At 48.6% G+C, this 65578-nt stretch overlaps 1 protein-coding gene across 2 annotated transcripts; it reads left to right on the forward strand.

The window, feature by feature from the left end:
- The first annotated feature begins 9136 nt into the window (after positions 1-9136).
- LOC107187918 (hemicentin-2) lies at positions 9137-60269 on the forward strand. Of its 2 annotated transcripts, none has more exons than XM_015576120.1 (7): positions 9137-9232; positions 53477-54938; positions 55121-56361; positions 56819-56987; positions 57072-57250; positions 58426-58701; positions 59916-60269. In XM_015576120.1, exons 1-7 carry the CDS (start codon positions 9172-9174, stop codon positions 60074-60076), a joined length of 3549 nt encoding a protein of 1182 aa, XP_015431606.1. In that variant the 5' UTR covers positions 9137-9171; the 3' UTR covers positions 60077-60269. The 2 variants fall into 2 exon arrangements, with proteins under 2 accessions (XP_015431606.1, XP_015431607.1); XM_015576121.1 differs by lacking the exon at positions 9137-9232 and adding an exon at positions 49599-49837.
- The last annotated feature ends 5309 nt before the right edge of the window (positions 60270-65578 follow it).

The raw sequence follows: 65578 nt of genomic DNA on the forward strand, positions 1-65578 counted from the left end.
TATATTCCAGGTATACATAGACACGAGTGGAAGACGGTGTGGGTACTCGAAACGAGTCACCGGCAGCTGCCGCCTCTCTTCCCGTCTATCAAACGATACTCGACTTTTCCCCCGCTTTCCGCTTCTCGCTGGAATCACCGTTTTGTTAAGGGCTCCGCTTGCGCTTCATTCCCAGGGGTGGCCTGACGAACGGAACGAACAAACGTATCTGTATATATGTATGTATATGTACACATACATATGTACCTACCTGTACAACTCGATTCGACTGGGTTCGGCGGACCGTAGATCGCTATCGGTACCCTCCGGGGCAATCGCGGCGTCCGGTAGCCTCCCACGCCAGGGGGGCCCACCGCCGCGTCCCTTTACCCGATTCCGTCTGAAACACCGCGAGAGAAAACGCTTTTATTGCGGAGCAACGTCGCTCGTGTAGGTATAGTAATACGCGGGCCGTGCGAACGGAAGTCGTGGTCACGGCTCGTCGAGTCGGCCCCGTGTCGTCTTCGTTCTCGACCGTTTGGTGGGACGGATCCACTGTACGCTCAGTGCTCGCGAGGCCGGGGCCACCTGCGAGAGAGTCAAGACCTTGCTCCGCACGGTGTGTAGGAGTCACGGAAAAAAGAGGGAGGAACCGGAGACGAGCGGAAGATGTCTAACTTGTGTGCTATTTTTAGACAAATACGACAACGTCGCTCCTCTTCCGTTTCCCCAGACCGAGTTTTCCGTCGGTTGCGTGTTCAACAACGACGGGGATGTTCGAGACCGATTCGATTCTTTTGGTAATCGGTTAACACGTCACTGACATCTTTGACAGATACACCGATGGACTAGAATTTTAAATTGACCACACTGACGGATTAGAATTTAAAATTGAACATATGAAAATTAATTGAAATTAACGTCGAATTACACCGGCTCGACCGGGTGATGGAACGAATTCTCCGTTGAACTAACAACAGAGTTCTTCGAAATGAATTTTGTGGGTGCTTAGAGTGGCGTGGGTGTAATTCGACGCAGTGTTAACTTCAATTCATTTTCATATGGTCTACTCTAAAGTCTCTATATTTTCGAAAGTTTGTCTGAAAAATGCCCCAGTCTAAATAACCCCCAAAAAAACCGCGATAGTTACTCCTAATTAATCAGGAACTAGGTCCAGTAACGGTACCTTTTACCCTCAGTATGTATACCAAAGGGACTCGATCTTCCGAAGAATCGAATCGAATCGGGATCGAACATCCCGCGAGCCTGGCCTCGATGCAAGTCAACCGTCTCTCGATCCTCCGTTTTCGTGTTACCTCTTCGAACCGCAACGACGCAAGTCCTTCCCCCTTGCCCGCGTGGGAATTCCACCGGCAGAGGTGGAGTCGGATTAGTCGCTCACGGCGGGCAACAAATTTCCACCCGCGTTTCAGTGGGGCCAGAGCTTATTAAGCCGACGGAGCCGAATCTTCAGGGGTAGAAAGGGGAGGGGAGGGACCGCCGCGCTGCAAGGCACTTAGCCGCCGCGGTACTATCGGGCGCGACCTCAAAGAGCTTTTACGAGTTTCTCCTCAAGCTCTCGCTACCCCCATTCCCCCCCCCCCACTCCACCCCGGTTAACGATACACCCTGGAACACCCTAACGACCTAACGCGCGCGCCACCAGCCGGGACAGGAAGCCGGCAGTTTATTTATCGCGATGAACGTTACTCGTCGACCTCACGGCCGTCTTACAAAAGGATTACGATATACAATCCACCCTCCCGTGGCCTTCTCTATCGGGGCCGGTGTGTGGCGTTGCTCTCATATCGTGGAAACGACACCCACCCCCTCGAACTGATTTGTGCGACCGTCTGTAAACGGAAGAGGGGTGGAATGTTCTCTGTTGGACCTCTGCGGGTCCCGAGGCGTCGCGACAAATTCGACGCCCCGATTTTATCAGCGACGATAAGCGAGCCACGCAGGGGAATCCCGTTGGGGAATCGGGGACACCCTTGCTCTGTGTCTCCTGTTCGCGACCGTTTCCACGTTCGGTTGCACTCGCGACACGGAAAAGATAGGCGCCGATCCAACCGTAATGTGTCGCTGATTGGACGATCTTCCGTCAGCTTTTTTTCCCCTCTCATCTCTGTGACGGTCGCTATTTCTGACGGGTGATCGTCTCTGGTAATGGAACCGTACGGGTTTGATTGTTTATTTGTTTATTCTGTTCGCGGCCTGGGCTTTTCGTCGATATTAGAGAGAGGTGCGGTAGATACCCGTTAGGAATCTGCCCTGCTCGTACGCGTTACGTAAACTCTAGAATGCAGGAAACTGTAAATTAGTTATTTATATACAGGGTATAACAAAAATGTCTCATGAGTGACCCATTTCAGGGATCTACAATACTTTTGTTAGACCCTGTATACTCTTCACATACATATGTATCTTTGTAGATCTGTCATTTATTTAATGTTTTGCAATACAGTGGTCTTTTCCCGCGGAAATAAATTATTATTAATAGTTACCCCACTCTCAGTCGTCTTCTGTTGCCAATTTGGTCGATTGACTTCTGTCGACCAAGCTGCAAGGTAAAGTCACGCATGCAATTGATTCTCGACAATTACCCTCTTAGAACTGCTCGCCTATACAGTCCGTCAAACTAAGCCCAGCTATTCAGTGACAACTGTTTCTGTTCACCTAAATGATCATAATCCTCCCTTTATTTATAGTTACCAACTCGTCTCGTTGAATGAAATATACAGGAAGATAGATACCCCAAATGGGGGTTAATTATCGCGAGTTCACTGTATTACGAGAAACGAAATCGAAGAGACCAATCGAACCGAAACTGTTTAATACAGAATAATAATTTTCATTCCGGCGGGTAGATTGTGCAGTTACGGAGAGGAATTATGGAAAGTTCCGGGAGTCAATTTGCGAGATTTTTCGTGAAACGGGGCGTGGGCCGGGGAGAACTTGTTACTCGGCGTAAAATCGGAACACCGATTGGAGAAGTTTCATTCGAAGGGAAAGCGTTCTCTAATTGCATCGAGCGAGATTCATCCCACCCCTTCCTGGTCCGCCACGAGTCGCGCGTTTGACTCGTTCTCCCTTTGAGCTCCTCCCAAAGATTCCCACCCCCCTCCCACGGCGAATTCTCCAGAGGAAATCGAGCTCGAACTTTGAATACTTTCGACGCTCCGTTCCGGGTTTCAACTTTGTGTGTGTGTGTGTGCGCGCGCGTTAGCCAGGGAATTTTTAACGCGACCCTGTCCACGTCGTAAAAAGGAAGCTTTTGCGTTTTTCTACTTGTGTAACACCATTGTAAAAGTGCATCCGTAGTTTCACTGATGTCTGAAGTAGATCTCCACGTTTATAGTTGCAAAATTGAAATATTTTCTCCAAAAATAAATTTGTAAAAAAGAAAAAATGGAAACAGAAATCACTAGATACATATATATCAGCCTCATAATTTCAAGGGTCTGAGTGTTAAAGAGTCAAAGAGGGAAACATTATTCTACAAAGAATTATTGAAGGTAACGTGTTAAAACTGATGGAAATGGATGGGTATATGTGTAACGATTCTGTAACTTTTATTTTATCATAACAGAATAGCAAGTTTCTGTTTCATCAATCATAAACTCTGGTCCCATACTTTTAGCCGTTAGTGTATGTGTTATACAATGCCAGTGACGTGTTACCCTAGAGAATCGACCTTCTGAGGAATCGAATCGGAATCGAACATCCCTAATCTCTAGGTCTCTCGCCGGAGGAAGTAATGGTGGATCAGGAACAGGGGCGCAGGTCTGATTTCGTACACACACTCCCTCTCTCTCTCTCTCCACTCTACGTTGGTAGCGATCGAGTATGCAAGCGTCGCGGAAACTTTTCCAATCGAGCGGAAACTTTGTTCTCGTAATTAAAGCCGCGCGCGAATACTTAATGAACTCGTGCCGGGCCAATCGATCGGTTCGTTCCTCGCTCTTTCGACCGTTCCCGTGTTTCGTCGTGACCTTACCAGTCGCCGAAAAAACCACGCGAGTGTTTCCGCTCTGTCAAGGCCAAATTGTACGCGCGATTACGGGAACCCTCTTCTGTGGTGGTGACCCCTTACAAGGGAAGGATCCAAACTGTCCAGCTTCGATTATAATCATTCGATCGAATACAGTCTTCGATTGTTCATATCTCGAAATTTATCGAGTGTGTCTACACTTAATAATAATTCACATTAGGAACCCGTACACTACCATCGCAGAAAACCCCCATTCAAAGTTAAACTCGGACAATCAGGTTCCCTCTCCCTGTAACTCGAACGATCAGAAAAGTCACGCGTAGAAGTGTCCAGGCAGATGGTGGAGGCAGAAGAGAGACAGAGAAAGCGAAGTTTAGTTCTCGTATCACGCGAAAGGATAACGGGCCCGGGAGAAGTCTAACGAAGAGACGTCTGGGGAGCTATTTCACCTAATTTAACTGCGAGGCCAACGTGGGTAGGGAGGGTGAGGGCGTGAGGGAGGTACGCGAACGCCTGAGGAGAGCACCGACGACGTCGTCGTCTCTTGGGTGTCGGGATCGCGAGGACGCGAGTGTACTCAGCGACTGGGGGACGGGAGTAGGGGGGAGTCGCTTTCATAGAGTAATTTCGCGGAACAGACGCCGTCGTCCCGCATAGAGAAGGAAGGAGGCAAGCACACGTAATTGACGGCGATGATCGCGGAAGTTATCGCCAGGATGATATAAGAAATTAATACTTCCCCCTTTGGAGAATACAAGAAAGCATCTTTTGTATCTGTTGTTCACGAAGTTTCCTCGACCACTTCGATCTTATCGATCGATAAACTTTCGATAAGATCTCTATTCTCTTTGAGGGGGTGTTTCATTGGTTTCGAGGGTTAGGTGTGCTATCCGTTGTTTCGGCCGTTCCCCAGGCTGATTTATCGCGCGACAGATCCGCATTCTTCCGGCGTCGAAGACCTCCGCAACGTCGTGTCCGTTCCCGTAATCCGGGTCGCCGGAAGCCCTCCCTTTCCTCGACCTTTCGGCCTGGGCAAGAGTCGACTCCGTAATTAATGGATGGAAGTAATTAAGAAGCGGGAATCTCCCGCGGGGTAGTCCCAGGGCCCGTAACGCGCGGCGGTCGTACGTGCCTCTGGCTCTTCGCGCTCGTTTCACCTCTCGCATATTTGCGTTTCCCGCGGGGTAGAACCCACCCCCATCCCTCCGGTTCGCGACGACCCTCCGCCTACTTCTCTCGAGTCTGTGGAAGACATTCAAAGTCTATACGCAGAGTAAATGGAATCATCGTGAAGCGTGTGACGGAACAAACAAACCGAACGGAATTTATTTGTTGTCGTCCACGCATGGGCGTAGTTAGGAAAAAGGTGACTTCTGCACTACCCTAGAAGACCAAAATTGGATTTTACGCTGTCCTCTTCTCGACGGAAAAAAAAATGAAATCACCCCCCCTCGACTGATAATCTGGCTACGCCCATGCGTTCATGTATGTAGAGTGGAGTCAAAGACGATTTGCCTAGCGTTATTTTGCCACCAAGTCAGAGTACGCGGTCAGAACAGAACCATCACCGTCGGCGGATTGTTAAACGTTCGAACCGACCAGAAGGCACCGAAGAAGAGTTTTTGCCTCGATCCAGGAACGTCGTCGTCGTCTCCAGGCACCAAGGTTCTCGCGGGAAGACTGGACGACGAGTAGGTGTATACGAGGCGGGTTGTGGGGGGTGAATCGGGGAACAGTTACACCGAAGGAGGACGCGGCGGAGCCTCGGAGAGCACCGGCAAACGGAATGCCGTAAATCTCATGTAAATTCGGGGCCGCCGCTTGATTTGCAAGCACAATGCCAGACAATTGTACGGTCTACCATCGAGCGGGCCGGATGCGGAGTCTGCGAGTTTCTCCGGTCTCTCCCTGGTTAACTTCTCTCCCGTAGATCCTCTATCTCTCTCTCTTGTCCGTTCATCCTTCTCTATCTTGTCCGTCCCTCTTGCTCGTGTCCCTCGGTCCAACGATATTCCCGCGTTTCCTTCCAGCCGTGTCTCCATCCGCTTCGCCTCCTACGAGAACGCGTCTCTGAACGCTTTAACGATCCTTCTCTCCTCTCCTGTTCACGATCCACCTACCTATCCCTTTCGTTTTTTCTCTACTGTATTTTTCTTTTTTTTTCTGTCTCTTTATCCCTTTTATCGGGCGTTTTTGACGAAATATTTCACGGGGGGATAAAGAAGCGGATGATACCGCCGGTGTTACGCGCGTAGTGGTACGGGCCAACGATTTACTGGCCGAATCGCCGCCTCGTAAAACCGCGTCGCGTTAACGGAATGGAAACCAGGTCCGAGGGCAGAGGGTACATCTGTCTCGCGGCTGGTGACGTACTCGCGGCTAGAACGGGCCACCGCGAACCACCCACCGTTGGAATCCGACGAGCCAGTAATTCACGGCGAGCCGTTCAACTGGATGCATACCTGCTGTTACTCGCGATGGGCGTATCATCATCGTCATGGGCTCACATTCTAGGCCCCGTGGAACCTCTCGTTGGCTGATATGCCTGGTTGATTTAAGGGATTATTGCGCGAGGGTTTTTGGGGTAGTTGTTTCCCGATCTTTTGTGAGCCATGCTCCACCACAACGTCGTCAAATATCTCGATGCCCCCGTAGTGTAATAGTAAATTAAGTTCTGAAAAGGTTTGACATTAATACTGCCCTTCGTAGCACAATTGATTTTCAGAAAAAATGAGTGTCATACTTTTCTTTGGGTCGTCCTTCAGATCAGATTTCTTTCATTTTATTGCTCGTATCTTGAACGTAAATGCTTGAGGCATAAACCTTAGTCACAATTTATACATATTATAGGAATGCTTTTTTTCCATTAATGTCAGATCATTTTGGGGTTCCCTTTACTTCGATCGAAGCACAGAATAATGAAGATGAACTATCGTTGCTGTATTATGGCTCGATACGCTGGTACATGGATAGAGAAAAGTAAAATCAGCTCCGACAGTCAATGTGTTAAGCACCTAGCTTAAACGGAAAATTTAAAAAAAAAAAAATAAAATAAGCGAACGTACAGCTTACAGTCGTTATTAAACGGAATCCGCTTCGGTATGAATCGAACGGGGTGGCAATCGGTAATCCTCGCTCTATAAACGGCTCCGGGGGTTAGTTTTATCATAAAAATACCCCCGGGCAGGCGGTGTGTGCGCGCGCGGCACGTTCACCGCAAAAAGCATCGAGGTCAACGAATATTCGTTGAACACACTTTTGTCGGCTCGCTCTGCGAAACGACTCGGGCCGCCGAGGGAGCTTTCCACCCGCTAACGGCGATACCTTTTGATCAATCAATCGTCCACCGTTTTCCCAGACGGCAAAAATGGGACGCGATTCCGAGAGAGCGGTCCTTGGAGAGAAGAGACATCGCACAGTGCGCCGAATGTAAAAAATCATAACTTTTAAACTATCAATTATCGTCGTAAGTACCCCAATATCTTTTTCAAAGAGAATGCAAAGATGCGTCGATTGCTAGGTAAAAAATGTAGTTCTATACAAAAAAAAATGTGGTGGCCTTGATTCTCGTGTTAAACAAAATGTTTCTTGTCAGGAATTTACAACTGCAATTTGTAGCTAATTGAATACTAATTAATTCATATTCAAAAAATTTTTTTCTTAAAGTGATTGTAACTTCATCAATTATTAAAGCAATTTTAACTTACTATTATATATTTAATTATGTCTAATATAATTAATTATTGATTTAATTTGCTGTATTTAATTACAACTACTATAATTAGTATTTTAATAAATAACTACTACGCTAATTCCAGTCATGATTGCAATTATGTTCTCTATTTCGAGCAAACTTGAGCAATTAAATTTAATATTAATTTAATGTTTAATCTGTATCACATCAATATATAAAGATCACTGAGGTACTTCTAGGTACTCTTTTTAAAAAATTTTCTATGAAAAATCAGGAGAATCTTTAATTATTGTATAAAAATGCCAAACCAGTTTCAAATGTATTACAGTACCAAACCTATTGTATACAGATTAAATTATGATTAAGTTTAATTTTAACATCTACGCCCGTTACAATAAATTATTATTATTATTAAATTAAATACTCAAGTGCTCTATCAATAGGGTGTATTTGAAAAAAATGCACATATTTATCCAGTAAACTTCCCACTGTAATTTTACCAACAAACTGATGCATTCAGTCAAAGTTACATGTAACACTACAAACCACGTTTTGCAATTAATATTTTCAAGACATCAAAATTTCTACTCCCTACAGGCTTGTTGTTTTTTAAATTCTGTTTCCATTCGGTCGAAACAACGTCGTACTTATACGAGAGGGGAAGAAGCATCGTGGCGCGAAAAATAAACGAAGTCTCTCTCGGCTCGCAGTCGCAACTCCGAGGAAAGTTTCGCCGGAGGCATGCGCGCCACGGCGATCATCACTCCCTCTCTCTCTCTCTCTCCTTCACTTGCACCGAGGACCGCGAGCAGAGCGGGTTTCGCGGCGGTCGCACTTAACCGTTGGCTATCAAGAGTGCCAGGTAGGCTCCGTCGTTCGTTCCGTTCCGCTCCGATCTCCGTCTCGTAACAGGCTCTTTCGCGACAGTTCTCCGTGTCGAAAAGTTCGCGTAGTAATTTCACCGAGCGTCCTTCGTGTGTCGTTGCAGTCGAGGAAGCGGAACCGAGCGAGTCAGCTCGCCGTCAAACGGCCCTGCCGTAAGAAACCGCGATTCCCGCGCTTCTACTGACAGCCCCCACCCTCCATTTTGTGTCAAGTCATGACTTACCGGGAATCAAGAACGATCGAGGGATCGGTAACGTGGTTCACCTCTACCATCCGACACAGAAACACGTGAACAACATTCGTTTCGCGGGACACCTGCTGTCACCTAACCTAAAAAGAATACGAAACTCGAAACCTCAAGGAACATCTAACCTGTGTGTCGTCGGTGTACATCGTCGTTCGCGACGACCAATGGTACGACGACAGTGTGTTTCGTCGTAGAAAGTAACCAAGAGTGACTTTGTCGAGAGGGAAGAACAATAAGGACGATCGAATGTGTGTTTGGATGATCGTGAATAGACAGTGAAAGGACAGTGCGCGATATCATCGTTTTGTGGTCGAATCGGTAAAGGTGTCCAGTGTTTCGGTGGCCGTAGAAGAGTTGGTACACACTTTTAAGATGAGTCGCACCGTTTACTCGACGATCGGTTGGAGCTTCTTCGCGCTGCTTGGAACCATAGGTGAGTGTGCTTGTTCACCATGACACTTTGATCTTTCGAGTCGCTTCGAAGCCCGCGGGGCGAATCGGTTCGGTGACCCCGACCGCCTCACCGCTGACCAATGTTCCATCGTGTGTACATCGTACACACGTTTTTTGCTCTCCTGCTATCAGCTCGAGAATTTCCATCGGAGTAGCGCGCGCGTGTTCATCCTCGATCGTCGGCGAGTCGAGCCTATCCGGCTCAACAGGTTCCCTTCCACCGTGTCGCGTCGTTCCCGCGCTCGGTTTTTTCGCGGTTGATCGCTAGAAGACAAGAGTACGAACCAAGAACAATCGCGTATGTGTGTACAGAAACGGTTCTTTGTGGTTGGGGCTCACGCAATATCTCTCGAACGCGCAATGTCGATCCTCCAGAACCGTTTCAATTGTGGCAGTTTGAGGGTAGACGGGTGTGAGGCGAACCAAGCAAGGAAACGGGAAAATAAGAGAAGGGGGAGAAAGAGATAGTTTTCGTGGATTTTCGAGAGAAAGCGAAAGGGGTTTGTTGGGACGTAGCCAAACCGCGCGAAATAAAGTCCGAGTTTTCGAGTGGAAAGACGCCGCAGCGGATTATCTGGGAGCTCTGTCGGCTCATCCGCATCTTCTTCCACGAATTCCCTTCCCCCACCCCCCTGTTGGTGGTTCGCCGGAAGTTGCGGAGGGTCTTGAGCAACGCGCGACTTGTCGAGGCGTGGGACGCCAAAGCGGATTTTCCCCACCCGCGAATCGTTGCTGTCCACTTCATCGTGTATACTAGTCGGGTTTCCTCGTAACCTAAATAACGCGATTTCTATGGCTCCATGCTTCGTCTTTTAGGTCCGGTGTGGTTCCACGTTCGAAAATTCGCGTCAAGCTCCCCCAACCCCCCCAATAGGACGGCGAAGAGGAGCCCAGCGACGCGAAGAACAACTGTCGCGGTATCCTTCGGTTAATTCGACGCGAAGTTCCGGGATTTAGTGCTGTCCGCCGGTTCGTCGCGCTTTGCACGTAAATTTTCCATTTCCGACGTCGGTCCTGGTGGATGTACACTACCAGGCGAAAGTGTGGGACACAGGTCTGAGTATAATTAAACCTTTAACGCCCAGATCCTTAAATCGTTATTTCGAAATTATGAGACTGGTATATACGGGGTGTTCATTTAAAAACCACCAATACTTCTAAAGATTCTTTGTCAATGACGAGGAGCCTTTGACCACTCATCGAAGATTTACTGTAACAAATTACTATTCCATCGATCGTGAACTCTGGTACCACACTTCTGACCTCTAGTGTATATATACCGATTCCAGTTCTACTACCCACCACGCGGTTTTTCCACCAGAAGTCACCGGTTTCCAACGGTTTCGGAACCGGAGACGCGTTCATGGATCCACTTTTCGCCTTGGGCCAGTATGATCCGCGTTCACCGCGAGACCCGGTGTTACCGCGATACGCGGTATGTATTCAGTTTTCAACGGGGCACAGAGGAACGCGGCTACTCGATACTCACCAACTAACATTCACGCACACGTACACACGAGACCAGAGAGAGATAGACGCGGGGGGATGGGGGAGGAAACGAACCACGGAATAACTCGACGCCCGCGCATTAGCCTGATTAAAAGCGGGACCGGCCGGTCGGGATCGTTGGTGTTTAATGCGTTTTCACAAGGGGATGAGGAAGGTCGTGGGGACACGGGGGATGGAACGAAAACGGCGTGCGTTTTGTGCCACTCTCCGTGCGTTGTGCAATTTTCCCTCGATGAATGCACGGTTCCCGTGGAAAATGTTGTTGCCACGGGTTGGTCGAGTACACGGCCGGTAATTTCATCTCCACCCCCCCTCACCTTCCTCGAGGTATTACGTTGGCCACGAAATCTTAGCGTGAATACTGGCTGGAACACTCGCGAGTGTAGCTGCTTGCCCCGTGCTGTACACAGTTACTATAAATCAGGCCGACTTAAGGGGGTAACGGGGGGCCATGATTATGTAGCGACGATGGAGTTTCCGTTGGAATTAACGACTGCGGTGACAGCCCCGGCTGCGTTCGACCGAACTTTTCCTGTAAAATATCCCCCACCCCTCTACCCTCCCTCCACACCTCCAGGGACAAATTAGAACGTCGAGAACTCGCTCTCTGGGGCGGGAATTACCCTTTCGACGGTGCGCCGAAGAATCTTTCGAGGGTACCATTGTGACAAGGAACGAACAAAACGCGAACGAGGTTTCTATCGCCTATGGATTTTCCGTGATGATTTTCGTGCGACACAGTTCGCAGGGGCTGGTGGTTTGAGATTAGGGGATGGGTTTAGAGAAGTGTTTGCGATACCGTGTTTTTTGGCGAACGGGAATCGATTTGATGGGAGTGGAATAAACAATGGGAGTATGGTACGGGGTGTACAATTTAAATCGACCCACTCGAATGTCTCCGAAAGTATTGACGATATTTAAGGATGCTTCAGGTAAGAGTTGAATGGTATAGCATACTTTCTGATCAGCATACTTTATTTTTTAAATGGAATTGTTGATTTTTTTAATGCACTACTTGATGCTACTCGTTATTCCCTACATAAAGTACTAAGGTACTAATGGCGAAGAATCATTAGTTTAGAAGATATTTTGATTTTAATATTGATTAGAGGTATTAGTATTGTACAGGTCCTTAATGTGAACTAATAATAAACTAATGATTCTTCGCTATAAATGTATAGTACATACTTTATGCAGGGAATAACGAATAGCATCAAGTAGTGCAATTAAAAAATATACTTGCATTCAACTTTAGTCTGAAAGATTTTTTAATATCGTCACCAGTTTCGGAAATATATGGGTCGATTTAAATGAGACACTCTGTATAGAGGGTATTGAGCCGCGGACTCGACAAGGATTGATAAACCACAAAAGCGTTGTGTCCCGCTGGACGGGTGTTAAATAGTTTATTTATATTTCCGTGGCGAACGGTTAAATCAAACATTCGATACACGCGCACTTCACGGTCGTGTATGTGTGTGCGTCCACTGGTTCACAGAAAATCGCTGTTTCGCGATGAATCGCGTTCGCAACTGGCGTCGAACCATAATAACAGGCACCAACGTACACGTTCTATGCGCTTGTGCATAAATAAAAACCATAATGAAGCGTCATACAGGGGTATTAATCGTACATTCACGTGTTCTCTGCCACAATAATACTTTAACCATCGAGGGTCTCTGCAACAGAAAGACGTTATAACCGCGAAAAACAGTTTCGACCATCTCCACGTTCGCTCCTCCCGCAACCATGCATACGCGAAAGTAAATAACATCCTCTCGACAACAACTGTGCCGTGGGGTTGGGGGTGGCGGGAGGGTTCGAACAATCGTCATTTACTTGTGCCCACGAACGCTTCACAATCGTAACGATGAAAAAGAGGCAGGTAGGGAAACAAAAAATCAAACGGCTCGCCGAATCGCATCCCGATCAACGGAGTTACGTCGAGCAAACAGCCGGTCGATTTTAAAGAGCTTCGTTTCCCGTTGCGCCGTTAATCCAACTCCCGAGGCAAATCGACGCCGCGGCCGGGAAAACGATATCGAGTATAGAGTAGCTGCTGGACGCGAATAGAAAGCCCCCTCCAAAAGAAAAGAAAAAAAAAACAAATAAAACGAGATCGCCCGGAAAAATCGAAGGCTCGATACTCTCACCCAGCACATACACACGTGGACTCGATTTTGGAGCCGATAGAGAGCCTCCAGGCAGGCTTACTCTATCCTCGAATCTACTGCGCGCGCGTTCACGAAATTTTCGCAGGCTGTCACTCCCCCCTCCCCCCCCGGGCAGCTTGGCAAAGGCGTTAGGCGGTTAAACGGTTAGTCGTGCCCCAGAGCAATACGGTAAGTGCTAAATTAAATTCAGCGGAACGAGCAAACGAAACAGAGAGAGAGTGAGAGAGCGTATGGTCGCATCAAGAGCTTGCGGAAGCGAGACGAGGAAACCAACTCGACGGGATTTCGTATGTGTGTGTGTGTGTGTGTGTGTGGAGGAGGACGTAGGGGGTGGGGAGAAAAAAAATCCGCGGTGGCCTCGTTGAACGTCGCGCGCGGATTTCGCACCGCGCGCGAAAATTAGTTTTCCCGTTAATTGGACCGAGGGGAGGACCACGCGGAAAGTCTCCATCCCGCGTAATTGGATTCGTATACGCGCGTACATCCCCTCGGTGTTCTTTTCGCGGCTGGATCCTCGTTCCACGATTTCCGGCTCGTTTGCCATGCGTCTGTTGTCCGCTCGTTCCTATCTGTTAGAAATACAGTGATCCCCCGATGAATGCGACACGAGCAACGGCGTTATTCCCGTCACTGGAAGGGATCTCCCTGTGGAACCAATCAATCTAGGGTAAACAGAAGCTACGCTGAGGCTCGGTTTCGGGGAAAAAAAAATTTTATAAGGGGCTGAAAACTTTTGCGTCTTGCCACGAATGCTCCGAAACGCAACCGAGTTCTTCGTATTCATGGAGACATTACTGTATTAGTTTGAGGTCTTTGATTTCTAAAGATCGATTCCACTTTAAAAATGTTTAACGCTGACACGTTTATATGTATGTTCCTGTGGATCGCGAGTAGAAGATCGCGAGCTTAGGTCGTTTATTCCGGCGGGAACGTTTTTCGGTGGGTAATCGGAAGCACCGTGGGCCGATTCGACCACTTCCCCCTTATCCGTCAGGCTCTTCCGTTCCACCGTGGTGGTTCCGTGAGGCCGAACACGTTAGGGGTAGTAGCAGGAGGGAGAGAGACTTTCGAACGTTACGGAATCTAGCGTGGAGGATCTACACCAGCCGACGTACATTTCCAGTGATTTAAGTAGCCCGTGTCGGAGACGATGGGGTTACACATACACACCCTGGCCGCATGCACTACTACCCTCGATGGGGGGAGGGCAAGACTACGAAAATATCCGCTGGCCGACCGCCAACTTGCTGCCTCCGCTGCCTTTTCGCGAGACACATACACACTCTCTCTCTTGCTCCCTCTTGGCTAGGTCGACACACGCGCCCGCGTACATCGAGATATCGCGGGGCTACGCCTGCACGTATCGCGCCCCGCTATTTATGGATCCCTCCGTTCGTGGATTTATCGGTATCGAGTGTATTTACAAGCGCCGCCACCCTCTCGAACAGACCTCCTCCTGTAGACTGCTCTGTCTCTCTTTACCCCTGGTTCTACCTACGTTACCGTTTCGTTCACCGCTTGGCGAAGTCTCTCCCTCCTGGCTGTTCGATCCGTAGGCGTTTTCGCGGGCGAACAGCTAGGTGAACTAAAAAATTCGACATACATTCGCGGCGTATCGCGGCCTGGTGATCACGGTCGTTCTAGGAGCGATGCGATTGTTGTGAGAGATCAGTATTGGTGTAGAAATGGTAGGAAAATCAAGTATTATCTAGAACTATTTAAATTTATTGGATAACAATTATGCGAAGTATCCACAGTACGTTCGATTAGGTTTTATTCTTTGAGCTTCGTCCCAAATAAACAGCTGCCTTGATTAAGTGGCCCAAATATACATATGTATTAATAAAAAGTATAAACGGAATTCACTGTATTGATAAAGAAAATACACGTTTTATTCAATAGAAAAGATCAACTCAATTTTTCTGAATAGTACTGTATATTTTTCTTCACGCACCAGTCGATGCATACTTATATTCTCCTTAAAAAAAAGTATTACTATATGTAGGTCAAAAATTGATTAACTCAGAAGTTACGATTCTTGTCCCGAACGCCCATAGTAGCTACTCGACGCACTGCACGACGGTCGATGCCCGTACCTTAGGGCCGTTTTCGCGACGGCGACGGTTGCAGCGACGACCCGCTCGAGCCAGACCGCGCAGAAGGTTTTGACGGTTCGTTCTCGACGGCGAAGGCCGGGGGAAGAAAGCTCTTGAAGCAATTAAAATGAAAATGCGAGACGACGAATGCGCGCGGGCGTCAGTCTATGTTTATGAAAATAAACGGTGACGTCGTCGTCCCCGATTTTTACCGTGGCAAACCCACCCCTTCGTCTTTTTCCATGATTTTCCTCGAGCTGAATGTGGTTTGAAAACTAACGATTCCGTGTCGAGTTCAAGAGGAAACTCGTCGTCCCGTTGAGAATCGTTTTCAGTCAAACACGATTTTAAACGCGTTAATTCAACGTAAATAATTCGAGTGCGCCTGCGGTTCATATCGGGCCACTGTTTATTTATCCAAAAGTGGTCCTGTCGGCCTTAACGTTCATGTTTTAGAAAATTTAGACACCTCGAAATGAACCTCGCGGGGCACCGTTTCCCAACCGTTCTCCACCGTTTTAAAAGCAAACAGCCATCAAGAAACACGTGTTTATTTATCCATCGTGGCACGCTCGATGAGGGACCGAGCCGTGCGCGCGTGTTTCTTTCGCGTAAACCTCATTCCTCTTGCGCGATACCGCCCCCACCCCATAAAAATCGACTATGAGAGTGGGGTCTAGCTCGCTTTCTTCAGGCGGTGCGAGCATCGCCCGACCGTAAACACGCCCGAGCTTATCATCCACCGTCGCTGTAAACCCGCGAACCTTTCTCTATTGTAAGAAACATGATCGAAAACGCAGGTGTTTTACAGGGGAAAGCGTCGAAAAATGTCCGACAAAGGAAGACAGTCTCGATATTCCTGCGAGGATGTCACAGCCTCCCCTTTTTACAACCTAACAGGTTCCTCGAGAACTCCTTTTTCTTTTCAAAAGAAACACTTTTATCTGAGTCGGCCCTACGATGGAAATGCTTATAAATCTCAAACTGCAAAATATATCGAAAACTTGTTTAAACAAAAGTTATAGGCCTCGAGAAACGGTATAACGTTTACTTAAACAATTTTTTGATATCTTCTGTGGTTTAAGATTCATAAGCACTTACATAGTGTAGTATCGACTCGGATAAAAATCTCTCTTAAAATAAAATACAGATCAGAATTACGTCTAAATTCTTAGGTAGGTCCAATGAACATTTGTACGAGGTTGCATCAAAATCGGCGTGTATCAGTCACCGGGGTTCCCTTGCAAGTTACATAGGTCAAGTCAGCGACTGTGTGTAAACGGGGGCTGCGAAAGGGCCGAGCTTACGCGTTCCAGAACCGCGGTCTCTCGCGCGTGGCCACTGCGGTGTTCTCTCCGAGCATATCACGCGATTCCGCAATCATACGCGCTTGGTGGGTAGGGTAACATGCACCCGGAGAGGGCTTATCGTCCGCGGGCAAAGTGAAATTATTCCTGGTTCAACCCTTGTCGCCGATACACACGCGTCTGTATATGTATATGTTTGTGTCGCCCCAGAGAGAGGAGAGAGAGAGAGAGAGAAAAAGAGACAGAGTCAAACCATGCACGACAAGCCGCGCCTTCAAGTTTCGAAGACACGAATTGCAACCCCTAGACCTGGGCCGCGACCGACCCCCTCCTCTTACCCACTTGAAACTTACCCCCTTCACCTGATCTCACGTCACACGCGTTCGACGTATACACCTCGGTCACTGGAGGCACCGAGCGTGCAAACGCCACCCGGAAGAAGGTTTTTCGCTGCTCGTTAGCGCTTATCGATTTTTCCACCGATGCCACACACCGACCTCGGATTTTACCCGACACGCGGTCCACCCCCTCCCAACCCCATCTCGTGCATTACGACGCTAATGTCTGCTCGCGGATAAGACTTTTGAGTTTATGAGTCCGGTGGCTTCTTGCTCGTGGCTCTGCTACAGCCGCGTCTTCCGGGTGTAAAGTGCGACTTTTTGAATGTGTTCTTGCCGTCGTGGGTGTCCAGTGGGGACTTGATAACACGGGGGGAGATTGTGTGTGTACGGTTATCGTTTATTCGAAGCTTCGTCGGTGAGAAACGGCGAAGTTACCGGGTCATGCGGTGCCTGTTACCTATAATTCTTCAACGTTCACCCCCTGTTCAGAGTGCTCTATCTCGTTATACACGTCATCCGAGAATTCGATGGGGGAGAATATTTATATGTAATTACTGTGTTTATTGTTGAGAAGGTAAATCGTAATATCATAATAACGACGTGTAAGGTGATCGAGAAAGATGAATTATTGAAATTTCATTTATTCGAATAACAAAACAATTCCTTTGGATTTGATTATTTTTTCTGCTTACACCTTGAAAAACGGCGATGGTGCCTTTTACGTGATCAGCAACTATGTCCGTAACGGTATATGTAGAACGAATCCATAAGAAGGGTCGTACGCGTGTATCAGAGCAATAAGCAACCACTTGTGTCATAATATTTTATATCTTAACTTTCTACAACGAGTAAAGTTTATTCGTAAAACATACACCGCGCGCAATTAACCTCGACATTTATTCTAGCTGAATAGTTTGCGCTAGGGTCATGTTTAATAACGGCGCACAACCTGTCGCCCTTTACCACCATTTCCGTGTATTGTCCTTCCCTCTTACTTTGCATTTTCTTCTCTTTGTTGTTCCATGTCGCGCGGCACGGTGTGAAGCGTAAGGCGATGATATTAATACGAACAACCGGAAGTCTCGTGGGCGGAAGCGTGGCGTGAATGTCGGGGGTCGAGAACAGTTTTGAGGGGGTAGATTAAACACGAAAAGGGATGAAACCTTATTGAAAGATTGCACGAAACTACCTTCGTTCGAAATTAGTTCGCGTTAATCAGGTTTCCGGGGAAGGCTTTTGAGTTATTCATAAACCGACCTGTTTCGGTTTGCCTCGCGAAAATTCACCGATTTTCACCCGCTTCGCCGTGGTCCAGAGGTTCGCTCATTCCTTTTTCCCGCCCCCTCCCCCGAGAAGACAAGGCTCACATCCTAACACTTCGACTCAAAGAAACCGAATAATATTCATATTTATGAATTCCATATTGAAATCGTCACCACGAGTCTAAATCTATCTCTAAAATAATATGCCACTTCTCGCACATTTGTGATGTGTACTGTGTACTCCTTTCATTCTTTGATATTAAGAAATAATATTTCGTCCGTGTATTGAGGGGTGGGTAGGGTGTTCTAGTTATTTTATTTCCTTCATATTCAATTTAACTTTTTTAAATTTAAAGATTACACGCACAACTGCACTTGGAAATTTTAATAATCGAGATAGTTTACATAAAGAAAATAAACTTCGAAAAGGGGGCCTGTGGGCTAAAAAATGTTGGGAAACTATGTTTTACGGCATCCTTTTAACCAGTTAATATAAAAGTTTAGGAAAACCAGCAATGAAACTCAATATTGTCCCGATAGCCACACAGAGTGGCGTTGAAAGCCGCAGTTTGCCCTCCGTTGGTCTATTCCCCAATCGAAGAAAGACCACCCCCACAAGTCGCGAAAGGGGGTCTATTCCCTGTCCGTTGAAAGTCCCGTGAGAAGACGCGCGCGCGATCGTTCCTAACGAGGGATCGAGTAGCCCTCCCCTTCCGCGATAGCTCGACGAGAACGACCCGTTCCTCCGGTAATTAAGTGTCCTTCGACGACACGGGGGAGCTTTACGAGTCGGGTGGACGTAAATTACCGAATGGAAACGAGCGAGAAACCTCGTGTCCCCTCTGATTGGTAAGAGGGAGAGATCTAGAGGAAACGATCCACCGGCGTGTGTCTGTCCAGAATTCGCGGCCGAGGATCGTGGTCGCAGGAGGCGTCGAAGGAATCCGATGGAAGTCGTGAAAAGGAACAGAGAGACAGAGATAAAGAGAGAACGATATCCCTGGCTGCCGTTTCCGGACGAACCAGAACGGACGACGGTCCGCGAAGGCTATCTCGTCAGCTCGTTTCCACGAAGCCGTTTCGCGCGAGCAACGGACGAACGCGCTAATAATATCGTCGTAAAAGTGGAGAGAACTTCACGACGATGGGGGAACAGAGACAGAGAGAAAGACGATGCTGCTCAGGCTCGATCGGATCGATAGTCCTACGGTCACCGGTTACGAGTGTACTTTTCACGACGGTCAACCCCTCGTTCTTCGTGGAGAAACAACGAAGACGGTTCTGTGTGGAACTACTCGGACGGACCCTGGACGTTTCGACGGCGAAAAGAAGACGTTGCGGTGTCCGTCGGCGGCGGGAGAACCGGACGTGCCCCTCGAACGATCGCGGTAATCCCGGTTTAAAGTGGCCGTTCGTCTTCTTCTTACGAGCCGAACCGATCCCCAGATCCACCCTGCGGCTCTGAGAACGTGGAGGGGGTGGTTTACTTATTTATCAACGGGATTAGTTCTCGTTCCACTGGCAGCGGAATGCAACGATAATAATGGGCGAAGGCTGGCTATCTGGATAAATTTAATAACCGGTCGTGCCACGCGAGATCGGACAGTTTTTCGAGTAACATTCCGGATTTTGTTAACACTTGGATATTGTGTTATCTTCAGTGATATATAAACGGTACGTCGTAGAATTTTGGAAAATTTAAGCTGTTTGAAATATAGTGTCAACCTTTTCTCAACGAATCATTATTGTTGAACTAACGAACTTCAAAGTGGCCAGATGAAAATTAATTAGTCGCAACGAAATCCGAAATGTTATTCCAGAAAGTGTCCGATTTCTGGGGTGATGACTCTAACGAATTTTGAGAAAAAAAAAAAAGATTCGAGAGAGATAGGAGTGTATCTCTGGCTTGGGAAGGTACTAGAATGCTTGGGAAATAGGGTAATTGTTTGCTCAACAGTAGATGGGGAACGCGTTGCGCGAAATCGATTGACCCAAATTGAGAATTCGAAACGGGTTAGGTGTAGGTATGTACTTGCAGTTACTGTCAAGGGGGTGGGTGAGGGGAAGGGAATTAGAAATGCTAATGGAGGGATGAACAATAGAGTCTCCGGCTGGCATTGAAACTTATCGGTCCTTGGACAGAAGGGATAGTCACGCCGGCATTAATAATTCGAAACAAGTAGGTATCAGGCGGCTGAAGCAGGAGCATCGCCAAAGTTGCGGAGCGCGTCGAGTGGGTTTAGCGGCAGGCATCGTGATTGTGATCCGTTCTCTGTCTATCTATCGGGCCGAAATTATAGGGAACAATGCGTGGATAATTCCTGTTGCACATTCTAACCACCGTGTATACAGGGTGTTCGGTTACAGATAAAAACTACTATTGTGTGAGGAGTTTTCTGGAATAGATCATTTGAACAAAGCCAAGTGTGTCCACGTGAAGATCCTTTCACGATCTGGATAATTCCCAAAACTCGAACGCAGAACCGAGTATCTATTCTGCTGTTATCTGTGTCTGTGAACGAATTTGTTAACATTTAATTACGTGCAAAAGTGTGTCATTACAACGAGGGAACTATCCAACGTGTGAAAAAGTGGTGCGAATAAGAAGTGAATGGTTTCAAAGAGGACTAATTACTCGAGATGATGTCCTCTTTGAAACCATAGTTTCATATAGTCGATAGTTTTCCAGTAGTTTGCATGTTTTGTTTATAACCTACCTGTGTACATACCTCGCCACGCTAAGGTTACGAGGGGGGCTGTAAAGTCGCCGGAAAATTGCATTGAATTGACGTACGAGATCAACGTCGAACGGAGCGAAAGAAAATAATAATGGCTCGAGAGGATTCCTCGTTTGACTTATTAACGATGCCTGAAAGTTACGCCAGAATTACGTTCGCCGCGAGTGCGAGCGAACGGTTATCGATAAAAAGGCCCGAAGAAATGCTTGACGAGAACGTCAGAGTCTCCTCTCGTCGCTCGCGGTTTCTCGAAATCCGATTGGGAGAGGGGGAGCTCTCGCATACGGAATTCATTCCGTGGAATAATTCAAGATCGACGCGAAACGTCGTCGCATGGGAGATGACGGGGTTGAGACGGCTAACAAGTTCACTTATGAAGCTAATAAATAGTAACGAGCCGAAATGCAAGCCCTGGGAAATCGTCCGGAGGAGGCATAATAACGTCTGATTGATCGTGATCCGACGAGGAACGCCGTGACGAGAATTTCCCCCGTAAAAACGTGAACGATATTGTACGACGTCGTCGTGCTTCGTGAACGTTCGATTGAATTTTTCATACGTCGAGACGCACTGGATAATTCCTTTCATAAATTATCTCGACCCTTGACCCACTGACGATCGTGAGCGAACGTCGCATGGTTTATCCGCCATTCTTGACGCTACCGCTCGATATAATCATTAATTAATTTTTCTAACAAAAGTTTAATGGTACACGAAACGCTGTAAAATTGCGTTAATAAAATTTTAAACGAAGCTTTTTGCTCGAATAAATATTTTTCCAAATTTTGTCAACCAAAATTTAAGGCGCTTATTGTACCATCGAACTTTCGTTCGAAATATTTTCCTCTATATTTTATACTTCAAGAGTCACACGCAAAAAAGTGGCAGGGACTTTGAGGTAATTTTTCACACCCTTAAAGTCCCTTCTTGTCTCGAATCACTCGACAAACCCACAAAGTTTCGTTCGAATCCGCGTATTCCCTTATTATCGGTTACGCAGATTACTCGGACTAAATGAATAATTTCATCCTCGTTCAGGTAAAATCTCTCCTCATATTACATTTATAAATAATCCATTATATAACTGTTTATTCGCGAGAAGTTTGAAACGCGCGGTCGTCGATGGTTTAAATAATTTCTCGCCATTACTGGAATAAATGGCTGACCGAATGGAACCGTACTTCCATTAATATCGTCTCGAATTAATTATGAACCCTCGTCTCCGAATAAGGAGAGCGAAATCTTTTAAATCTGTTTTCAATAAAGTATACAGTAGAAGAGCGACAGAGACGGCAAACCTCGAACAAGAGGGAGAAAGAGACAGAATAGAGTCTCTCCGGCCCATTTCCTCGCGGCGAATCCAGGCCGTGGCAGGATTGAACGGCGTTAAATGGTTTATTCTGTATCAGCGAGCGTAACATCAACCCGTCGACGCGTTCGTCCAAGGCGATGGATATATATACCCTCTGGGGGAGGGGTGTGGGGCGCCGTCGAATACCGACGAACGATATTATTCGACGGGGGCGGTATTTTTTCAGCGGTGTGCACGTGAACGGTACGAGAGAAGGAATAAAAAAAGGTAGAAAAAAAAAAATGATCCGCGGCTCGTAGCTCCAGGCTAATGCGATTACGCGCGGAGCTAAAATCGGGCGGCGAACGGCGGCCGAGTTTAAATTTACCCGCGGAATCGCCCCCCACCCATCGGAGAGAACACGCCAGGTTCTCCTACGGCGCTATTCAAATTTCTTTCCGGTGGTCGCGCGCTATCGCCGCCTCGTCGAACACGGACCAACGACGAGGATCGTCAGTTGAAGGGGAGGGATGAAACTGGAGGAAAAAAAAAAAGGTAGTGGTGGGTCGTTGCTTAAGAAGCGATAAGTTTCACGACACCCCCGAGAATCGGTGTTTCCCGAACGTCCCCGCCCCATTAAGGGTTACTTCGATATTATGCAAATACGTGCGACGTTGGACGCTTCGGTTCGAAGAAGTAACGTCGTCTAGACCCCTGTCGTCTTATGTGTGCTCCCTCCCTTCCATGTTCTATCGTTTCCTGGTTGCGAAACTGATCGGTTTACGTCACGAGCTTGGCGATTCTTCCGCCTCCGCGACTTCCATACCCGTTGGTCCACGACAGAACCGTCGTGGAGACGTGTTTCCGATCGAATTTCGATTCGAATATCGCACACCATTCGAACCTTTCATCCTGTGGCCAGCAGATCTTTCTCTCTCTCTCTCTCTCTCTCTCTCTCTCTCTCTCGCGATTCCATCGAAACCAGGTCCAGAAGTGCTATCTAACGTGTCCATTTCGAGACGTCTTCGCGAGTATCCTCCTCCGTGAAACCACCTCGAATCGTTGGAAAATCGGTTCGATTTTCTCACTCCCTCGTCCATCGAGTCGTTAACGAACGAAAAACGTCTCGTGGTCGGTAAGAAAATTGAATGTTCGCCCTTTAATTAAGGCACCGAAACGGTTGGTCCGCGAACGGAACCGTGGGAGGTGGAAAGGGCCGGGGGCGATCCTACCCCGGAACGATTTTCGAGGAAAACGGACGCCTTTGCGTGGAGGGGGATGGTGAATCGGGATCCGTGGCAGGGTAGAACACGGCCCCCCTGTGCACTCGGGAAGAACGATTGGCGTTTGCGCGCGGTTCAGTGACCCTGGTTCAATCTCCAGGCAAATTGAATTCTTTTTAAAGATCAAAGAGCACGATATATACCTATAAGCGTAGTAGACGCGGACGGGTAAGCTCTCTCCGCGAGCGGGACGCGCGCCACCGCCGCGTTATCGACTTATACACAGCCAAGAATTCGTTTTTCTTGAGAGACGACCGATCGGAGGCCAGTCGACTGGGGGGAGGGAGTATCAGAAAAAATGCCAGAAAGGGGAATCGTTTTCCTTCCCCCTTTCCGTCTCGTTTATTCACGGCAGACCGAGCGATTTTCTGACCTCCTTTACCGGCGCGCCGGAAACCACTATCCTTCTTCTTCTTCTTCTTCGTTCTTCAGTGCCGCGTGTTTCCTTGATGCACATCCCACCTAGCAGCATCTTTAGACGTCACACTATCGCTAAGTAACGCTGGGTTATCCCCCGTTGTAAGTATTACTCACGAAACAGGTTTTTTTTTTTTTTTGAAAGTTTACTCCTGTGTATCACCCAATCAACCCACTATGTCGAAACTAGCGAGCGAAACAGGGAAGCATTAACCTGCTGGCTCGAAAGCAGGTAATGAGGGTGTGTATCTTCACGGGAGAGTGTACTCTGTGTACTTACTCGAGGATATAAGAGAAAATGGTTTTTCTGTTTAGAGGAAGACTGATCCTGTGTCGGATCGACCAGTCTAGTGTACGATCTGAGATTAATTATCGTTTTGATATCCATTTTGATCGGTTCTTTTTATTTCGATTATTACTAGAACCCTTAATACTTTGGGTACATTTGACGACTGAGACTCCTCATGCACTTACTTGTCTTGCCTAAGTGCAAGATGAACCAGTCTGTCTCGTCATTCGTGTTGAGACAATATTTAACATGTACCTTCTTATTCATTTCAAATTTTGTTTTTTCAAAATATATTTTGCAATTCTAATTCACTGATTTTCTAGAAATAAATGAATTTCTGCATAAAATTTAGTGCCCAAGAAAAAAAATTGGTTGGTTTTTATTTTAACCACGATACATAAAAATTGAAAATTTTAGGGTAGTTTTATAGTTATGCCAACCAGTGTGAAATACCAACAAATCTACAATCGTAGTACTCCCACTCCGCTCTTCAGTGTCACGTACACATCAATTTCTAAAAACAGTCTTCAATACTCGTTGTCCCCATTTACAAATACACAGTTTGTCATTGAAATTTCAATACAGTATTTCTCCCTCACTTGCGGTTTCCCAACACCAGCATCAGTGATCAAACAGACACGGGACAACCAGAGAGAATCCACGCCGATAGAGCGTGTAGAACGAAAAGAAAAAAAAAAATGGACAGAAAACCGAGCAAGTGGTCGACTTTGCAACAGCGCGTTTCCTCCGGTGCCATTAACCCGAACGTCCTGTTCTCACGGACCCTGGGTCGCCCCTCGATTTAACGTCGCGACGTAAATAACATACATACACCACGCGTGTCACCCACTGTCAACGGAACGGACGTCATCGACGACTCTTGACGCATTATCCACCGGTTGCTATTTAACCCTCAACGGTCACATGGTGTCTGTTGGACCCCAAGGCAATTTGAGGCTACATTTTCTGTAAGTAGTTATTTGAGAATAGAACTTAACCCTTTACGACCAAATGCCAGGTATTCCCCACAACAGATCAGTTTACTATATTTTTAATAGGTTTACTATACGTTTAATAGGTTTCTTATCCCCAAGCACTGAAATAGAAAATCCTATTAATAGGCTACCGGGCAATAAAGTGTTAACAATCACTGCTGTCGAGCAAGGATCATCGACGGCTCGTCCTCCCTTCCTCTAACGAAAAGAACGTTCCGTTCCTAGTGAAGATTTACGGTATACGGAGTCACCGTCAGCTTCTTGGCTCCCGTCCCGGAAATAAATTACACGGCCGTCGCTTTGCATCCCCCGTTGGGTTTTTTTTTCCGCAAGACCAAAAGGGGAGGTCCAACGGGGGGGAGTCAAGCTACCATACTACCAACATTCAGGGTCGTCGCGAGTGGACCCACGTTAGCTCGCTTGTCCGCTTCGGTTGACCCGAATCCGCTTTCGGTTCTGCGTTTCGCAGCAGTCGCAGTACCGTAACCGTCCATCGAGGTCATCGTTCCTGTCGTTTGAGCGCAGTGAGAGAGGGAGGGAGAAAGCAGTAGTCGCGCGATCGCGAATGAGTCCGTGCGCGAAATAGCGTGAGGGAACAGGGGGGGGGGGATAGAAATAGTATATGTAGAGGGAATAGGACCAGTCTACATGGGAGTATTATGTGAAAGACAGAGAGCACCAGAGAGTTTTGTTTTTAGGAATTACGAGGCGGCGGTGCTCTCGCAACGGCGACCGGCTGACGGAGAATGGCCGGGGCACGTTTTCAATTAAGCCCATAATTACGAATTCGATGGGAATATGCCCCCCCCCTTCCCCTCCGACTTTCGGTATATGTGCGGCGCGTGCACACGCTCGTCGACGTAATTAGAGCCCCGATATTTATGCCCTAGCATTAACCGTTCTCCCGTCCTTTCGCGCGCGGTGCCTCTCCACGGGTCGCAGTCCGCTTCGATGCACCCGCGATATCGGGGGTGATACCGATTCGTTCGATTTAATATAGAATCTCTGTCATTTTTTTGTTGTTCCTCCCTTTTTGCACCCTCCGTTTCGAATGTCGTGGATCGAGAGGACAGAAACACCGACGAGGGTCCAACGCGCGCAACATCTGTAGAGCACGTGGAACTGTTCGGAACCGGAAGTAAGAACGTCTCTTGTTTCCACAGTTCGAGAGGGGAATTACACTTTGGGAACACTAGCTTAAGTTCGGATCGCTGAATTTATGAGGCTGTTCCTCGGGAAAGTAGCCTCGAGTGGGTGGGAAATATTATCGAAACATTCGCGTGCCGTGACCAGCTGAACGGGGGTTGAAGCAATCCCATCTCGTTAATAAGTTTCAAAACGGGGATTCATTGAAACCATCCATACGGTACGATTCGCTTGTGGAATTATATTCCCATTTTACGAAACCATCCACGGTGGAATTACTCCGATATCTATTAATTCGTGAAAACCGTATGACCAAGTATATATCACTCCACCTGTGTTGTTATTATTATTTCACGTACCCTGGAGGATCGTCCGCCCCCGGCGAATGTTATCCATTCGTATGCGAGCACTTGGTCATTCTCTGTATGTATGTAAAACGGTAATTATTCGGAATTAGGTGCACCTCGTCGATTTTGATGACCTTAACATATGTTGTCAAGCTCGTAGGTCTGAACAACTTTTTCCTGTACATGTTACCGCCGTTCGGCCTCAGTTTCTGAGATATTCGCGAGAAATATTTTTACCACTATTTAATACTAACCAACCCTATGAAGCGGTCATCTACGTTACAAACAAGTAAAAATCCAAAAACTTCTTATTAAATTGTTCAGAATGACGACGTCGACAACATATTTCAAGGTTATCAAAATCAAGCCAACGCGATACCAACCGGTGTCGCGTCTCTTCCCGGCTCTTTCATATCCACCGGAAACCCCCATTTCCCAACCTTCATCGGGACACTAATTCCACCCCTTTCTCGCCACGGCTCGTTACCGTTCCGTTCATCCGCGACGCATAGCAGAAACGGTGTACGTCTCCTCCCTGGGCCCGAGCATATCACCGCGACGAGGAACACGTCTGGCGAACAACGAGGTCTGTCGCTGCTGCATTCGATCGCACCGGAAATTCCGTCCGTGTCCCGTCCCGTAGCTCCTCGCGACGAGAAGACGGGGGCGAAATCACCGTTCCTTCTCTCTCCCTTTCTCAGGACGGAAATCAGGGCCGTAGCGCCTTTAATTCCCTCGATTATCCCGCATTGCCCCGTTAGAGACGGTATTACCTATGCAGGCCCCTCGTTCCCCTCGTACCTTTTTACCGTCGTCGTCGTCGTTCTCGTTTGCCACGCTAATGGACGAACGCGCCGCTCGCTTTTGTTTCGCCCCCGCGCGTTGCATCGAATCAAGCCGGAACAAATAGAATCACGAAACGGGAAGGGGGGCCAGGCTTATCTGTGTGTATCGGGGGACAGAACGGTTAACCTCCCCCCACTGTTATCCTTATACCGTTCGCCATCTCGAAAGAACCGGCCGTGGCGCCTTCGAATACCAACTGGTGGGGGTGGAGGGGGACAAAAGAGATAAACCGTGGCGTCGCCGTGAACACGTTGCAAGAAAATTTCTTAAGGGGGCCAACGAGATAGCGTGTCCCCTCCTCTCAAGTTTCGTTCCACGGAGAAGGGATGTTTACGAGGTGGCCTCTCGCGCGTAGCCGGGTAACTAGCCGTGCAATTATCCGTGACAATGGCCGCGGGTCGCGGCAAACCGTTGAGGGAGAGACAGAGGGGGGACATTGCTGCCAGTCTCCGTCGCCACCGCCACCTATTCACCGTGCTCTCTCTCCCTATGTATTCCTTTTTCTCTTTCAGTAAACCGGTAATGGAACGGTCTCTCGCCGCCGCCCGCAACGGTGCTGCTCGCCTCTATCTTGCCGATTCCAGATTGAATTGCTTTTCTGGTGGTTACCATTTGCTCTGCCTCCATCCCCCTCTGCCTTCCTGCTCCGCGTCCCTTCGGTCGGTTTTCCGCCGAAACCCACGTCGGATCACCCAGACGCGCCCTTTTATCTATTCTATTTTCTCTCTGGATCATCCCGTGCATAGAGGTATATGTACAGTAAATTCTCGATGAGTGTTCGAAGGTTCCTGGGGAATGAACATTATATGTTTTATAAGGTAATGGTTATATGAGGCTGAAGGTGGGGGCAAGTAGTTTTTGTCAGTGACGAGGAGCCTTCGAACACTCATCGAGGAATACCTGTATATCGCGAATTTGGACATTTATTCAACGTGGAAACAGTGTACGTCGCTGAGTACCAACTGAACAATTCGTTAACCAGAATGTCGCGTCGCGATCCACGATGCGATCCACGTGTAAGCCAAGGGTACTTACGTATACCCCGGGTGCCCCTCGTCCTAACGATACGAAATGCATATTAATGCCACACCGCCGCGCGCGCGGCTCACCGACACCGCCGGAAACAAGCTTTTACCCAGGCACTCCTCCACTCTGGTTCTTTTCTTTTTATGTTTCCTTTTTATATTTTTTCGAACTTTTTCCGCAGGACCCTTCTCCGCGGATTCTTTTTGCTGTTGCGCCGTCTCTCTCTCTCTCTCTCTCTCTCTCTCTCTCTCTCGACTCTGTCACCCATGTACCCATTATAATTTCGAGTAACTTTTGCCCTGGTGCTTCGCGAAAGTACGTCATCTCGTTCCAGTTTTTCCAAATGGAGGGAACTGAACGCTTTAACCCCCTGGAGATCGTTAGAGAATGATTTTTGTTTTCAGGGGGTTCGTTTGATATTTTCGACAAGCGAAGAACGGTGGATGATCACCCGTTCGTTTTGACAGAATATATATATATCGACCCATTCAACTAGGATCTCTATTTTCGGGGGTATTCGTTTGAAATTTTCGACCGAGAAGAACAGTAGACGAGCTCCTGTTCGTTTGACAGCGTATAACGCATTTAACTACGATTTCTATTTTCCAGGGATGCCACAGTGGTCTAGTATACAAAATTCAACGGCTGAATTTGTCAAAAAAAATCCTTTTTCCTTTCACAGAACTCATACGACTGGGGATTTGTTCCATGTGTACTATTGTTCTCCTCAGATCCTTTCGTATGATCGATCTCGGTCAAAAACAGAACAAAAATTCTCGTAAAGTTCTGGCTTTCATGAAGATGTTGAGAACACACTGTTAGCGAATGACGTCATCGAGGAGGATCCCTGAAATTGATAAAAATTTCTTCAGGATTGATAATTTCCAAATTTTTCATTGCTTAGTTAACCCTTTCAATACTGTTGACGCTTATAGACGCTCACTTCACATTGTTCGTTACAAATAGTTGGCGCATTACGAATGCAAAAATTGTAACGTAGGATTATGTATTGCCCGATGTTTCGCATTATACCATACTATGTTAAATTATTAAATATATTCCTTTAAAGAGAAATTAAATATTCGTGGTTCACAACGTAGATCGCAACAGAAATTCTACCGTACATCCCGCTCGGTATGTTTCAAAGTCTGCCGTAGCGAAAGGGTTAAATAACCGTACGAATCGCTAAATTTTGATTCTGGACCATTGTGGATTCGTTCAAAACTTTCGACCAGAGACCACGATGGACGATCCCCCGTTTGACAGAGTATAGCAACGGGTTAAAGGCTTAGAAGAGACCGGAGAGAGGCCGTACGGTAAACACAGAAGACCCGCAGAAGACGCTGAAAGAAAACATAGCGAGGCGGTGTAAGGGGGTGGTTTGGTGGACGACAGGCGGTCGATGGAACGCCGGAAAGTAACTCGGTCCTTTTCACCTTTACACTTGGCGCACTTCGTTTACGCTTTCGCGATTAGAATTGACCTTCTCCCTCTTCCCCACCCCCATTCGTTTTCTCTTCCGCGAGGAAACTTTTTCGTGGGAGGCCCTCAAAGGACACCGACGAACGACGCTCGAGCCACAGAGAGCCCCCGTGAACCCTATATATCGATCTTGTGGCCCGATCGTTTAAATCCAGTTAGACCCCGTCTATCTTTGTAACACCTACTGAACTCACTTTAGTTTTTCGTCGAATCGCAGCTCTGGGAAACGAGGTCGGTTCTTAAGTGGCGACGAAACGTTTCTCCCACGGGGGTGGACTTTTCGAACACGTAACTCGAACGAAATCACAGTGAAACTCTAGCTTGGAATAGAAGATCGTATACCCGACGAATGATCGAAGTCGTTGGCGATTTTCGTAGGTATAGTTTTTGATGCTGCACACCTTGGACTGTTTCGGGAACTTTTCTATACCAGGATGATGGATCGCGACAACTTGTTTACGATCCTCCTGGAACGATGGGAATCGAGTTACCGTAACTGTTCCACGTGCAGTGTAACAGTTGGATCCCGTTCGACTGTAGTATGTATACGTACTCTTCGGCACGTTCTCCATCGAATTCGCATCGGTTGTTGTTGCGTACAGCTGGGCGCGCACAGCTCGGAATACAGTAAATCCTCTATGAGTGTTCGAAGGATCCTCGACACTGAACATTAGAACCACCCTAAAAAATGGTAGTTCTAACGAAGGTGAAAAGAAAATCTTTTTTCGTGATACTGTGGTTTTTTTTCCTACACATTTACCATACCGTTAGAACTGCCATTTTCTAGTGGTGGTTCTATAATTCTGGGTCGTACTGTACGTTCCGTGACTTTCGAATAACGAGGTGGAATGCCGGAAACTCCGCTCGAAATTGACAATTTTATGGTAAAAATACACCTGTGTCTGTTTCACATCTAAATTTTCCGGAAGTGATTATTATCATCCGGTCGCGCGGGCGTCGACAAAGGTGAATATATTTTGCATAAACACAGCGGGGGGACATTTAATTTCACGTTGCCGAACCCGATTATCAATTTTAGAGACCGGCCACCGCACGCAGCTGATATTTCCACCGTTTAGTTTCATTAATCTCGCGGCATACGCGGTGATTATTGTACGGGAAAAGCACCTGGTTCGATTGTTTTCCCGGAATCTCGTGTTTCATTTTCCATATTCCCCGTACCAGAGAGGGCTGATTATTCCGGCGATTATTCGCCGTAACGAGGAGAATGCAACACGTTTCAGAAACGGTAACTCTCTATGCATAATATCGGGCCCTCGTCTTATTGATTTGCAAACGGATACGTCGCGGGGGGTGGAGGGAGGGAGGGTCGGTAGGAGGGAAATTGCATGTGTCATTTGCGGAATAATATGTCGCTGCCCGTGGTACCGTGAACAGAAATCGAGCGTGCGCCAGTGATTCGCGTGGCGAATTTTTTTTGCTTGGACATTCGGCGAACGATGTGATTACCATTTATCAGTCTTTTAACGATCCTTTTGGAATATCCCATTTATTTTTTTTCTCCGTTTATTAACCTCTTAACGATCCTTTTTGAGATTCCCCTGGACTTTTGTAATTACTAACTTTTAAAAGATCCCACTGTTGATCCCCTTCACTATAGTTCATCGAATCGCAAAATAAGCTGCATTCAGACACACAGATAAGCAGCCCCTCGGCTGGATTTTCTGCTCGAAAGAAGTCTCACCCTCTATCGAACGTCTTATCTTCTTAATCACGGGGGCGTTAAATTTGAAAAGATAACACCGTGATCTCGTGTCTGACAGACTCGATCGAGAGAGGGTGAGTACGACGGTCTTTAAACCGAGTCGATTAAAGGAGGACTTCTGTATCTCGAACGGAGACTGTACATACAGCCAGCGTACCGGAGCGAAACACAGTGGACAGAACAAAAAAGAAACCGCTCAGATAAGTTTGTGCTCGCTAGAGAAAGAGGTAGGGAGGTTTACCTTTCGTTAGGGTACGAGTGCTCGCCACGGTTTCAGGAGTGTCTAGTTACCCGAGCTGGCTGCTCGAGCGATCCTCGTTTTAAACGTAGTCGGTACGATTAACCTTCCCCTCTCTTCTCCCTCGATCCTCCTTCTCACCCCCGTTTGACGTCTTTAAATTCCATTTATCTCCGGTGGTAGGTAAAGCTATAGAGTCTATATAGGTTCTATACTATAGACAGTCGTCGCGATTGGAAGGGACTTCCGTTCGATGGACTGGACGGCGAAAAAATGGTCGAAGGAAATATTGACTCGGTCGCAACGACACCGAATCACGGATAAAATAGGATAAGACATCCCAGGGTGTCTCATAGACGAGGTTAGGGGGTGGTGCGTCTCGGGGGCGAATCGTCCGACGGCGGCGTGGCACGAGATCGAGAGAACGAGTGAGGGGGGCCAAAGTTATACGGCAGGATTACGAGATTGCCACCAGGGGATTACGAGGATGGCTCCCGGAACGTCCAATCTCAAGGATAAACACTTTCCTGCCGTTCTTGCTCTCGCCGTCTCGCCTCCGGAGGCCTCTACTGGAAGAGGAGGATTCGCGACGGAGGGCTCCACACCAGATCCCCCTGTCTCTTTCTTTTCCTTGCTTCTTTTTCCTTTTTTCTCATGACCGAACGACATCCTCTGCTGCCTTATTGAGACACCGACACCGAACCCTTCTCCACTCACGATTTTCCAACGTCAGAGGCGCCCCAGACCGTAGACAGACGCGCTCTTTCGCATTCTCCGCGACTATCGTCGTGGCGGAAAGTTGACGTAGGGAAGGAACCGTGGACAAAGTCTTAACGACTCTGCACTTCGGGCGAAGTTAGAGGGGGTGGAGAACGATCGACACGGAAAGTCGCGACCGCCGCGAACCGGCCGCGAATAACTCGATAAACGGGAACAAAAGTGGAGGGGGCGGGGGCTCTATATCCCCGAGCCATTCGAGAACTAGTTTTATCGAGCTTACTCGGCTGGCTCGTACGTCGTGTTCCGCCGACGACGCTTCGAGAACGGGTCTCCGTCGATATTGCCCGGCCCCGGATCGGGACGACGAACGCTGTCTCTTCGGGGTCGTTCTTCCTCCTCTTCTTCGTTTCTCTCCGAACGCCTCCTCTTTCATCCGTGTATATTGTTTCTCTGGGCTTCTTCTTCGTTCCACCCCCCTGCTATACGCGTATATAACTCGAGAAGCCCTGGGATAAAGTTCTTCCGGTGGGATGTGCTCGAGCGTAACGATCCTCGAAGCGCGTACGGACGTATCCCTCGACCAACGTTCATTTTTTTTTTCTTTCCCGTCGCGAATACACACCACCACCTCGAGAACAGGAGCAAAGGGGGAAAAGCTCGTTGGAAAGTTTTCGTGTGGACGAGACGGAATAACGTTGGGGATGCTGGAAGGGAGGGGGGGCTCAACGGTGGAAAATTTACGGGATCCTGAGGCTCGCGGAACGTTCCTTATAAAAACGAGCAGCCAAGGCTGATGATATCGCGGCCAGGCGAGCCTGGCCGAGACCCGACGAACACGAAGGGGCGGGGGAAAGTTCTGCAACGAGGGCGCGTGAGGAAAAGTTCACGGAGGAGAGGGTTGTGCGTCGGACGGGTTTACTACGACGGGCCGAGAGAGAGAGAAAGAGCAGTGGGTAGACCTGGCCTAGTAAGTTGCGCCGTTACTCGACCATAAACACACGGATTGCGTAACGACGCGAACGCCATGCGCCCATAAATAAGCGGCTCGAGGCTAGCGAGCCTAGCCGCGGTTGTACGCGTCTCTTGTTACGAGCGTATCGAACTTTTACTCTGATTTAGGCACCTTTCGGGTTTGGGAGGCTCGTTTTATCCTCGTCGGAAGACGATTACATGGGGCCTCGAGGACGCCTGGTCCTATGTAACTGTTGCATATGTATGAGCCCGATGTGTGTTGTTGCGTAATATTTAATAGAATTTTACAACAAACATTGTGCATATTCTGTTTTACGAATTTTTTTGTGGAGGTATTGTTGTTGAAACTAGTGGGAGTAAACATTATTTGTGTCCTCGGTGTAGGTGGTATAGGTAGCAACAATATGAAATTATCGGTCTATTATATCGCACTCCTGCAAGAAAAGTGTCATAAGTCGAAAACATATGTAACTGTTTTCAAATTCTTCGACACTTGCCCAGGGTGTCTCTCCAGTGCTAAATCCGAACCCGTATATACGTTCAGGTATCACGGTCGAGTAACTATATACCCACACTTGCCACCTCCGTGACTCCCGTTTCGGTAAGGGCACAATCCTAATGAATGAAACAGGAAAGTACATGTATAACCCCCGAAACATGCCTCTTTTGTTGACTCTCCTCGTTCGGTTGTTTGCCACGCACTTTGCCACCGGGCCTGGGCGGTGAGCAGGTTTTCTCTCCAGTTCTCTCCCACGACCAGTGCGCTCTATAATTTTGTTTGCTCAGGTCCCTGTCTCCATTCTTCCTTTTCATTTTCGTGCGAAGGTGTTCCCAAAATTCTGCCCCCACCGATACGTGCCTCCGCCAGGGAAGAGGAGTTCACTGGGTCGAGGATCGTGTCGAACTTCACTGTGGAACCGCCTGTCGGTTCCGGGGACGATAAATCGTTAAAGAGAATTAACCGGAGGGCATCTAACTCCGCTCCATTACACGATCTCTCGTGGTTATATACGAATCGGTCTCTCACAAGGAACTGGCCTGCCCCTTTTTCCCCGAAGTCTTCTCGGAAGCCGAAAACCGTGATGTGCAGGTCTCACGTCGGACACAATGGCCGCCTTGTGCGTTCCGAGTTCTCGGAATATCCTTCGTTGAAAAGAGTGCTTCCTTGTTGCGAGCACGAAAATGCTGCCCGTCAGACTGCATTTGGAAGATTGTAGTCCACCGTTGAAGAGAGAAGCTTTACACATATTCTCCGATTGCTGACCACTGGATCGATTCCCGAAGCGATACATCGAGGCGTCGTTGCATGACGGCGGTCTATAGGCTGTTCCAGGAATAGCGATCAGAGACGGGCTTGTCGAGGCGCACCTCCCACCACGGAAGACTCTACGCTCCCCCTGTTATTTTATAAGGCTGCAATCGAGAAACTACGGACTTTTTAAACGGCAATTAGGTCGGCCCTATTACCCAGCGACGCGCTAGAATTTTCCCCAGTTCCAATGAATCGGAAAACTTCTTCGTGCCTGGACGTAGCTACACCAGCGAGAGAATATTCAACTTCGACAGTGAATCATGGGCCGGTCTGATAGCCCCGGCGCAGCTAGATAAATGTCGGTTGGAATTGAAAACTGGGGAAAAAGGGGAGAGGGAGGAACGATTTCTCGGCCGAAGATGAAGAATCTACCAATTCCAATATATATTCTTCCGCGCAAGGAAAATTAATGATTCCACGTACTCTCCCGTTGGATATATATCTTTTCGGATTCGGTCTTATCGCGTTCCCTCAAAAGCATCTCGCGAGCTGGTCTCTTAAGTACCGTACGTTGTCTAATCGAGTCGCTGGAGATTTCAAAAGACCCCCTTTAATCTGAATCTCTCTTTCTCACTCTCTCAACCCACTTTCCCTCTCTCTCTCTCTCTGTCTCTTTCTCGCAGCACGATTTCTCCACGAAGTTCACCCGATTAATGGGAGCGTCGCGCAAATGGGTCAGCGTCGTTTCCAAAGTCGAGAACGTCGACGGCTCTGAGGATTGATGATGGACACGGGTGTGGGGAGGGAAGACAGCGAAAGTAACGCGCATCGATTACGCCGAGTTAAAATCCAAAACGAAGAGGGACCACTGGTGGTATATCGTGTCTCCGACGTTTCACCAGCGCAACGAGTACATGTATACACAGGGGACCTCTACAGAGAGAGCTCTAAAGGTGGATTCTCTCGGAAGGTCTCCATAGAAAGACAGAGACACGTCAGCCTGAAAAACCGTGGAACCAAGAGGGACCGAGAAAAACAGTGGTAACGTAAGAGAGGTGGAGGGAGAACGAGCGCTGAGGGACAGGAAGGGGGCGGGGATGGTGAGAGAGAGAGAGGTGGAGAAGGTAACGGCGCGCTGGTAGGAGCGGCAACCGGCTCGACTGGAATCCAATGGCGCAAAGCCAAGAATTTTCAGTTTTCATCAGGAATTTTCCGTCTCGACGGCCGCGCACGTTCGCAAAAACATCGGGGACAGAGAGATGCTCTCCGAGCCAGAGAACGAACAACGTGCACGGTGCAAAAACTAGAGAGACCGATGGAAGACCCCGAGGAAAAATGGCCTCGAAGTGTTGTGTCCGTAGAAGTCCGAAAAGACCCCACGACCCCGTAGTGTGTGTATTCCCTGTTAAAAATCTGGCGTGAAATAGTGACACCAGGACTCTATACATACTGTCCTATTAACCCTTGCAGACCTGATCGTCACATTTGTGTACATGAAGTTTCGGACAATTTTCCACAAAGCCTTAGGTACAGTGTCTTGCAAATCCATATTTTTCTTAAAAATTTGAATTCGTTCGTGTGCCAAATGTGTTTAGTAGGTCTAGTAAATTCAGTTTTTTTAAAAAAATGTTTGTTTAACAAAATATCTGAACACTCTACTGAGTTAAAATGTGTAATCAAATATTTGGTTTACTCTTAAAAGAAAATTCAGGTCTGAAAGGGTTAAGAACTCGAAGCAAAAGACCACGGTCCCGGTATTCGGAGCACGGAATATTCGGCGACCAGCGAACTCTCCGCATATTGTTTGGCGTTAGACGAGGGAAAACGATTCTCACATGGAGTGTGCATGTATTCCGGATATATTGGAGCGCACATTATCCTTGTGATTGAATGAGGATGTTGAGCAAGCCACAGGAAACATTATGGAATATCGAGCCGGATTCCATTGGAAATGCTTAACTTACACGTTGTGGACATTTACAAACATCATCTTTCATCCAAGTGGTCCCATATATCCCCCCTCCCTTCCCCCCATTAAGGCTATTCTCCATAACGGTGTATATATGTACACTATCGACCAAAAGTATAGGACCAGAGTTCATTGATCGATGGAAGAATAAATTATAGATGAATGTTCGAAGACTCCCCGGTGCTAAATGTTCGGGGGGAGGGGGGCTTGACTAGTCCCACGGAGAGAACCCTTCCAGTGGTGGGGATATCGTCTGAACACTCAGTGCCGAGGAGCCGTCGAACACTTATCGATGATTTACTGTATTCTGTTAAAGATACCACTCACTACATCTTTTTGGTATCATGTACCTTTTAAAAATATTTTCATTTTGCTTTTACCTTGTTTTTTTATAAACAATGTATTTTCTCACGACAAATATGGGCACTAGTAACGGCACTTTTTCCAAATAATGAATTTGCCTATCTCTGTCACCGATACATACGGCGTTCTCTCGATCACGTCCATCCCAGTTGCACGCAATTTAAATCGCTTAACCTCGAGTAGAATTACCATTCCACGTACGGGGCCCAGCGGGAAACCCCGTCGTTCCTACGCCATTGGAGCCAGAGAGAAGTGGGACCGGTGTGACGGGTTCGCAGATGCGAGGCCCAAGCTCTGCGCCGCTATATCCTCCACGCACCTCGACGTGGTTGTGGTATATACGCTCGAAAACAGCCGTGCCGATCGCTACGTGGTTTCCTCCTACGGAGAATCCAGTGGATAACGGGTCGATTTCTCGCGATGGGGCCACCGATTTCGCGTCAGCTTCCGAGAACAAGGCACACATCCTTCCTCCTCCCCCTTTCCTTTCCAAGCATCACTCCGCCCAGATACATCGATCTCTCGTTTCATTTCGATTTCGTGATCCACTGGACACGTAATGCAGCCAGCAATGCAAATGAGTCACGTCGGACCGCGAGCTGTACGGAGAAGTAGGATCATTACGCATCGATAGAGAGGGAGAGAGAGAGATTAATAGACTCGGGGACGACGGAATGGTCAATGAAAAGATATCTAATTGGACTTTCATGAAATTGTTCTGGATTCGCTCCAGCAAGGCTGCGCCCGATGATCGTTAACGAGCGAACAAGAAATAATTATGCTCAACGCGTTCGCAACTACGCGTCACATATCACTGACGTCCCCATTCCTTTGGTAGTCTAGCGTAACATGCGCCGTGCTCTCGGGTACACGGTAATCACGGTGCTCGTGACTGCGATCAAGAGGACCACGGTTTCGAATAACACCGTTCAATAAATTTTAACTTTTTTTCGAACTTCTAGTATTCAATTGCCGTTTTTGGTAGATTTTTTATATACGCTTATTTAGATCGAGTGATCGAAAATTAGGAAACTTAAAAAGTGGACTAAATGAAAGGAATTTTATCAATTTCAGAGAGCTATTTCGACGACGTCATCATTCACTAACGGTTTGCTAGACATCTCCGTGGAAGTATGCATTTTTAGAAGATATTTTTCTATTCTTGACTAAGATTGATGATACCCAAGAGTCGGAGGAGAACAATATAATATATATTCTCGTAGATTTTGCGCATCTTTATTTCACGTTTCCATTTTCATCTTCCTATTCCTTGCGAACACGAAGGAATACGTTGATTTAAGTTTGCTGAAGAATATTGGGTGGAATCATAAGTAATTTCTGGTGCAGGCAATTGGGTCACAAACTTTATTCGGAAATTCCAAAGTAATAAATCAACAAACCCAGGCTGTGGGGTTAGTTAATATATATGATAGAGTCAACTGACATAAAAAAAAATTAACGGTATTAACAAAAATTAAACAATTTAATCATCCGCAGTCTAGTAACGAATTGAATGATGATTTATAGGAAAAATTTAGATTAGATGGGTAATAAAATTGTTGCAAAACAATTGCAAACTACTTATAACGTCACCTCGATAAAAGAAATATATTTCCTCGTCGATATCAACCCCTAAATATTCATTCCCAACCACCGAGCACCCCTACCGTAATTGTTTCACCATAATCACGCGGTATAATCGCTTCCTCGTATTATTACTCGAGATCCGCGTGAGGCAAAGCCCAGCAAGAATCCGCTGTCGAAACACACGGAAAATCCAGCAACCTCTGACGAAATCAAAGAACAACAAGAAACGCCAACCATTCCTGGCCGCTTCGTTTTCCACTGTAGGATTACGTAAATCCGGGCGAATCGTATTACCTTGGTTCCTCTCCGGCGAGGATAGATAACTAAATCATGAGTGGTATGTATATATAAGCGGTGAGTCTATATCTGTACATGTCAAGGCCTCGGTCCGCAACGCGGCAAATCCGCGGATTGCAACTTAATCGCTCGACGCATCCGCATTTCTCTCTTCCCCCCTTCCCGCCCCCTTATTGTGCCACCCAACGTGACGGGCGCACGCGAGCCGCGCGCAATAGACGCACGCGGTCGCCCAGCGGAAAACGGTGGCGCGGAAATCCGTGCAACAGGTGCCCACCCAGCGAACTTCTCCGTGTAGTTTCGCCCAGGACAACCGAGAGGGGGTTGGTACAGCTTCGATCTAGCGGGTAGGAGGAGGAACCAGGGGATACGATAAGGAGTCTGCGGTGGTCGAGTTTCCCGATCGTGGATCGATCGTTAGACTCTTCCACGAGATTCCCAACCGTACTAGGGGGTAGGAAGAAGGTGTACCAGCGTGTGCTTTCTCGATGATAAATCGTCCCGTTGGCTGCCATGTATCCTCGTGTCATCGCCGTCGTAGCGGTCCTCTCTGGCTACCGTACTCCCGCGGACTCTTCTTTTCCTGCGCACCGCTCAGTCTTTCTTTCCTTTTGCTTTCCCCGGTCGGCCGGGTTACTCGATCACCCTCCCCGCGAACAGATTTACGAGCCAGAGTGGCGTAGTAACTGCATTAAAAATTCAGCCACGGGGTTAGAAGCTCGGTTTCTCGACGTGGCCGACGTTCACGGAAAAGGGACTTAGGTTAATGCGTCGCCGTTAGTTCGCCTCGTACGACGGCGAGAGGCCTTATACAGGGTGGTAAAAGAATGTTCGATATTTATGTTAGGAACTGTTTGGGGCTGTTGAGTTGCCCAGCTCCTACAAACCGAACGGCACAGTGGCTAACATACAAAAATATTTATATCTCAGAAACGATTGACCTTTCTACCCACATTTACCAAGGCTTTTTACTCAGTACAGAGTATTCTGTGTACCATATAAATATTTATCGCTTTTTTAAACACCCTATATATACTTGAAGCAGAGTTTGCTCGACGCGCGCCTCGTCTTATCGGAAGATTCATTGCCGCGATACTGCACCGTGGAAAACTACGGGGACAAGTTTCCATCCGCCCCTTCCCCATGGTTTGATCGTCCGCTGTTTGGTTAACGGCATTAAACTTTCGCAGCGTTGATTACTCGTCGGCTATGCGTGTATGCAGTAGGTACGGAGTTCATGACCGTGGCGCCGCGTTGCACGTGAATTAAATCCGATTTCCTGTTTATACGGGAAGTAAGCGTTTCGGAACATCGTGTTTACCACGCGGCGGTGGTCTCGTATTGTTCGCGAACTCGTTATTCTGACCGGTATCGAGCGCCATTCACCACCCTGGAGGTCCGAGAGAATGTACAATTTTAGGCAGGTTTCGGGACCGCAAATAGCTAAGAGTCCCGCCATTTAAACGATGAACTCCCAACAGGAGGTGGCCATAATACGAACTTGGACGATCGAGGCAGGGTTGTTTCGGAACTTATTCAATAAAATATACGGTAAACGGTTGATTATCGATTAAAACGAACGGATACACGTCGCGGTTGACCATCGTTCTCTGTTCCATTGTGGGTTTAACGGATAAACGGGACAGCCCGCAATCACCTTTTTCGGCCACCCAATGGCCAACAACCCCCGTAGCTCGTTATCCGTAAAATTAAACCGCATCAATCTCGCGCGTTGACGCGCGCGCACTCGTTAATAGGCATTCACGTACGATTACCTGTGTGTGCAGTTTCCGTGTGTATAATAATCATCGAGGCTGAGGGATGCCCTCTTCCCCCCTCCATTTATAATAACTCGAACCAATTCGATCGATACCCACGTTCGGGTTCGAACGCCCACGCGTCGAAGTGTCCTCCGCCACCCTATACGTGGAAACGGTACTGCGACTTTTCCCGTGGGCCGAATTCTCCTCCCACAGTTCTCCACCCTCTGGAAGGGAAATACGCAAATTGGTTACGCTCGTAAATATATCCCTCGGCGTGTGCATTCCGTCGTGTCCCCGTCAAAACAGCGATATACCGAGTGGAGGTCCCTAGGTTGGGTCACGTTCAACCACTCTCCAGAAGGAGAGGAAAAAAAAAAGAAAGAACTCTGCGGGTAGAGACGAAAGGGGAGACAGTTCGTGGCGGACTCGGCGAAGGCTCGTGAGGCAACGGCCACGTAGGCACGCAGCTACGTGAATACGCAACGGCTCGTTGTATAGCGTACGTACGCTGGTGAGTAGGTGCGTTGTTCTCGGCGGTGCGTTGTATTGAAACACCACCGTGGGGGACACGTGATACGCACGGCTCCTACGTTATCCCACGCTCCTTGCACGTCCCAGAGAGGTGGTGTACGTATGTACATTGTTTCACGCGAGGACGAGTCCTCTCCTCGCTCTGCTGGCTTGGCTGCGGGCCCCTCGAGAGACCGTGTCGTCTTCTCGAACACTGACGGAGGAACCGATCAGCGGGACAGGGGCGTTTAGGAAAAAAGCAATCGAGGAAAGATAAACGACCCGGGGAGAACTAGAGGACCCCGATACCAAGACCACACACCCGTTTCGAAGCCCCTTATCACGACTGGAGTCGGACAGAAGACAGTTATCTCTGAGCTGTGACTCTTGACGCTCCGCCTGGGTGTTAGAGATTTTTCGGAGCTCAACACGTCTATTTAATTGCTTCGACTGCGACCGTGATCTCCTTTGACGTCGAGGCGTTCGCCCAGGATCTTCGAGGGGAATCCTTGTCTATTCTAGGGATTGTCGATTCCGATTCGATTCTTCGGAAGATCGATTGGGTGACACGTCACTGGCGTGTACAACGAATACGCTAACGGCGAAACGTATGGGACCAGGACTGATAATTAAAAAAAGGGGAAGAAAATATAATCATCGAGGCTGAAGGTGAGGGGGAACCCAATTACTCTGTGTATTTTCTTACCAAAGGGTGTGGACTTGCGAATAAATTATTATCGTTAAAAAGAAAAAAGAATTTCTTTCCCCGCGTATATATCTTGTTGAAAATTTTGCCTTGTATTGTATTTCACAGAAAACTAGAGGCTATAAATACATAAAATCCATCAATTACGAGCTCTGGTTCCATACGTCAGGCTGTTAGTGTATCAATGAAGGGAACCGATCGTCCAAAGCATCGAATCGGAATCGAGCATCCCTAGTCTCTCCTCGAGGCAGACGTATCTGCCAGATCGTAGGTCGTGTCGCGTCGTTTCGCGAACACGCAACCTTCCTCCACTCCCGTGTGTCTAGAGAGGCAAGAAGAAACCAGCCAGTTTTCCACGGTTATCAGTTTTCTCGGTGCAACGATCGATCGATCGAAAGAGAGAGATAGAGGAAACGCCGCCAATCGAAGGGAATTTCGAGGATGCCTCCTCGGTTTCTGCGAAGCTGTTCTCGTATCTCCCGGGTGCCGTGACGCGAACAGGGTTAAATTTAGCCTCACCGATCGTCTCTTAGGAAGCGTTGAACCCAAGACCTTTCCAGCCACTCTTCTCCTCTCTTCTCCTCTGCCTTCCTTCCGTCCGTTCTCTGCTCTCCCTGGTCGACCGGCCGGTCGCTTTGCACACCGCGTTGCGGCCCTCCAGGCCTTCCCCTTGGTACTCGCTCGCCTACAAATATAGGCGCGCTGGGTCGTCGCGATTCGCGCCATTTTCGCGCCGAGACCAGCCAGCCAGCCAGCCAACCTCTGTGTTATTTCATCGAATAACAGAGAGCTTACCACGCACACTGGGTGTATCCGGCTCCTGTTTTAACGAGACGGCACGTGTTCGCCGTTCTTATCGGGCAACTTTGGGCCGTTCGTTTACATTTCTTTTCCTCGTTTCGTAAACGATAGCCAAGGCGTCGTATATGTATACGTATACGCCCGTGGCCCTGCACCTTGCCACGTCGCCACACGCTATTAGAACGCACAGGGATCGCGGGGAGGACGGTGTGATGGTAAATATTGGACGTGCTTTGTGGAGCAGTTCGATATATGTATGTATACGTATATACCGGGGCTTGATGTTTTCATCTCATTTACTTCCGCGGCGTCTAAACACAATCTGGGAACTACGTTTAACTCACGGACCGGATGATGTATATACCGCAGGGAGCTTATTGTTTCATACGGGTAGCCCCATGGCTAAACGATGACCGATCAAAACGATCCGACGTTCTTGCGACCGATGGTTATGACTTCAACGTTCTGCTTTAAGACTTGAAAATCTGTTCGATATACTGTGAACAATGGTTGAAACTCGGAACATTCTGCGTTAACAGTTCGAAAACTATTCAACGCACTTACGATCAATGGTTAAGCTTCAAAGAACTTGTATTAAGACTTCACAACGATTAACGTATCGTAATCAATGGTTAACCCTTTGGGTACCGATTTATTTGAAAACAATTTTTCATACATGAAACGAATAGAATTTTTTGGTGCTTGGAATAGTATGTCAAAGCAGTAACGATACATTAATTTCTAAAACAAATGCATGCCAAGTCTTAGTCGTCAAATCTCCCCAAGGAGGGTTAAGACTTCAGCGATCTGCGTTAAGACTCCGTAACCATTCAGCATTCCGTGATCGATGGTTAAGACTTTCAAACGGTTGGACCATCTGGTAGCAACGCTCAAGACCGTCAGAACGTTCGAAAATAAGACGAAATCTGGAGCCACCGGGACCCGGCTCCAATTCTCGCGCAGGCCCGACATTCCATAACGCCAAGTCGGGCTCGTTCGCGACGACAAACTTCGGGAATGCTGTTCGATAAGCGTCTCCGGGGGCCTGCTTCCTCTCCTCGTCAAGAGTTTTTTCTCGCCGTTCGCCCTCGGCCCGAAACGAAATGAAAGAGCCTCTTGTCTCAGTAGGTATGTGTCCCGAACAGGGCCATACGGTTTCACTCAAGCTCCGCACTCCCGATGACCTATCCGGTCAGCTTTTTCCGCGTCGTCGTCGTCATACTTAAGCCAGTAGACAGTAAGCCTTGCGAAACCAGACCGACGACGTTCACGCACCGTGAACAGTCACGTGCGCGTGTATATACTCCGCCCAATATCGGTATCGACGTAGCGGTATTATAATGTCCCATCACGACGTTCTTAGGTGCGACCTAGCGTGCACGCGAAGCATTGTGTCCTGGAGGCGGAATCCCGGCGCCGCGGACCGTGTATTTGTTCGAGCATACGACGACGTACGGCGACACACCAAGAATCGCAGCCGCGCATCGGTGGACGACGCGCGACGCCTGAGAATCAGGAATTCCAAGGTCGACGAAAGAGTTGAACGGAGGGGAAGGGATGAAGGGAAGGTACGACCGGTAGCACAGCCACTGCCGAGTCGTCCAGGGAAAGCTGGCGAGACGAATGGGTATGCGGAGGTCCGCGTGGGCGGTGGACACGTTTTTTAACGGACGTCGTCGACTCAAGACTAGCCCTATCCTAACGATATTCCTTCCTCGGTATTCTTCCTTGGGCTCCTGGAACCTCACGATGCAATGGTCGAGAGGAAACGCTGGTTTGCTGCACAATCTCGGGTCAGACCGGTTCAGCCGAGCACATTCTCTATTGTAGAAGAAACAAAGAGGAGGGTACAGACTAAGTGGGGGTAGCTTGGGGTTCTCTTCGTGGCCGGCTGTTTGTCCTGGTAACAGGGCTTAGCCTTCTGGATACTTGAAGGATTACCATCCTCCGAGTCTATTACATCGAACGCCTCGCGGCGTTAATATCAAATACCAATGCATATCGATTCGGACGGGTCAATACATTTCGAACGCTGGCCATTGAGCGCTGAACCAGCGTTCGGGATGTAATGACGAGGTTTAGTGAGGGGAGAGGGTTTGGACCAGGCTGAGTACGATCTGTTGTCTTTGAGATATTGTGGGTATTGCTCTCCGGTTAAACCGTTTCCTTACACGGGTCCTAATTGGCTATATCGTCCACCTTGTGTCGCGGTGTAATACCCAACGTTCACGCTTTTTTATGCTAGATCGTGTGTACTGTATTAACCCCTCAAACGGGTTCGATGTACACGCGTACATGTCAGTGTAAAGTCATTGCTTGTGGCAGTTCATAAATTGTGTTATTCGTTATTTCGTAAATTGTACGACCACGCCACAGAGACATAGCAACTGTCTTTCAATCGGTCAAAGGCAACTTACGTTCTATGTACAATTAGTTACCACGATAAATCGTATTATCGTCTGTTGGGCCGTTTTACACCGCGTATCACCGGCAGCTGAAAAAGCCCCAGTCGACGAACAAATAAACAACACTCGATTCGAGCGGTTCGGCATCTTTATACTCGGTCTCGAGGATTCCACGAACGGGGTGAGGGTGGGAGTGCGGCGGCTTGCATCTCGAGAGCCTCTTGAAACATCCCGACCAGCAAGTACCCCGGTTGCAGCACGCTGTGGAACCAACAGAATAACGCTGCGTGTCGACGATTAAACTTCCTTGGCATATACATATTATATACATATACACGCAATCATCCGATATATCAATATATACATTCCTTATCCGTGCCCCGTCAAACCACCGTGGGGAGTCACGAACTAATCACGAGGCTCGCGCGAACGACTCAATATTTGCTCGTCTACCATGGGCCACTGCTGGTCACCCCGCGGGCTTATATCGTAGATAGGTAGAGGGGAGGTGACAAGAGAGTAGTTGGCAGACGGGACAAAGGCCTGGCGCCGATAACGCACGTGCTGCCTAGACGGGCCAGACCAGTAACGGTAAGAAAGTCGAACCAGCGAAGGGGCCATTCGCTGGGTCTTGAGGTGGCGGCGGTATGCTATCGCGGCCCCGGGGACTCTATCCGGGGCCTGATCCGAGCGACGTTGCCAGGTATTTCCCAGGTGGCCTGACGGCGTTGCTCGTGAGGCAACGTTGTCGGATGTTTAGAAGGTTCCAAGGCAGGAAAACAGGCAGGCAAACGGGCAAGCAGGCCAGGTAGGAAGGAGAGAAGGCAGGTAAAGCGCGGGCGAACGGGAGAGAAGGTGTGCAGTCGTGGAGAGGGGGGCACAGGTGAGGGGTCGCTGGAAGGAGGGGTGGGGGGTGAAGGATCGGAGAGTGTGTAGTCCGTATTCGAGCGTAGAAAAGAACCTGGCGGAGATTCGAGAGAGGAGAGAGAGAGAGAAGGGGCACCTCTCGGTCACCGGTACGACCATAGGAGAGAGACGTAACCGCGGCGGTTACGGCGGTGTTGCCGGTTCCCTATATATATATAGATATATATATATAAGGTATACCTATCTATGTAATTCCCTGGCAGGCCGTCGTGTTCTGGGTCCGAGCACGGCCTGTTCCATACGTATATACACCTCTCTCCGAATCACCCTCGATCCTCCTCCTCCTCATCCTCCTGGCGTTTCTCTCCGTTCGGGGACCATCTGCTCGCCCTCCGGGCCTTTGAATCTTTAATGGCTCGCGTGACTGGCGGTCTACGGGATGCTGCCCTGTACGCGGATCAGGCTTTTTTCTTCCCAGGTTTTAACCTTGTCCCTCGCGTGGCGTCCAGGGGTATGTTGTACCCGATCCCGTCCAAAGATCTGCTCCGAAGAGTGTATATACGTATGTACGTACCTACTCGAACGCGTACCGTACCAGATTGTACACCATCGTCGTTCGTTTTACGATCACGACGATAGAAACGAATGTCGAGTGGTAACGATGATCGAAATCATTCGAAGACGTTTACAGCGGGACGTTCAATCGACGATCTTTTTAATCGACGGGCCGGAAGTTATAAGGGGTCCAGGTTGCTCGAGCCAGAAGGGGTTAGTAGCAGTTTCCAAATCGAGGCGCAATTATCGTGACCGCAATTATTTCGACGATTTTATCCGGGCTTATCCAGCTGACCGTTTTCCACGGAGACCAAGCGTGCGGGATGGAAGGTTCGTTAACGGGGCCACGAGAACGGGGGAGAAAGGGGGATGAGGAATCGTTACCGTTTAATTAAGCGCATTTTCGACGCGTTCCACGGCGGACCTCCTGGCCACCGGCTGCCCAATCGCCTGGCCGGTTCGATTTTTAAAATACCCGATCGGGAGAACCGTTTCCTCTTGGCTGCGTTCGTTCGCCTTCCAACGACGGGGTCTTCTCTTGTCCTCGAGAACCCGGCTTCGATTTCATTTCGTGTACACACTCCTTCCTCTCTCTTCTCTCTCTCCCTTTCTAGTGTCTCCTTCTATCTTGCAGAGTTTGTTCATAAGACGTATATATATATATTTATTCCTAGGAAAATAGAGAATTCTCCCGGTGGTGAAGAGCAGATGGTCGAATCCTTCGAAGCAGGTAGAAAAACAGCGGATGGGGGCGAACGGAAAGGCGCGATCCTCGAGGAATGGACACCTGCTGCACGCCTAGGTGTCCTTCGACCGTCGAACCACCGGTCGTGTCTTCGAATCTACCCCTTTGTTTCTATTACATTTCCAGGCCCGTATATTGATCGAGATCGTTGCACGCCGAACTCTCGAACCCTCGTGCAACAGATAGTTCGATGCTTTCTCTCGAGGGTTGATCGGAAAAATTTCACTATAGGGGCGGGGGTAGGTTCGACGATGTAAAAAAAAAAAAGAGCCTCGACAGAACAACGCGACAGACGGTTGCACGAAGGTTTCGACAGTCCCATGGGCCTAGCCCGGGGCGGCAAGAACCACCTGCCGCAGAGGAGAGGTCGGTGGGGGCAAGCTGTTCTCTCGCGTTCCGTCCTACCTCTCTTCCAACCACCGTCCCTTCCCCTTCGACCGCTTTTACCCTCTTCCACCGGGTCCCATCTTCATCATATCCTACCGTTTCCCCCGATCTTCATCTCTCTCGCTGTCTCTTTCTCTCGTCCGAGGAACGTGTTTTACGCTCGTCTTCCGTTCAGGCTCTCCGCCACCTTCGCTACCATCACCGCCATCGCACCGTCTCGTATACCTCACGGCTCCGGTCCGACGACCGTGCATCACGACGACCGTGCATATACAGGGTGTCGTGAAAAAGAAACAGAGGCTCGAGATCCACGAATGCTAACGAAACACTCGGTGTATTCTGACTGCAAACATGTTTTGACCGCGAACGTTTCGTCCGAAAGATATAAAAAGTAAGCACATAATTCTTTAACATTAAACCTACCGGTCGAACGACCGGTTTTCCTGTTGTAATTCTGGCCTTTGAGTTTCAATTTTCTAATTCCTGCCTTTTCGAAGGATCCAGTAGGTTTAGTGTATAAAGTATTCGAGCAACCATCGAGTGAACAATCCGATATTCAGGGCCACTTACTTTCGGATTTTCGACAGGATAAAAAACGCTGTTGAATCAGAGACAGAGACGTCGATTCCTCAATTAGGCGGAACATATCACCTGGACAGATGCGTGGTTTCTCCATTCGGTAATATGTACCATCGCATATATGCATCTGCTCCTCGTGTACACGGTGCAACTTATCTTATCGGAATTCTTCCCGGCGACCCGTGCAGGAAATGTGTACATACACTTACTAATCCACCTCAGTCGATCCGAGTCGTTATTAAATACCCTCACCATACGATTTTCAACACCCTGTATAAAGCTATACGCTGCGCTACAACGCTCGAGGAGCGGAGTGGGAAACCATCAGGGAACCAAGGGGGGAAAGCCGACCGGTGGGGGGTAGGAACGATGCTACGCGACCCCAAGCTCAGTCGTCGCGCGACCCTCGTGGAGTGCATTTCTGTTGGCGTATGGAACATTTGAAATCGCTTTTTTTTTCCCTCTCTTACTACTCGATCCGCGTTACATCCTTCGAAGTGTTTCTACGAGCCGAAATACAACCGAACTCCATTTACATAACACAAGAAAAACAATTTCTTCGATATTACATTCTCTTCAAAGTGGTTTGTGTATATCTTGTATGGTTCACGACGATAAATAGTTTTCGTGGTATTCAGGATCGAACACCGTGTCCGTGTCTGTGCATTTAAAGGACAGCGTGGGCGGTTCTCGAGCGTGTCCACGGGGACCGTATTACCGTGCCTGGAAAGGTGTGCTGCGGAACAGAGGCGCGTGTTACGCGCGCAACAACTGCCACACCGGCGGAACAAAGGAGTGCCCCAGCTGTGTGTTTGTTGTGTCTCTCAGTCTGTATGTGTGTGGACGGTTGCAACGTGGCGTTTCGAAATCGCGCGCAAACGTTGTTCCTTTTCCAATTCCACCGTCTGGTATCTCAGGTGCTTTTTCCCCGCCCCCCGCGCGCACGTAAACGGATGCGCTCACGGCGGCCGATGGGAATCAGCGTGCGAGCGACACGGTGCTCTGGGAGCCCCTGGTAAGCCGTTGAGAAACACCGTATCACCGTCTTGGGACCGTGAGATATGGGATACAGTCCGTTCCATCGAGAGGATCGCGAAGCGACTGGCGTCGCCTGTCGTGGTACCAGGAAATCGCGGTGATCTTAGAGCCCGTCGTCTAGAAAATCTAAATAAACCCATGAAGGTTATTTCGACTGCTGTTCGCAAGTTCGACGACGGTCGAGGGAAAGAATCATCTGGTGACAGTGTGTTTTTGGAGCGATCGAACATCGAAAGATGGGCACAGTGGTAGCTACGGAAATAATAGTAGCGAGTACGCAGGAATCGTGATCTCGACGTGTAGGATCGACGATCGATTTCGCCTGGCGAACAACCGCGCGCACTCGGTGAAAGTCACGGAAATAACACTGTGTGTGTGTGTGTCCCAACGCGCTTGAACGGAGCGTGTGTTCACACGCGCGCGACTCTTCTGTCCCGTTCCGCTTCGGGGGGCCACTCGTGGAAAAATCGTTTCGCCGATAAAATGGATAGGATCCGGCTAACAGGCCCGGCGAGGATGCCCATTATCGCAGTTTTGTTCCTGATCCTGCGTTCCGGTGAGTATCCTGCCCCCCTCCCCTGGAGGATCGTTTCGTACTTGGGATTCAAGAGATATATTCGAGTTACTTCTCAGAGTCACACACGGATCGCTCCCGATGCTTTCGTGTTTAGCGAAATACGTTTCTCGTGATTTGAACAACTTGTCAGTAGGGTGTCCGCAGAGTTAAGAGGTAACTCGAGCGCTACTTCGTTCTTTTGAACGAACTTGTCTTCTGGCAGTGATTGCGTTAGATTTGAATTGTATCGATACGTGCAATCAAATTAGGAGTAATGAAATCCACAAACGAAGATAATTAATTTATTTAAGTAGATATTTACTGAAGTGTATTTACTCAGGTGACAGTGTGGAAAAGAAATCGACCGACCGCAAAACTTTATGGGAATGTTGCGATTGATTCATTTTTCTTACGAATTTTTACGGCAAAAGCAGCGATTGTATCGATAAAAATAAGTGTCGATATTTATGGGTTAAGTATCGATACTGGAATATCTCGTCACATTAAATATCGATGCATACAAAATATCATTACATTTAATATCGATGCATACAATATATCGAAATTTGAATTCACAAATACCGATATTTAGAATATCGATACTATGTCCTCCATCGCTATCTTCTGAGCCGTCGCGAGGCCATAGAAGGCCTCCTTTCTCTCGGCCAATGGTAACCTCGCTCGCGATTTCATCCTCGTAAATCCGATCTAGGGTAACCTAGCCCTCTGCGGTGTACATGTTGCCGTTTTAGGATCTAAGCGTAGAGTAACAGCTGTATCGCGTAAACGGGGGACCGGTTCTCCCCTACGATCGTGTCTCGAAGTTGGCGCGGTGAGTTCGGTGGGTGATGCCAAGATGGATGACCGTTCGGGAGGGTAAAACCGGAGAAACAGGACAGGGAACTTCCTTAAAGATCTTCTTTTACCTGTTATATCCCTGGAGGGATGTTCTATGCTGTCCGATATTTCGACAGAGTCAAGCTGCTGCGAAATTTACCAGCAGTGTCCGTTCAGTTAATAAACGAAACGGAAACTTTTATTCGTTCCCGGTTTCATCGCGACAATAACATCCGCGATTTATGTCCCCCGTACCCTATTAACCAGTTTATTAGAACCCCCGACGCTCGATTTTTCCAATTTCTACTATACGTATCGCTCGATCCCGGAATTGAACTATCGGAGCGCCGTGTATAAAAAAAAAAAAAAAACTTGTCACGGTACATTAGGCGCGAAGTTAACAGTTATCGAGATACGTATTCGAAAAATAATGCGACACGTTCACTCTCTCTGCCCCTCCACGCGTCGACCCCGCTCCAATCGCGCGTCACAACTCGGAGACCATCCAATCACGAGGCGCGCGACGATCGCATTATTTTACGACCCTGCCGGATCGGTAACTGTTAACTTCACTGGATCGCTGGATCCACACATGCATCCGGATGAATCATTCTACAGTATGTACCTATATGCATTTTCACGAAATACATACCCAGTGGAGGGAGATCGTGGACGTGTCGAGGGAGATTTCATCCTAGAATACGACGGTCCAAGGGATCTATCTCTCGTGGGACTCTCTGACATCCATTGGTGTTTCGGAATTCGGACGAAAACCGTAGCTCTCGTGTTCGTGTAATGGCCGCGTGCCACACAGGGGTTGTCTGTTAACGCGAACCGTGGACAAACAGGATCGTTGTCGTAAATTCCTAGGGAACGGAGGGAATTCTGGGTCGCTACAAACAGCAGCTTCTCCATTCGAGGGAATATCGAACGAGACACACCGGTTGACGGCCGTTAGGTCTCGTCGTGTCGTGACGTAGCCCCCTGTGCTGCCACAGGTGTCTCCTCGCGAAACGAGACGCGTTAAACGCTCTCTCTCTCTCTCTCTCTCTCTCACTCAGCCGGACGACGTGTCAGTCGCTTGTGCGTGCCGTGTTCTTCAATAGCTGTTGCACGTAGAAGTATGGCAAAGACTGGTTTCGAAGTACAGACTCCTCCTGATTATTGTCCCGAACTTTGGTCCGTGCGGGGACAATAATCATAGAGGGAGAAAGGTTTCAGACCCTCGTAAACTCGTTTTTTTGCCCGAAGCCCGAGGCTGGGCAACAAAGTATGCGCTTGACAGGTTCCACGACTTACCCCCCAGTGGTGGGGACAATGCCTGGACAATAATCGTGTAGAACAAGCCAGACGATAATCGAGCGGAGTCTGTATGTATGTACTTAAAACGTTTCGGCGACGGTTCATGGCCGTTTACGGGTGACGTCGGTAACAGTAGATAGATTTCTGTTTGGGTACTGTTCACGACCGATTTCTCTTTAAATCGCGCCATGATTCCGCCTCGTACATATTAGCAAAACATCCTGCAGGCTCTGGGGGACAGAAGAAATCGAGTGAAGGCCTTTCGTTTGCTCTGGCCCCCATCGATGGCACGCGAGCAAGAAAGGCAGTATCGCAAAAGTAAACACACAGGGGGCGCCGGGGGAGGGGGGGTCGAGATAGGTGAGACGTTGGTAAAGGTAAAGGGGGGAGAAGACGGGAAAACGTAAACTACGATGGGTCGATGGATGGGGTTAAGAAGGGAAGAGGCAAAGAAAGAGGGATATAGAGGAGCCGCTCGCGCGGATGGATTTATAGAGAGACAAGCAGACGTAAATATAGACCCCGTGCATAGGTATGGTGGAGAGAGATGGGGGGGGAGGGGGGAACGGGCACGTAAGGTGAGATACGAAGGTTGAAAAGAGAAGGACGAAGAAAGGAGAGAAGACGGTTGAAAGGAAGGGGATACAACGATCCCCTTGGAGCGATGGTAAATGGTGAGTGGGGCCGGATAGAGCGGGGCCAATGGGGAAGGGAGAAGCAAAGGAGAAAGAGAGTTCTCTCGCGATATCGGCGAAGAAGTCAAACCGGTGGCTTTACCGTTATGCGACCCAATGACGTGAAGAGACACCGTCGGGATCCGTCGTCTGGTCGTCGTCGATCGTTTCGAACACTCGAATAATATGAGAATTACTGGAGAGTGCCATACTGCTCCTAGAAACGATCGCAAGAACCCGTGTCCACTCACGCGTAGATCCCACCTGGTCATACAACGATGACATCGAAACACGAGCACATACACAAATCCTCCCCAGCCGTCTAAATAGTGTATACACATTCCCCTGAAAAAAACGCCCCTCGATTTGAAATGTTTAACAATCGGTCACGTTATACCGTTGACCCGAATGCATTACTCCGAGCCTGTTATCTCGCGTCCACTTCATCGGCAGCTCGTACAGGTCGTCCCGAGATAACGGCAATTGGAGCGCAAACGGAATATAACGTAAACGTCGATAATCGATTTTACAATTTCCTATCTTTTCGGGAGATGAAGGGGCAGGGGGGGGGGAGAGATTACCCGAGTTAAGCCACGTTTACACACGAAATGTAGAGACCACGGAGCTCCGTATAAGCGTCTGGGGAGAGCAGGAGGCAGGGAGAACGCAGCCTTACCCGTGGAGTTATTACACGGGTGAACGGGTTGCAGGAGATAGGAATCGAGTCTGGGCGAGAAAACCCGTCTAAAAGAAAAGAGAAATGAGAATTGTGGGTGGTGAAGGTGGATTTTTTTCTAACGAGCACCATCGTTTCGGTGTGTTTCAGCGTCGGCGCAGGGTCGTGTCGAGGAAACGCAGATGGACACGCACGAGGGGTCCACGGTGCAGCTGCAGTGCCGATTCACCCCGCCCCGGGAGAACGTGACGTGTTTCTGGCTGACGCACACGAACGACAATCACGACAACGCGGCGGTCGACAATCGCGAGCTGTCGCCCCAATACAAAGTGTTCATGAACCTCGAGGAGGGTCGTTACGATCTTCAAATTCGTAACGTCTCGTACGAGCGTGACAACGGCAAGTACGAGTGCCGTGTGAAGGCGAACGGAGCTGGGATCGATCTCCACCGGAAGTTCATCACGTTGACGGTGCTCAGAGCGCCTGGACCTCCGTCGATCTCGCCGACTTCTGCGTCCGCGACCGAAGGCCAAAAGCTCGAGCTCCAGTGCAATACAAACGGCGGTAGCCCCGAGCCAGAGGTGAGATGGTACCGTGGCAACGAGACCATGATTCTTCACTCCGGAAGGACGTTGTCGGTCGAGCCGAAGAAAGAGGACGACCGGGCGACGTTTCGTTGCGTGGTTAGGAATCGCGCGATGCGTGACGGTGACACGTTGAACGCCACGGTGACCCTGGACGTGAATTACTTCCCACGGGTCACCGTCGGCCCGGAGAACCCGTTGAAGGTGGAGGTAAAGGGAACAGCGAAGCTCGATTGTCGAGTGGACTCTAAACCTGTGGTCGAAATGGTACGATGGTGGCGGGACGGTAGCTTCGTGGCGACCACTTTCCAGCACACTATCAGACGGGTCACCGTACAGGACTCCGGCAAGTACACCTGCCAGGCGGACAACGGGCTCGGTAAAAGGGGCGAAAGTTCCCTGATACTCGACGTGCTTTATCCGCCTACTGTCTCGATCGAGGGCGATCCTTTGAGGATAGCGGAAGTCGAGGACACGGTCACTGTGCATTGTAATGCCACGGCGAATCCACCGCCGTCGGTGATCGAATGGCTGAGGGACGGTAGACCGGATTTTCGGCAGCTTGGATCGATTCTACGGTTGAGTCGCGTCACGGCTGACCATGCTGGGAATTATACCTGCCGCGCGGTTAACACGATACATCCGTCTGGCGGCGAACGAAAAAACTACTCTGCCACCGCGAAACTTACCGTACGGGTTAGGCATAAACCTGGCCCCGCGAGGGTCACGCCTGACTCGCCCGTCGCGGTCGAGGGATCCAGGGTGATTCTTACCTGCATGGCCAGTCCGGCCGGTTATCCCGAACCGCGGTACAAGTGGTGGAAGGAGGGCGAATCAGGGACGATATCGTTACCCTCGGAGAACACTGGACCGAGATACGAGATCGACTCTGTTCATCTGGGTAGCGAGGGTACCTACAAATGCCACGCCACCAATGAGATCGGGAACGGCGAAGCTGCGTCCGTTAACCTGACCGTTCACCAGCCACCGAAAATTCTCACCAAACTGCAACCACATGTTACCAGAAAGTGAGTACATATTCTTCTGTTTTCCTCTACACTATTTTGCATATACAGTAATATTCCAAGGCGTAGAAACTTCCCCACAAACATGTTAAGTCTGTTAGCTCAGACCGCGTGCCCTATTTCCAAGCAGGTAATTCCTAAACAGAAAGCCCTGTATACCAAACACGAGAATATTCGTTTCACAGAGTCGGCGAGTCTTCGTTCCAAGTCTCCTGCGTGGCGCAGGGCAAGCCACGGCCTAGCGTGCGTTGGTTGAAAGACGATCAAGAGTTAACCGCCGACGAGAGACTGTACAAGGTGACGACCACCGCATCGGAGGGTCACGGGAACGTGATCACCGTGAATTCGACGTTGAGCTTCCTCGGGCATGCCAGGCCCCAGACCGACGAGATCGTGGCCAGCGATCGCGGCAAGTACACGTGCGTGTTCGTGAACGAGGTGAAGAAGGTCGAGTCGACGATGATGCTGAAGGTGGAACACGAGCCGATCGCGCTCCACCAGCACGGCAAGGTGGCGTACAATCTGCGAGAGACAGCGGAGGTCGCCTGCAAGGTCCAAGCATGGCCCAAGCCCGAGTTCCAATGGAGTTTCGGTTCGAACGCGGCCAGTCTTCAAGGATCGTCCAGCGACGGCCATTACGAGATCTCGACGAGCAGCGACAACTACGACGTGTACACCTCGGTACTGAGGATAACGAACATAGGGGAGCTAGATTACGGGGATTACAGTTGTCGAGCTGCGAACGCTCAAGGTAGCATCACCTCGACGATCCAGTTGCAACCGAAAGGCGCTCCAGAACGGCCAATCAACATCACCGCGATGGACGTAGGACCTACACACGTGGCATTGCTCTGGGAGCTCGGTTTCGACGGTGGTTTACCGATCACCAAGTACTACGTGTCCTACAGACGCGTGCCAGACGGCGATGAGATCGTCGCCCCGGATTGCGCTGTCCCGAGACCGCCCGCCGGCGAATGGCTCGAGCACGAATGCCGTCATTCCAACCCCTGCAACGTGACCAACCTCGAGCAACATCAGACTTACACGTTCAAGGTGAAGGTGTACAACACGAAGAATCAGTCGGACTATTCCGACGAGTTCACAGCGACCACCGTTGTCGCGAAGATCCCGTCGCCGCTTCGAGTCAGCTACGATCCTGAAAGTGGAATGCTGGCGATCAGTGTTGGAGCCACGTGTTTGTCGCTGGTCGCTTCGATCGAGAAGCTGGACACATCGACGGCTGTGACGGCGGAGCCTCAATGGAGGATCTTGAACGAATGGCCGCTCGAGGTTCTTGGTAGCGCTTCGACACAGAAGGAGGATGTCCTGGACGATCCTGAGGCGTTGGAGGATGAACCGAGACTTAGGATCAGATTGTGCTTGAAGGCTGACCGGCAGAAGTGCGGCGAGTACGCCGAAGCTGAGAGTGAGTATTGAATTAATTGTAATGTATTAAATGGTACCTTTCTTCGTGGTGCCTGGATCAGGAGAAGAAGCTCTATCAAGACAAACTGTGCAGGTGATTATGAAAGTGGCCCAAGTAGTCGATTATATATACTGCAAGAATGCTTTCGTATTATTGAATGATCGTGTTAATTGTTTTATAGATTTTTCACTTGCAAGGAAAGGCACGGAAGTGTCCCCTCCGATTTTGGTGGTTTCACCCCTTAAAGTCGCGTCTCAACCGATAAAAAAAAATACGTATCCCTTATTTTTGACTGTTTAACAGACGTACGAAGTTTCATCAAAATCGGAGGGGAACTCTTCCGTTCCTTCCCTTGTTAGACTGCTCTCGTAATCACCGGCACAACTTAATTTCGCTTCTACGATAACGATGCCAAGAGTTGTTCGATGTTAAACAATCTTCTGCTTGTTGCACCCAGTTGGTCCCTCGTACATCGCGCAAGCAGGTGCTCTGGCGACGCCCACGTTGATCGCCCTGGTCGTCAGCGGGGCCGTTTTCCTACTGTTCGCCGCGCTTCTCTTGCTCTTTTGTCGATGTCGCCGAAAGCACGCCACCAAGGCCAAGGATTACGAGATGGACTCGAACGCGTAAGTCTCTACACTGGTCGGATCAATGCACCCTAGGGCCCTTAAAGAATGGAAAATTTTGACGGTTTTTCTCTCTTTGGTCAGGGTACGACCGAGCTTGGTCGCGGGAAACGGCCAGCAGAGCCAAGCACCGCCGCCTTACTACGCGGAGAACAAAGCCCTGGAGCACAGCTTGGACCACGCGTTGGCCATGGAGGACTCGAAGACCCCTGCGTACTCGCAACCTGGATACGGTTATCACCAGCCGAATCACAATATCAATGGTACGATCATCCGTGTACGTTAGAGCCGTCGAAAGACATATTTACGCCGGTTAGAGAAACACGACAGGACGTTATCCCCCTAGTTTCCGACCGAAGGATGGAAACGCGCGCACAATGGCCCGAGTGAAAAAAGTTGCCTTAACGAGCTCTAACTTCCTACGATTATATACGTTTTCCCGGAGTGCAACCGGCAAAGTGCAACGGCAATTTGCCGTTTTCTTTTCCATCTTCGGCCGGATAAAAGGGATGCGGTCACGTCCCAGTTGCGTGACTCGTCGTCCCCGCGGTTATACCGCCTGGATAATTCATATGGCAATTACCCGGAGGGGGGAGGCGAACCGAAGGATTCTCCCAACTATCTCCGTAGCCGCGAAACAATTTCACGCTATCAGTTAATAACCGATCGACGGAATATTCATAACGTATTTCTTCGTCTCTGTGTTGGTCCCTACTACGTACGTGGAGTAAAAGTAAAAGAGCGTGGACTCTAGAGATGACGTAAATTGCTACTTGTGAATCACGAGTGTATCGACCACGTTCGTTCCCCATCACGGTGATTTTTTACAGTTATTCGTGGTTTTGTCGTGATCGTTTCTGATTGGTGGAGAAGATAACAGTTCTTTGCACGCGTCGCACATAACCTGTATACAGTAAAGACTTCACGAGAGTTTGAAACTCGGATACGTTTCAAAACTTTCACAGTGCACGGCGAATCGTCTCGACACTTCACAAAGCTATTATTTTCCTGAAGCCTGATTCTCGACAACAAAAGCGCTCTCCTCCCCAGTGATGGGGATGAAGTAGAAACTCTCGCGAGAAACGTCTTATGCAACTCTCATCGAATCTTTACTGTATTTTAAACAACATCGAAACCAAAATAATTAATAATATAAATAATACAGAAATCAATGATTATAAATTGTAATCGATATGTTGCAGAACATATGTATGTTGTATAACTATAACAAATCATTCTTTTATAATTTCTTTTTCTACTTATTTAGAAAAATGTAAATAGTAATCTATAGAATTCATTTTCAATTGATATTGAATGTTTTTTTTTTTTAAGGATTAAGTGATTCTGCGATCCCTGTTTGATTTTGCACGCCATCTCTGAGTAAGATCGTGTGTTTTCTGATGTAATGATAATCGATGAATTGATTTCTGTCGAACAGGCGTGAACATGGGTTACATGGACAACAGTTATTCGAACTCGAATAACGGCGGTTCCGTGAACTCGCAAGACTCCATCTGGCAGATGAAGTCCGCGGCCGCGAACGGAGTCGGCCAGCCGTACGACCTGGCCGCTTACGCGACCACCGAGTCGGATTACCCGACCCATCCTCATTACCTCCCACAGAGGGAGGATTACCGGGAGAGCCATAATCTAAGTCGACAGCAGTTTTGCTCGGAACCATTCGCCACCGTCGTAAAGTCTCAAAAACACGTCGGTGAGTAGCATTCTTTAGCCGTGTCCTCCCTGCTCCCCCCTTTTTCTTTCTCGTTTCCGCGATCGTTTCCCAACCCCTCTAACCCCCAACCCATCCCACGAAGCCGTTCCGCCGTTGCACTACGATCGACCCAACGATGGACATTCAATTCTATGTGTCGGGAGTTCTCCCGACGACAATTCAGTCATACGAAAGTTGGAATCGTCCCCCTCTGAATCGAAGGATAATTCAAGGCGAATGCATCTTTGTACAGGTCGTTAATTAATAAATTTTGGATGACATACGAAAGTTACAGATACGCGCGAATTTATCGGAAACCAATTAATGGACGGTATTTAAAGGTTCACGGATGCAATGAAACGTTCCTCGTGAAATGAATTATGTATAATGGGATTTTAGGTTGGATGAATTACGACTACAAACCGGTTTCATTCGTTTCATTTTAGTTCATTCTATTTCGTTATATTTAATTCATTAGATCATTGATCGAGCCCGTGTATAACCCATCGTATTTTTTCACGTATTTTGTTCGTATTTTCAGCAATTATCCCTAGAACGCATACAGGGGTAATTGAATGCCCCAGTGAACTCTAAAAGTTTTAATTATTCTAATGTCTTTAGGTTGGTAAATATATAAGTAACACTATTTAAGCATAAGTAGCATTATCTAAGGGTGTCACTCTGAGCTTTAAACAGTTAATTGTATTAAATAATTGTTGGCCAAATGTCGAGAAATTCAAGAAGAAGTATTATTTTATTACAAGTATTGAAATTTCCACGTTTAAACATTCACGTTTTTCATTCCTTATTCAAAACCCTTTACCTACATAATGCATTTTCCCATTCCTGGCCAGTAGAATCAATACCGTTCACGATGTTTCCATTATTGACCGAGCAGCAGGACAATTTTTATATTTCCAAAATTACGTCTTGATTTTCCATCCTGCGGGCCAATCTTGAAGCTCGAATGCGACAGTAAATAATGAAAATGTCCACGTGATTTCTCTTCGTCCGATTGAAAGAATAGCATTTCACGCTCACGAGGCCAGCGAGGTTTCACCGATCGTTCGAAGGTACCCACCACCACGATCCAATCTCTATCCGCACCCTGTGTCCATCCTGCTCAGCCACCCCGTGCACGTACACCGCCCGCTTCGTTCTTTTGTTTTCCCCGAATGCAACCCACTCTACACAAGCCCCTGTTTGCCCGACAGATTCGCCGTACGACGTGTCCGGTCTACCGTATCAGGAGACCTACGACGAGGACGCGAAGCCACCTCAGCAGGTTAGCCTGTCGTACGACGAGAGCCTGGAATCCGGTTACTCGACCCCGAACAGCCGTGGACGTCGTATCATACGCGAGATAATCGTTTGAGATCTGCCCACCGGCTCGCGAGCCGGGACCACGCGCACCACTTGGCTATAGCAGGAGGCTCCACCCACCGGTTATCATCATCATCATCATCATCCGGTGGACCACGCTTCTCACGATCCCCTCCGTCATCGTATGGAGATTGTGATCGAGAATCCCGTGGAATCACCGCCCCCGCCACCCCCGCCACCGCCGCCACCCCCTCAACAACCAATTGCTACCTGGAACACGTCGTTGCTCCCTCAAACGTCAACGATGGGGTCCAGTGTGACCACCACGATGCCAGCAGCTACCACCGTGATGACGATCACGATCGCCGAAAGTCCGACCGTCGTCCCCGCTTACCCACCGGTCAGATTCTCTTATCGGGAATCATACGGGAACTCGTTACCGTACGCGAATCCGTTGCCCGGTGACACGTACGCTCGACGGAATCAACCTCGAACCAGAGGAGCCGCCTACGACGATTCGGAGGAGGCGTTGTCCGTTCGACGGATCGACAAGTCCGGCTTACTGGGCATCACCGAGCCAGAAGCAAACGGTAGAGCTGGCTTACGCTCCCCACGATTCCTTCCCAGTGTGAGCTCCTCGGGGATAGTCTCACCCCGTAGATTCGAGTGCATTGGACAGCTGGACCCAGTGCCCGAGGTACCTGGACAACCGACACGGACGAACGTGGCACCTGGAGCCGCGAGCGTTTTCTCTGAAGCGTCCTCTGTTAATGTCACACCCAACTCCTCGGAGAGAGGTAGACTGGACCCTACTTGCGAGTCGTTCACCGTGGCTACCTTGGGCAGACCGGCTAAGTCCTGTTCGTACGACTCGCTCGAGTCCCGAAGAAAAGATCTCGAGGTCGAAACGTTGCAGACGTACGAGCGTAACCTTGACGGGCTCAGGTTCAAAGAGGGTTACGAAGCTAGGGCCCGAACGTTGGCCAGGTTGTCCAGGTTCTCGCTCAAGAGGAGCGAACAGGACGAGGCGATAGAGGGTGTGACCAGGTTCTCCGAGACCTGTTACAATTTTCCGTTCACGGTTCGTGCCGCTGCACCGTTCCCGGAGTTCGAGGGAGCATCGAGTCTTCCGTCGACCCGCGCCGCTACCACCACGGTTACGGCGTCGACGACGACCACCACCGCGGTGTCGACGATGAGGGACATCGAGGGAAGCGGAAAAATGAAGGACCTTCGAGCTGATGGTAGTCCAGTGCCGGGGGAGGAGAGGGCAGAGGCGGAGGGGTGCGAAAACGGGCCGAGTAGGAACCCCGTGAAGGACGAGTCCGCCCAAAGGGGCGACGAACTGTTGGACAACGACGCGATCCAGACCCTCCGAGTGATTATTTTATCCGAGCAATTGTGAGGTGTGGAGGGACGGTCTCGTTCGATCGACAAAGACAAAAAAAATGGACGTAAACTCGTTTCTCGCCGACCGAATATATCGTGTTCGATGTTGTATTATATTTAAGTAGTTGTGTAAGTGTGTCCGCGCGACAAGAATGGACGATTTAACAAAGTGGGGAGTTATCGACGAATCTCGCATATAAAGGCTGACGCGATGCCATAAGAGGCCATACTTTCGAGAGAGAGAACGGAACTCGTGTGCATGGGTTAGAGATAGAGGGATGCTTTTGTTACGGTTCTCGTGGTACGAATTCCCGTGTATCCAGATCGATGGAGACCTATCGACGAAGACCAATGGAGCAGCTCGCCCGTCGGTATCCGTTCCCAACATGGAATTTCTAAAGTCCTTCCGTATCTGCGTGTCCTCTGGGGAACAAAGGGGTGGAAAAAGTTCCGGAAGAAAGTTCAACGTGAGGTAATCGGTCCCTTCACAAAAGAACGGCTCAAGTCCGGCCAATTAGATCGCAAAGAATTTCCTCCGCCGCTTTGACCCTGGGCGAGCGTCGTCGCGCTGCCTCCCAGCGCGGTCGCCATTGACGCTGTGTCCGTCGTCGGGAGCGCCGAGGACGTGGAAACTTTGTATAATCCAATCGAGACCGGAATTTTAGAGTCTTTGGTAAAAAAAACACGGTTCCCTTTTGAAATCTTTTATTCGCTCATGTCCAACGTCGTACCGTTACAAACGAATTGGATTTCGAATTGAGGTTAAGAGAATTCTGACGGAGTATTGTTCTTTTACGAAATTACCAGCGATGAAACGTGGCATTGGTTCGCGAGAACCGTGAAAAATATCTCTTCGATCATGCCCCGCACGTGGAACGTCGAAGTTCGAATGCGCCTTCCCCTTCCCGCCAGAAGGTCAGTCGCGCTCGATCTTCGACGCGTTACGCATTTTGTACTTTTATATCGTGGACGACGTCGCCTATCCGTGCGACGAACCGATCCCGCGGTTCACCGGGTCCTCGATCCGGCGAACACACCTCTGTATGTACCATAAAACTCGACTGCGCCCGCAAGACGCGCTTAGAAACGTAAGCAATAAGTCCGACGTTCGAGACGCGGAGGGGGGGAGGCAATCCGGGCGTCGGACGATCTCTACCGGCGGTCATCTTGGACTGCGATTACGGTGCAACGGTAATTCTCGCGCGGATGATACTATAATGCGGTGTATAAATACACACGGTGTACGATGTTTATAAGAATGGAGAATATCAATTTTTATTGACGAAAAATCCCGACGACGTACTTAGTGTATACAGCTGGTATACAACACGGTAAATTAGTTTTATCGAGTATATACAGGCCACGACAGTGTTCCGTCGGTGTACGGGAACGTGTTAGAGAGCAAAGTGTTACAGTTATTACGAAATGTTTAATCACGCCGTGATTGCAGTCTTCGACACGATCCATAAGGATCACGATGACGCTGGAGAGCTGGCCTCTGGGACTTTCGAGCGTGTTCGTCTGTTGTAAATAACGGTAAAACGTACCAGTACTTAACGGAGCCGGGACGAAACGGTGAATCGGGCATCCGAGGAGTACCGAATGGAAGAGCCCACTCGTTCCCCTTTCGTTCAGTGACGAACGAGAGGAGAAAGACTGAGGAGGAAAGAAAGCGGAACTCCTCGTGAACCCACGTCCGCAGATTCGTCTCTAGCGTTTTTAAATCGCGCGTGTCCGCGGTTCTTCAAGCCCGAACTAACGATAGTTACGCTTTTTTTAAAACAAAAAAAAAAGATCGTGCGGATATTTCTTCGGTCGCACGCATCTACCGTGCGTTCCACCCCTTCGCCCCTCTTAGTTTTGTAGCGTTGAAACGCGGCGCGTTTAAGAAATCTCGCGTACGTAGCCGTACCCCTTCGTTGAAGTTTTTATTTTTGTACCGTCACGGCGTGCGCTGTGACCAATGACGTTCATTGTCGTCGATTGACACGATTTATATTCGATTACGTAGACCATCGTGGGTTAGGGGAGAGAACGTGACAAAAGGGCCAGCCCCCAGGATCGTACATACGCGTTCGTTCCTTTTTCTCGACTTGTGATCTCATTTCTTCGCTGAGAAAACGATCGTGTTTCGTTTTTGTTCTTTTTTTTAATCGTGAAAGGGAGGGGCGGGCTGTGTGTGTGGTTCGATTTATCGTAAAAATCTCGTGTTCTACTCATGAAGCATTTGGAAAAGCATTTTTTCACGATTCTGTGTCTCCACGATTGGAGGAAACGATGGAGCGATGCTCTTTCATGTGTACCTAACAAATTCGGTCTTGTTCCGTCAAGACCGTACGGCAATTACCCCCTCCCCCCCCCCAATCCCGCAATACTAGACTTATCAGAGAATGACTTTCGCAACTGTACAAATCGACAAGTACAAGAATTTCCCCGATTTTTTCTCCCCGGACGAGGACATCGTTTCTGAAAAACGAAAGAACGCCTCCCACCCCCCTCACCGTACTTCCGTCTTTCAACGGCAAACCGACCGACCAAATATATAGATAGGCGTTCCGTTACTCAACGCATGTTGCGAAAGTGTCGTCTTCGCGAACATGAAAAAAAAGAATAAAGAAATTTCGCTTGACCGCGAATTTTTTCCCGCCAAGCCGAACGCGTCCCTGCCGTACTGACTGTCGGTTCGGGTGATTGTTCCCGCGTGTGGGACGGCCACACGCGTGTCGCGTGCAAATCTGAAATTGATATATATATATCGATCGACATATATACATATATATCAATTATCGTCCATTATAGTTACAATATTATTACGAATTATTATTTGTACAAATTTTATGTTGCGATATAAAATAAACGATAAAACAACAGACTGTGGTTATTTAGTATTTTGGACGCACTGGTTTACTGGTTAATTGAGTGTTGACTTCGACATTGTGTCAAGATACATGAAATTCTCCAAATTTGTTGAGTTCTATGTGTTTCGGCAGCATAACGTCGACTGTTGTTTACTGTCAATGTTCTTTGAAAAGTTTGCAACTTCCGGCATCCTGGTTTTGAATCTTAAAAACTCTGCAGAGTAAGTGAATATAGTCTTCTGATTTGTATACCTTTATTTCAATCGTATGGAATGAAGGGTGGGAATGAGCTTATGTTATTAAACGTTTCATCAGCTTATTTAGAGTGCAAATCTATATTATTCAAAGTTAACAGAGATGGATATATAGAATAACTCGTAAGACGTACATCTTCTAGTGAACTTTTATGTCACATAAATTTTATTTTATACGATCGAATAACGACTATGCTCTAATGTTTAGTTTATTGACTGAGTTGATTGATAAGGAAGTTCTACACCCCCAGAGCATGCATAAGAGTCCCCGTGTGTGTGAAAAATGGGGTCGTAGAACCCCCGGAGATGGCCGGAACGATCGAACGGGAGCGAGTGAGAGCGGGAGAGAGAGCCACGGTATCGGTGCTCTCCGTCGTTGCCGACGCGTACCGAACGATGCCGAAGCTGGTCGAAGCGGGCAAACGGGAGAGAACGAGAGCGGTAGAGCGAGCCGCGGCATCGGTGCTCTCCGTCGGTGTTGACGGGTGCCGAGGAATTTCAGTGGTCTATGGGAGGGAGGTGTGCGAGCGAGAGAGTACGGTAGAGCGTACTGAGTATCGGTGCTCTTTGTTGGTCCAACGCGCTAGTGAGTTGCGTCACCCAGTTTATTGACTTAGCCGTGTACGCCGTGTACCAAGGTCGTACCATCCCGTGCAGGTCTGTGCTTGCTTCCTCACTTTGTCGTGAACCGTCGCGGAGGGTGGTCGCGCGTCTCATACTCGTCCTTTCTCTTGTTACTAACCCATTGTTTGTTGCAGGCATTCGACAACCATCAATTTATTTACTGTGCATATTATTAATTTATTTACTGTGCATATTGTTGTGTCCCCTCTCTTGTTACTAATCCCTTGTATGTTACAGATGTTCGAGAACCATTGGCTTCGATATTTATTTTCTTGTGTACTGTGATTCATTTACTCTGATTTATTTACTCTGATTTCTATACTGTGATTTATTTATTGTGTATATTATTAATCTATTTACTGTGCATATTATGTATTCTATGTGTATTGTATAATGAAACATATTTTTCCAAACAGTTATTCCATCGAA

The sequence above is a fragment of the Dufourea novaeangliae genome, unplaced genomic scaffold (genome assembly GCF_001272555.1).
Source record: "Dufourea novaeangliae isolate 0120121106 unplaced genomic scaffold, ASM127255v1 scaffold120, whole genome shotgun sequence".
In the NCBI taxonomy this organism is placed as follows: Eukaryota; Metazoa; Arthropoda; class Insecta; order Hymenoptera; family Halictidae; genus Dufourea; species Dufourea novaeangliae.

Bases quoted from the DNA above. Each gene is read 5' to 3' on its own strand.
- LOC107187918 (XM_015576121.1), top strand. From the start codon at position 49,765: ATGGATAGGATCCGGCTAACAGGCCCGGCGAGGATGCCCATTATCGCA. The intron at 56,362-56,818 runs GTGAGTATTGAA...TGTTGCACCCAG, and splicing joins CGAGTACGCCGAAGCTGAGA to TTGGTCCCTCGTACATCGCG. The intron at 57,251-58,425 runs GTACGATCATCC...TCTGTCGAACAG, and splicing joins GCCGAATCACAATATCAATG to GCGTGAACATGGGTTACATG.